Source organism: Tauraco erythrolophus, chromosome 1 (genome assembly GCF_009769465.1).
Source record: "Tauraco erythrolophus isolate bTauEry1 chromosome 1, bTauEry1.pri, whole genome shotgun sequence".
NCBI lineage: Eukaryota > Metazoa > Chordata > Aves > Musophagiformes > Musophagidae > Tauraco > Tauraco erythrolophus.
Window position 1 is genome coordinate 36,249,821 of NC_141465.1, and position 69,116 is coordinate 36,318,936.

Genomic DNA, 69,116 nt, shown 5'->3' on the forward strand with positions numbered 1-69,116 from the left:
AGGCGAGGAGTAAAGCAGTTGAGCAGATTTTTGACTGTCTCCTGAGAGGTTTGTTATTGAAATGCTCTGAAACAAAGGGAAATTTTTTTAAAAGACTGTATGCAGTTTTTTATTGTGGGTTCAGAAAGATGTATGAGTCTGTTCTTCATCTTTGAGTGCTTTCTTTAATGGATGATTAAAAACTAAAACGTTCATGACTCTTTGAACTTGAGAACAGCACAAAAGCTTTGAAAAATGAAAGATTGTACCATGTAGAATAGGAAGGAGTTGGTGAATCATTTAATTTTACAATTTTTTTTTTGTGGAGATCACAAAGGGTCTGAAAAGCACTTCAGGCTTCTTGATTCTAACACTTAGTTAGAAGAACTTGGAGAATGAGTGCAAGGAATAAACTCAAAACCATATTGTTAAAACATTTAACCTGATGCACCTGAAAGTGCCTCCTTAATGAAACAATTTGTGTAATCAAGCATTTGAAAAATCAGGGCCTAAATCTGTAGCATTTTGGTGTTCAAATACTGCTGGGTTGAGGGGAAAGCAAACAGAAATGCTACTAACACACATATGCTTTCTAATTCACAGCAGGAATTTCTGTTGCAAATCTGTTTATGAAAAGTCATTAATTCAATTTTGACAGAAGACTTTTAAAATGTAATGACCTTACTTCTGTCTTTTAAAGCTCAGTGGTCCCTAAATTTGTCTGATACTAAGATATTCTTTCCCAGGTGTTCTGCAGTTTTCTCTTGCCATCTGTGGACTAGAAAGCTGAATAAATCATACACAGAATGGAAAGTATAGGCAATATAACCTATTATCCAGTACCAATTTATTCATAAGAACCTTGCCAAAGCATCAGCCTTTATGAAAAATAGCAAGCTAGACATACCTCAGAAATGAGGTTTTGTGGTCCCACAGAACTCATGTCAGGAAGTTGTTAATTTACAAAACACTGTGGTGTTCAGTTTAAAATTATACGGTACTTCACTGTACTTGAGAATGTTTGAAACTGCTCCAGCACATGAGAGTAACTGTGCTATTTAAATAAAAAAACCTCTAAAGATTCCATTGTGGAAATGCCTCTGCCAGTGAAAACCTCTGTGATTGTGGGGGTTGGCAAATGAATCGCAAACAATCACTCGCCTGCACAAGCGGAGCCAAGCTGCATATTCCAGGCAGAAGAATATGGAACACACATGTAAATCTCTTTTACAGCTTTGTTTCCCACTTCATGCATGCAATAAAACTTCGGACTCTGCGATCCTCTGTGCTCTTCTGCAGGGCTGAAATGCACAGACATCTGCATCTGCGCCGTAGTTTCTTCCTTCACATACCCATACAGCTCAGCAGCGCTTCGTGCGGAGATCTTTATGTCCGTGCCACACCTGGAGAGATGCTCTTGGCACAGAGAAGCAGGTTACAGATAACCTCTTTGCTGGGCCTACAGGCAGAACAAGGCAGGTTACCAAAGACCCTTTCAAGGGATGTCGTCTTTTGGGATACTGTACTGGTTTTGACTGGGATGGAGTTAATTTTCTTCATAGTATCCTGTATGAGGCTATGTTTTGGAGTTGTGACCAGAACAGTGTTGGTAACACAGGGATGCTAACAATAACTCTCAGTTACTGATGAACAGATGATTAAACAGCATCAAGGCCTTTTCTGCTTCTCACACTGCCGTGCCAGCAAGTAGGCTGGGGGTGCGTGAGAAGTTTGGAGGGGACACAGCTGGGACAGCTGACCCCAACTGACCAAAGGGGTATCCCAGACCATATGATGTTGTGCTCAGCAATAAAAGATAGGGGGAGAAGAAGAAAGAGGAAGTGGGGGCGTTTGAAGTGATGGCATTTGCCTTCCCAAGTAACCATTGCAGGTGATGGAGACCTGCTTTCCTGGAGATGACTGAACACCTGCCTGCCGATGGGAAATAGTGAATGAATTCCTTATTTTGCTTTGCTTGCACCCACAGCTTTTGGTTTACTTATTAAACTGTCTTTATCTCAGCCCACGAGTTTTCCCACTTTTACACCTTCCAGTTCTCTCACTCATCCCACTGGAGGCGGAGTGAACGAGCAGCTGTGTGGGGCTTAGTTGCCAGCTGGGGTTAAACTATGACAAGTATATATGTGGGAAAGTTGAATCAAGTATAAAAGCAATTCCATGTCCCCTTAACCTGTTTTCTTCCCCTAAAGTTCAATTTCTGACATTATTTCTAACATGGTGAAAGACCCAAGACACATTTGAAAAGTACATAACCAGTTTAGAAAAACCTACCTTGCACTGTATAACAAATTTATTGGCCTTTGAAAAAGCCGGGGGGGGGGGGGGGGGGGGGGGGGGGAGGGAAGACAGCCTGCTGTAACCCTGCAAGTTCCACTGGTTTCTGAAGCACCACTGGTTTCTGAAAGGAGCAAGTCATCTTCTTGGGAGCACTTTTTTAGCACTTTAGAGACTTCCAGATGTTCTTAGCTGTTCTTGATTAGATTCCGGACAGGAAGCACTGTTTGCAGGTAAGCCACTGGAGGTCACTCATGTACTAGTAAAAAGTACAGTACTGGCTGCTGCAGGGGAGATGATAATTTCATAAATCATCCAAGAATGAACTCAGCTTGAACTGAAGATTACTTTAAAATGGAAATGAGTTGGGAAATAGGCTGTGCAGACATTTCTCAAATTTACAGTAGAATATATTAAAACTAGCAGGTAAACTGATGACAGGTTTTTATAAAAAGAGAAAAACTCCCAACATTAGCAAGCCAAGTTTGCTTTGATCTAGCTACAGTAATAATGGAAATGCAGTGCTTCTATTTGCCAAAGAAAGCAAAAAGAAGGAAAGATAACCACCTTTAAAAATGCTTACCGAAGTCACAATTGGTGTGACAAGAAATTGCAATAAAATTACATGTAAGATAGGAGGGGAAAGATTGTATGGGAATTTTCTCACTATGGTGTTTCTGACAGAAGAAAGATTGCAGGAAGAAGTCATAAACTCTATTTATATGACTCGTTTCCTTATCTCTACTTTCTGTTAATCCGTTTTTATCACTACCTTTCAAACTTCCGGGCATACCTTTGCTGAAATTGTGAGTTGTTGAGAAAATAAACTTGTTAGAATGTTTTCACTTTTTCTCCTAAACTAAAATTTTAGTATAGATTTCCTGCTGTGATGTGAAGAATAAAAAAAAATCAGGTCTTTTTTCAGCAACATCAGTACATCTCTTATCCCGACTGGGCCAAAACCAGTTACTGTGCTTCAAAAGCAAACTGCTACTGCCTGGTAAGTCTCCACCTCAGGCTCTAGGCATTCATACCAATATTCTCACAGTATAAGAGAGTCAATTAAAGTCAGATACATATGTTAATAATTAAGGTATTGCTTATATATTATTATCATCATCAGGAAAAAATGCTTCAGAGCAGCTTTATTCACCTGCAGAAGAGAAGATCTGTCCATGGCATTTAGTGCTTGTACAACACTTTGTGCAGCTCTGCCTTCCTCTGTACTTTTAACTTACTATTTACATAATGCCATTTGATTCTGGCGGCTTCTAGGGGGCTTCGGCAGCTGCTGTCTCCTGCTGGCTGCTTCCTGGTTGACAGGTTCTTGCTTTAACAGGAGCCGCGTGTTTGGTGGTTAACTGCCTGCTGATTAGGGAGTGCTGGGCTGGGTTTTGACTGCTGTGTAGGGATGCTTATTCAGCTGGGAGATGGGAATACAGCAGGGAGAGCAGAGGTAGTTTATGCGGGTGCTGGGAAAGGCAGAAACTCTCCTGCAAACAGTGTGAAATTGTGCAATACCAGTGGTGATGAGCTACTGGGTCTGATCTGCAGCAGCAGTGAAGAAAGTATCCTTGGCATGTCAGTGGTGACAGCCTAGGCAGGGCTTGGGCAGGGGGATGTCGTGTCCAGGTGTCTCACTGGGACCGTGGGTGATGGGGCCCTCCCCTTTGGGAGGTGTGTAGTTGTCCAGGTGCTGTGTATCCAAGGTCCTGCAGAAGGAGATGTGCAGACTGTTGGCTATTAAGGAGGGTAAATGGAATATCAGCAGGGTCTCCACAGAGGTGAGAGCCTGAGCCTAAGATGGAAGGATGTGTAGGGGCTGTGCTGGATGGAGCAGTGGATGGGGACTCCCCCGAGGGAGGGTGCTGAAGTTCATGACTTCTGGCAGCAGGAGAAATGTTCGTCCTCCCTGCTCAGGCCTCAATGCAAAGAGTTGATATGGAGCCCTGATAGCCATGGGAGGGGAATATATTCTGCTAAGGGAGGCTTCAGAGCCAGGTGTGCCCAGCTTGAGCATCAGCAGCAAGTGGTAGCAGTTGGAGAATTATTATTATTTATTCCTTCCATAGGGAATAAAGAAACCTTACTGCTGACCTAACATGCAGTCATGAGAGGTTTGCTGTTTAGCAGATGCCTAGATACCGGATGCTGTGCAGAGATGGCCAAGGTTCATCCGGTCCCCTGACTGTTACCTCTCATTGCTCATCAGTGTGATGATCAGTGATACTGCTGAGGGACACCTGGAGCAGAAAAAGAGTAACTGCAGGATTCTGGGTGGCAAAGGACATGGGAATGCATAGGATGTCCCCTTGATCCTTCATGGAAGAGGTCAGGTGGGAGAGGATGCAATCCTGAGAGGTAACAACTGGTCACATTGCTGTTGCCATAGCTAGTGCCTTGGCTTTCATCACCATGGGTCTCTCTTGGAAGAACAAGGAGATCTAACAAAATGGGGTACGAGTAGCTTTGCCAACAGGTTTGCAAATCTGGTGAGGAGAGACTTAAACTTGATACCTTGAAGGGTGGTGATAACTGCTTACACTAAGTGAAGGAATAGAGTTCAGGGGTGGCAAGTAAATGAGCGGGTGATGGGAGCAAGATATCCCTCGGAAAAGACAAAACAAGTCAAAAGGGAGCCTACCGTAAGTGTATGTATGCAAACGGATCCAGCCTGGGAAACAAACAGGAGGAACTAGGAACTGCTCTGTGTTCAGATGCAGAACTGTGACGTCCTTGGAAGAACAGAAACCCGGCGGGACAGCTCACACAGGTGGAGCTCTCCAATGAATGAAGGGCTCTCATCAGTAAGGGAAAATGAGGAGAATTGTCCTCTATGTGATGAAGCAGGTTGAATGCATGGAGCTCTTCTATTTCCTCGCCCTGATCAGTTGACCATCTCCTTTAAACAGCTTAAGGAAGGCTACAAGGTAAACAAGCTTGGACTGACTGCAAAAAAGAGTAGTAGTATAAAAAAATAGAAGCAAAAACAGACTACAAAGGAAGAACTGAAAAACACTGCACTGGTGTTTTAGGAAAGCAAAATTCAGCTTGAGTTCAAACTGGCAAGGGGAGATTCAGAGCAACAAGAAGAGATTCCACAGCTACACGAACAATAAAAGCATAAGACAAGGAAAATGTAGGCCTGCAATTGATGGGTCTAGTGACAGGGGATACAGATGGAGCTGGGAAGCCAAACACTGCCTTTGTCTTTGTCTTCACAAGCAAGACTCCCACGTCTCTGTTCCCAGAGGTAGGGTTCAAGGAAGAGAAGAACTACCAGTAGTGGAAGAAGATTGAGTTTGCTTCTGTAAACTTGTGAGGACACAACTTCATGGATCCAAAATAATCCCATACTGAATTCCACAACTGACTACCTGCTACATGGAATAAAGTTGTCCTAAGACTGCACATTCTGAGATCATAAAAGTATCAGAGATATATTCCAGACTATAGAACAGTGACAGAAATGTTTATTCAAAGTATCTTAACTCAGCCTTTTATGATTACAAATATTGCAGGTTTACCATAAGAAATTATTTACTCCAAAATTTCCTTTTTCTGGCTCTTTGTCTTTAGTTGTATCCAATTACACTGCTTCCTTTGATTCATCCTCCTTATCCTCTAAACCAGTAGTTCCTGTGGAGGCAAAGGAAAGACAGGATATAGAGACGCATTTTATTATAAAATACTGGAAAGTAATCCTAGTAACCTAAAACATAATTCTAGGACTACATTGTCTTCTTCAGTCATCTTTCCAATGCGTTTCACTGCCAATACTTGAATTTAACTGCTATATGTTGTTTGTCAGCTGCCAGACAGACTCAGTACACACATATTGACTGCCAGCCAGCCCATATGCAACTCTAGAATAGCCAAAGAATGTCTCCTATTTAGACAAGTATCATAAGAAACATGGAGCAAGGATGGAATTCCTGTGTGGAAAAAAAAAATTACGGTAATGGGAGAGAGAAATAAGGCTGCAAGAAACCAGATTTTGTTACACCTGCTCTTCATAGTATGCATATTTTCTTCAAATCATTTCCTCTTACTGTAACATAATCTTGCTAAACATGAAGATGAGAGGAACAATATACTGCCTAATTAATTATGGATATAGACCTATTCTGAAAAATGTATGAAATCCAACTCTTTGATTCTAGAAACAAAGAGCTGGAAGGAACTTTGAGAACATCTATCACATTCCTGTGCTTTCATGCACTGGAATATGCATCTATGCTGTCTCTGACAGATACTTGGGTCCATCTGTTCTTTTAAAAACAAAACAAAACAAAGCAAACAAAAAAATGAGAATACTAGAACTGCTTCATTGTGGTAGGCCAGAAAATTTGTTAGAATCAAGTTCAGTCAAAAATGGTTATTTGAGTCCAGGAGGCTTTGAGAAAAACCAGGCTCAATGAACTTTTGCCAAATCCGAAGCAGAGCTATGCAGGAAACCTGCTTAGATTGCTACTGGATCTGATCCAAGCCTGGGGATCCTGTAAGATGTCAGTCCTACACACCAGATGAGCTAGTGACTAGTCTGCCCTGAAGCAGGAGAGCACCTTCACAGATGATGGGTGAAAAATGAGAGCAAATAAACTATGAAAATTCCAAGGGCTAACCTAAATGTTTAGTCTATACCTTCAGACATTTTCACATGGTTTAATAGTCTTTCTGATCCCTGTGGATAGTGCTTTGCTTTGATTTATTGTAAAATGGACTGAATACAAATTGATACATTCATCTTATGTTTTCATATATCATACATACAAGCTTGTAAATGTTAACAATAAATACAAACAACACAATTGGGTGGAGGGCTATAGGCCAAATATGAGTAAATACAGATGCATCCTTTTGTTGCTTCTTAGTAATTTTGTACAAAAAACAGGCTTTTGAACTGCCTGGAAGAAAACCTGAGCATCTGAATTCAAATCTCTTTGGTTTGAAACCAAAGAGAAACAAATCAACCAGATACGAACTTTTGGCTAACTGTTCAAATCATTATGCGTAACAATACCTAAAATTTGTTTCTTCAGAAAATTTTTTTTGCTTGTTTTTTAACTTCATTTAAGAGAATAAGAATACACAGTTCCATTCATGAAAGAAAAGTGATGTGATCAAAACCCACTGGATTCCCAAGGGTGTGAAATCTTCTCTCATTTTTGTACAAAAAAAACCCACCTTTGCAAATGCAATCACTTACAAATTCAGCTTTGCAAATGCTGTCAACTGTACATGCATAGATACTGCTGCACAGAAGTGTCACTTCTAATTTGTACCATTACAGAGTATGAACTTGTCTACTCAAAACCAGTTTACATCTATAGAGGACTGCCTCCCTTAAGAAAGGTGGAGATTCCCATGGTCTCTTCAGCTTGCTAATGGATCTCTCAGCAGCAGCGTGTCTTCAGCTGATTGACATACATCATTTCAAACTCTGATTGCTAACTGAAGAATGAGCATGCACCCTCCATTCCTCACCTTGATCCTCTTGATCCTGGTTTTCTTCTTCCTCTCTGCTTCCCTCATCTTCCTCTCCTGCATCCCTTTCAGGGCTAAAAACTTCACTAGATACTTCATGGAGAGAAGATTTGTCATCCCTACCCTCAGCAGAGTAATCCGTGACTGAAATATGAGAAAACAGAAATACCAAAGAATATTAATTTTTACAAATTTGCCCTGAGCCATTGCTTTCATGCAGTAGCTAATAACTTTCACTGAAATCTGAAGTCTTTAGTCACATGAGAAATCCCACAAAATTTTCTGTAACTGTTTATAATCAAGTTTGTATAATAGGCCATGGTAGAGACTAAAATGATTTACAGGCTTCCCAAGACAGTTGGATCTCAGCATGCTATGTGAGATAAAATAGACATATACATATTGTGCAGTTTATGGACAGGTTTAGAAGTTCCCAACATTCAACATCTGCTAAATTATAGGGAAAAAAAGGTCAAAAAACCTCTCAATATAAAAACCTGAAAAACACGGTTTCAGGGGATAGTCAAAGCATAGAGTTCCTAGCTGTCCAGCAGAACAAACCTGCAATTGATGGCATTTTCTCCTCTTCGGTTACTGCTGCTGCTGCTCCTTCTTCCACTGCTTCTGCTGCTGCTGCCACCAATGGAGAGGCTTGGCTGGGAGAAGATGAGTTTTCCCCATGGGGAGTCCAGAGTGTTAGTTTGGTAATTTCTGATGCTTTCCATTTTGTTGCAACAAGTAGTGAGAGTTCCTCTTCTTCTTCTCCCTCTTCTTTATCCTAGAAGACAACTCATGAAATTCAGCATCTCATCTTACTGGAATTAAAGGAGTAACTAAGGTGATGGTTTTGTGTACTAAAACCTATTTACCTGGGCTCAAAATGGCAATGACATGGTCTTTCAAAGTATTTTCAGATGGAGAAAATTCAGCAGCCACAAATCTTGGAAGAAACTACACTTTGAATCTTGATGAAGTCTGTTGGCTGTTACTAATGATCAATGCTTGCCAGCTCGCCTTCATTATGCTAAAATTTTGTCTCTCCCATGAACAGAACAACTGTGAGGGGCCTATCAACTATGTCTTCTATGCCTGTCTACAGTATAACAGCAGCAAACAAGACCTGATGCTCTATCTGGTAGATGCTACACTGTCTGTCTCACACAGAAACAGCTCTTTCTGCCTCAGTCTTTGCTTAGGGAAGACCTTGGAATGGGTCTAGGAAGTAGTAAGGTACTCTACAAAGCTTATGTTTCTGAAATTGAAAGATAATTTTTTTTATTTAAAAAAGCATGCTTTTTTAAATCCAAATATGAGGGAATCTTAGTAATAGAATCATTATCTATATTGCAAACTAATTTATTTTAATTTTTTTAAAATGGGTCTTGTTCTGCAATTTCTTCAAGTAAAGCAGAGGCAAAACTTAATCTTCCTTTAATGACAGCACTGGCCCTTGCTTTACACAGTCACTACAGCATTCACATAAGAAGAAATTATTGTTGTTGAGAGTAATGACTTTCAGAATCTGAGTGATTAATCTTGGGTTCTTCAATTCATGTTTAAACTCCCACATCAATGGCCTAATATTCCAAAATCAGCACATCCAACAATTCCCAACCGAACTGAAGATACTAGATACACATCACTTTGGATACTCACATGAATCTGATGGTTAATTTAAGGATCTCTTGGTTTTAGCCAGAAAAGCAAAACAGTCTCCATGTTTTGCAAATCTCTATCACTAGTGATAAGAATTTTTTTAACTATTATTTTGTCCTTGACTTAAGAAACAATTGCTGCACTGGGGAATTTTCAGTGTGTAATGGGAACTAATATGTCAGACAACAGAGGTAGGAAACTCTAAGCTAAACTGTGGCATATTTTATTGAAATCAAAACAGTAATATTAAGATATATTTCTTATTTCTATAGCTATTTTGCACCATATTAATCAGAAATGTTTCAAAACATTCATGCATGAAGAGAAGGAAAAGCAGGCCCTGATCCCACCTGTGCCCTACATTTATTAGGAGCTGTGGATATAAAGCTCATAACAGGACCAGGACAACAATGGGACGTATTTCCAAAACACAAATCTGCTGGAAATTACCACTTGTACACATAGCATCAAGTAATTCACAAATATAAGAAGAAGTATTTTTCATTGTTTTCTGGTGTTTAGAACAAAGTGGAATACAAGCTAAATGTACAAATATATCTACATTCTTATGCGGTTTGAAACTTCAAATTATTTGGGAAGGTCCTGATTCTTCTAAACTTTAAGCAGAAAGGACTCCTGCAGCTACTTGCTCCTGCAAGTAGAGAAGCTAAAGCAAAAGCAAAATGAAACCTCATTTAGTTCTTCAGAGTGCATGAGTTTCTATCGTTTTTTTGACTGGTTAGATCTACTTTAACATCAGTATCCATAAGGCATTTAATAGATTACTTAACAATAGATTTGTTTTACTGAATTCTCTGATATTTATTATAATTTGCACTATTATTTCTTTTACCTGCTCTGATTGTATGTATTCACCATGCTGTTCACATCCAATATCAAAGACGTATTTGCCACGACCTACAGGCTGCACAAAGATACAAAAAAGTCAGCAGAACTATAAAGTTAGTACATTCTAAGCACATAAATGTAAAATATGCTTCACTACAAAATCATACAATTCAATAACAACATAGTTTGAAAGCAAAGTTGCAGAGAAACTTGGTGTTCTGTCCTGCCAATTAATTCGATTTCTTCCGTTACACTGAGGGTATCAGAAATACTACAAAAGATCAGGAGCCTAGCTTCTTATTTTAAGTGGAAACAGATCATGTTAAGGCAATTCCACGCTAACTGTTCAGATGAATAGAGAGTTTTCCAGTACACTTACTTTTCCATTCAAAAACTTGCCCTTAAATCTATGGTTTAGGTGGATAAGTTCAGCTTCTCCTTCCTGGTTTCCGTTCACCCAACCACCAATATACTTAGATCCTGTATCTTTATAGATATATGTACCTTGCCCGTGCCTAAGGAGAAAACAATAATTTTGCTTTATATTAATGAATATGAAAAATTTAGGATCTTGTTAAAACTTAAGTATTAAAACTGTATTTTTTAAGTAGCTGAAATGACTCAAGTTGGACTAAACTGTCAAGGTCATTCACTAGCACTTGATTTGCTGAAGTCTGCCATGCTTTGAAAATAACTTTTGCTGTTTAATGCCAGTGGGTGACTTGAAACATCACTGTAAGAATGAAACAAACCTATTGTTGTTAAACCATTCTCCAGTATAGGTGTCTCCATTTGCATATGTATACTTTCCGTAGCCGTGTCTCTGGTCATTCACCCAGTCTCCTTTAATGAGAATACGATAAAAACAGAGTGAGATGTGGAGTATTTCATTGTGTGATATAGTGGTCAGTTTGCAAAGTTATCATACGTGAATTATTAGAGAAGGAAAAGAAAGCCGTGACACTATTGCGATTCCATGCCATTCCTTACTTGATTCCTTACTCTAAGCCCTTGCTTCTTTTTCGTTCGTCTGTCCCTCTCCACACATATTTATGCAGCTGTCTGATCTCCCTTTCATTTTTGTCCATCACAGCCTGTCTCCATTATCACTGTCCATTATCATTATGAACACAAGAAGCCATGTAACATGCTGCTCCTATCTTTAAATTTGGTAATGTATTACAGTTGCATTACATAATGTGACATTTCCACTCAAATAAAAAGAGGCACTACTTTAGTTTGACTCATTTGCTAAAATTGTTCTATCAGTCACGGGGCATATATACTCAAAAGGATGCTAGACTGTGTGTCTTAACTACTATTCTAATCAAATCTATGAGAGATTAAAACCAACCAAACAAACAAAAAAAAACAAAAAAACAAACACAGGTGCATATGCTCCCATAAGGCAACACTGGGATGCTCTTTTTGCTCTCTGCTTCTAGCCCTCACAATATGAATGCTCTTTCTTGCCTAGCTTAGAAAAGAGAGGGGAAAAAATATTGCCCCTTGAAGCCTAACTGATACTCAGGAGCATTTCAGGTACTCTCCTGGAAGAGGGGAAGGGAAACAATGCGAGTTTCAACTTCTCCAAACTTCAGAGGCATCCCAATCCCTGAGTAAGTGCTCTAATCAGTAGACTATTTTTTAAGGATGGACCTAATAAAGTCCTAAAATACTTTATAGTGAACACATCTGTGCTTTTAATCATAATTTGGAAATAAGTGACTATACTCTCTTCAACCAAGTTTGCATTGATTTGTAAAAGATACTTCATATTTCTTAGGACTTGGAACACCTCACTTGAAAGGAGGACATGACAAGAATAAAATGCTAGGAAATGCCACACTTCTCACAATAATCGATACAAATCCCTGTAAATAAAACCCACACTTCTCAGAGCCTGTAGTAAAAAAGGAATAAAAGGAAAACATTTCATAGCAAGTCTATCTTCTTAAAATAATACATTCTCCAATTCACTGTCTCCTTGCATGAGGGGGGGAGAGAGGGGAAGAGGGAGAATGTGTCTTTTCAGTTACAGAAATCCTTGAAACTGTGTTCAGTGTTTTACCTTCATATTTTGATCCATCTGGATAAAAAAAAATACCCTGGCCATGCTTTTCATTTTGAAGATATTCTCCAGTGTAGCAAGCACCATTCCTAAATCTGTAGGTCCCCTGAAACATATTTGGTATAGATAACACATTTGTCAGTTCTCGCTCTCGTTTCACTACAGTGCCCAAACTAACAGAACTGCTGAAACATAAGCACGACCACCATCTTCTGTCACTGTCTTACCCGTCCACTTCTGAAACCGTGTTCATATTCTCCATCGTATGTATCACCATTGGGTAGATACGCTTTTCCACGTCCGTGTCGCTCACCTTCTGAATTACGTTCACCATCATATTCCTGATCAAATGTGGGGAAAAAAAAATGTTTAAGAGGGCTAGACCTGACTGGATTTAACCTCATTAAACAGAGGAAAGTGGATGTTAGCTCAAAGCTGCTCCAATTCGGCTTGTAACAGAGACCACAGGAGCACCTGGCCAACAGATATACTGCTTATGCAGGCACTTTTCATCAGACCCTAGCACCCAGAGGCTTTCCTACCTTGCTGACACACTACTGGAAAGTAGGAATTACTTGCTTTCATCCCATGGAGAAAGCTAGGTAGCTCCCGACCGAAATGATACAGCCCCGCTTCCGAAACTCCCGTGGTCACCGATGACGCTCCTCGGGAGCTCTCCCAGGCTCGGCACGGCCGACATGCAGTATTTAAGACCCCGTGACCGGTAACGTTCACTCTTCCCCGCCGGCGCTCCCCCACCCCCTGCCCGAGGCGCCCGCAGCCGTGAGCCCCTTCCCGCCCCGCTCCTCCCCAGCGCCCTCGGCGGCGGCTGCTCCCAGCGGGGACAGGCCCCTCGCCGCAGCAGGGCCGCCTCCTCCCGTGCTGCTGAGCCGCCAGCGGCACCCCGACCGCCCCGGCGGACCCCCAAATCGGCCTCGGTTTCCTCGGCCTCCTCCGAGCTCAGGTCTGACATGGCGGCGGCGTCGCCGTCACCGTGGCAACCCAGGCGGGCGGGGGAGGGACGGGGAGCGCCGCCGCCGCTGCTGCCATGGCAACGGCCGGCGGGGCGCGCGCGGGGGCTCGCGCTGCTGTCCCGGGTGCTGAGAGCAACGGCCGCCCCCGCCCCGCGCCGCCGCCGCCGCGACTCCCAGGAGCAGCGCCGCAAGCGGAGAATCCCTCCCGGCGCGGAATTCCTGGGAAGCGTGCGGCAATATCGTGTTAATAAACGCCTTTCCCACGGCGCCGATCTCCTTTCCGCTCGTTGCGCTTCGTTTTGCCTGACCTGTACCTTGAGTGTCGTGACAACACAGGCTGGTGACACAAGGTAGATGAGACCTGAGATCTCTCCGTCTTCTGAGGGCTCACAGTAGTTTGGCCAGTTTGGCCGGTAAACAACAATTTTCTTTTTTTTTTTTCTTGTCAGGCTTGATTATGTTCAGAAATCCCAGTCCGTGGATCTTACCTTTTAGTTTTAAATCTTAACATTTTCAGTCTAACGAGCATCACTCACCTGCTCAACAGACCAGACGTTTTCCCCCGCGCAACCTGGTGAATCCCACTGCAAATCCAGTACACTCCTTAAACTGGAGCCAGAAGGCCAATCAACAGCATTCAGCTCCAGTCTCTGAAATCCCACAGGATTCCCACAGGGTTCCCGCAGCTAGTCTGACTGTGCACATCCAACGGTGCAGTTAGAGACATGGGACCCACGTGTGCCCATCAAAAGGTGTCACAGAAATGTGCTTGGGCTGCCACCAGCACGCTTGGGGCACTGTCGTACTGTCAGCAGTCGTACTTTCCATGCAAAACACAGCAGGATGGTTTGTATGGGTAATTTGAGGGTCAGGACAGAGGCAGGGAAATGCTCTGGCAGTAATCAGTGCTGGAGCTTAGGCACTGGAAGTTATCAAACCACTGTGTGACCTGGCCTGGAAAATTCTGTGTTTCTGCATAAATGGACGAGAGGAGTGCAAGTTACCTCTCCCGTTATTTTTTTTTGAAGTTGCACTGCTGTGGTGACAGGGGCACCGTGCAGTTCTAACAGAGTTACTAGTGAGAGAGCAGAAGGATGAGTCAGTCAGGTTTTTACATCACTTACGCATCTTCTGCTTTCACACATACAATTACTTTTGCTTCCACTAAATATTTTTCTTCTCCTTTTAGTAACTGTCATTCTCAATGATCTTAATATGTAGGAAATTCTCTGTATTCTGACTTTTCTCCAAACTCCTCTACTCAGTCAGCCTCAGCAGTGATCCAGTAACTCTGATGACAGGCTCAGTCAACTCAGGCAATCAAGATCCTCCCATACAAATATGATTACAGTTAAATCAATGTTGGGATGCAAGAAGAGGGCTCTCCTTTCTCAAAATGCCAAGAAGAGTGGAAGGGAGTAGCTCACAAGGAGCAAGAGAGAGGATAGTATATCATAGCCAGCATCAGTCCATATTAAGCAATAATAATACCCTATATGGAGAAGACCTGGTTTGCATTTCATGTCACTTTTCTTTAATGTTTCGAATGTGAGCTGCAGTATTCAAAACCAATCACTGTCTAAAACGATCTTATTTGCCTCAATGCAAGGTACCGCTTTATTATTCTTTACAGAGGAAAATATCCTATCAATCTACTCTGGCTGTGGGAGTTGATGGTGACCATGTTATGGTTCATGCCCACCTTCTGCAGACGTTGAGGATGACATGTTGTCTTGCTGAATGCAAGTGGCACGTCACTTCTCCACAAAACAGCAGTTTCAAAGTGCTTGCAGGAGGTTGGCAGGACTCGGCGCCTTCCAGCGATACAGGAGTCAGGCAAACCACCTCACTATCGCTTTGCGCAATGATTTAGTGGCAAGGTTTCACAAGAGGAGCCATGCGAGCTTATGTGTGGTGAAAAGCAGTCAGCTAACTAAGCACTGGGCAGAGCAGGTGACACTTCTGAGGCAGGCCACAAAAGGAGTGGCCAGTGGTTGGAAAACGTGGTGGAAGTCACCTTATACTCTAGGTCAAAGCTTTACCACCCAAACTAGAAGAAAAACAGGGTCATCTCTATGCAAAGACACACCATATACTCAGTAAATTTGCTTAGTTTTTATAGGTAAGAATCTAAACAGCCAATATTTAGATAATAAATAAATAGTATTTATTTATTAAGATGTGTCGCTTATGTGCCATATGTGTCTTTTTGTTTTCAGCTGGGCAAAGATGAAAAAGGAAGAGAACTATTGCTAAATACCAGCATGTTCTTAGCTCATAAAAACGGTTTGGCTCCCAAGTTAACACCCGGTTACTAATTTGAGAGTGCTTTCTGTTTGAAACATTTAAGAACAGTGAAATTAAATTTTGTTAGCTGGCAGAGCATTAAGAAGCTATACATTTATTAACTCAAAATTGTATGGTTATTTCTCTCTCCTGCACATCCCTAGCATTTGACTAGGGAAGCCTCATTTGCATAATGGCTGCACTGTTAATAAGTAACTGCAGAGTATGCAAACTACTGCTCTGATTGCTTATCTCCTGTAGAACTGGATATGAGTGCGTGTTATATGTGTCTTTCCTCCTTTTCTCACTCCTGATGATGCCTCAATTTCTTCTTTCACCTAAGGATGGCTAAATTCTTTTATCCTCAATAAGGTAATGTCTCTAATTATAAAACCGGTTACTTAGTCTGTGAGTGGCATGTTAATTCTGAGCAGACACTGCGGCTCAGAGTTGTAAGGGAAAATATGTTTGGCATGCAGATAGAGGTGCTCCCTGTTAAACTCGACGACAAAAATAACCGGATATGTCTTTTGGCTTCAAAGTTCACATAGCCCAGGGGGCAGCTATGACACAAAGTGGACGCAGTGACAAGCCGTCAGAGACACTCCCCCTAATGATCTCTAACTGCTCTTGCTCCACATACTCCTTCAGAGTCCTGAAGGAGGAAAGGATCTGAAGGAAGAACAGTTCATTTTCTCAGGAAATAGACAGGGACTATTTATTTATAAAATTCAAACTGCTCTGAACCTAGAAGTGGCAGATAGCACAAACATCTGTATGTCGGGATCATACAGTTTGACCTAAATGCAGGAGGCATCATTTTAAGTTTTCTGTACCTAGAAACTGCCTTGTGAGGACAACTATGGCTTATACTGATGCATATAATTAATGACAAGGAGGATATATTTTGTAGTTTCTGGTCTTTCAGTTGCATTAGGGTGTGTTTCAATGTCAGATTAAAGTTAAAGTATGATGCTATTGAATGAAGGGCTGCTATCATCCTTATTTTCCTGTTCTTTTTCCTTTTCCATCAAAGGACCAATATAATACCATAAATATTCTTACGGTCCTGCTGACCTTATATATAAATTTCATTTGGCAAAGGGCCCAAGAGGGTTAGTAGATGTGTTGAATATCTGCCCTGCTGGCTTGGTTGGCAGCTGCCGACACCTACTGCCAGCCACCCTGGCCGGAGAGAGCAGCAGCTGCTGTAGCTACAAGCTGCCCTGGAGAAGCTCCTGCTTTGCAGTTTGAGCAGAAGCCCTGTAGGGAGAGAGAGCCGCAGAGAAACCCGAAGCTGCCATAGAAACAGGGAAAGACAGTGACACAGCAAAGCAAGAGGCTGAAAAGCCCAGGACCCTGTAAAGGTGCGTCCTGCAGGAGAGGACAGCTCTGGCTGTCCTTTTATCCTGCTTTGCAGGTCCTCACTTTGAATTTAGCCAGAGAACTCCTCTGTAGGGAGGAATGGCCAAAAGGCACTTTTAAGGCCCTCTATGCGCCCGACTTTCTTTGGACTTTACCCTGCGTTAGGAGAGGAAAGACTTTTGGCAGTGCTGAGGTTTTGCAGGGAAAATGCTGCTGTGCCAGGCCTGGCCTCAGGGGCTCCTTGAAGCACTGGCTGAGCTTTGAAAGCACAGGTTGCACAAGGAACACGAGAAACAACTGTGCTAGTTTTTCACCCCAACGTTGCAATCAGTGCCTCGCTTCAAAGAGGTGATAAAAATACAGCAGGGTGCACACATTACCTCTGATGTGGTAAAGCTGGCGTGCTGTTTAATTCATGCTAGGCATGCTTTGGTGTTCCTGCCCTCTACAAGCTCTCTGCTCTGTGTCCCTGTCCTACCATGCATCCCTGCTTCCAGGGGCAATGCCTCTGCGAACCAGCTTTTCTCCACCCAGCCAGCAATGTGGCTCCAGGGAACCGCCTTTTCAGACTCCGCCATCAAAATTAAGAGGGGGAAGTAGAGGTAATTTTCACAGGTTGGTTTCCTCACTTTACCTACAGTTCAATCATTACTGACAGAGCTGGTTACTTTGTGAGAGCACCCAAGTCACTTAGAGTTTTGCTCTGGGCTAAATTAGAGATGCAAATGACCATTTACTGCTTTTGGTAGGGGAGACTTGGGTACGATTATGTCTTTTGGCAGGTATTCAAAGAACAGAAATCTGTAGGGAAATATTTTGTTATCTCTTAGAAGATGGTCATTTGCATCTTTCTCCTTATAAAGGCTAAAATCAAAGTCTAGTGTACTGCATGGTCAGTATCAGATGCTAGCAAAGTGTACACTGGAGCTGTCAGGAAAAACTTGACGAAATCAGCTCTCTTTCTCCTGAAATTTCATATAAACCAGGTTGATTCCATCAGCATTTTGGAGGAAAACTGTGGGATTAGGGAATTGAAATAATATCTGAAAGGGAGTTCTTGTTTGGAAATACACATTTCAAGACTTTTTTATTGTTCTGCAATATATGCTATCAGATACACTTAAAGAACTCAAAATATTAACTTAGATTATGGGGGCAAACAGTGGACAAAGTGGAATTTACTGTCACTAACCTCAGTATATTGGGATTTTTTCCTCCAATTCAGAATGAAGCCGGATTCTGAATTGTCAAAATCCTTTGCAAAACAGGAACTTCTCTCCACATGGCTCTTTCAGGCCCTTTACAGGCAAAATGAAAGCTGCTTAGTGTTTTTTTACACCAAGTAAAGATAGCCTCTTTTTGTGTTTATAACCAAGCCAGAAAAACAAGTAAATTATCTTTCTAGCCACTCAGTTTACAACTGCCTCCTCCAAGTACAATCAACATTGGGATATCCTGAAGGCAGGATGATTAGGAACAAAAAGTTAGTATGAAAGTCATTCTTGAAATACCGGTAATATTTTTTTTTTGCATCTTTGCTAAATATAACCTTTCAGTTCCCTCCTACAAGTTATAAAAGGGGAAGTGTTCTGCTGTATTTATACCCTGTCTCCCATTTCTCTGACCTTACTGCTAATTTTGAAGTACAGAATGCATTCTGCATTCCAACATAAGAAGGACATGGAGCTGCTGGAGCAGGTCCAGAGGAGGGCCACGAAGATGATCCAAGGGCTGGAGCACCTCTCCTCTGAAGACAGGCTGAGAGAGTTGGGGCTGTTCAGCCTGGAGAAGAGAAGGCCAAGGTGATCTTATAGTAGCCTTCCAGTACTTAAAGGGGGCCTACAAGAAAGCTGGAGAGGGACTTTTTACAAGGGTGTGTAGTGATAGGACAAGGGGCAATGGATTTAAACTGAAAGAGGGCAGATTTAGATTGGATATAAGGAAGAAATTTTTCACTCTGAGGGTGGTAAGGCACTGGAACAGGTTGCCCAGAGAAGTTGTGGATGCCCCATCCCTGGAAGTGTTCAAGGCCAGGTTGGATGAGGCTTTGGGCAACCTGGTGTAGTGGAGGGTGTCCCTGCCCATGGCAGGGGGATTGGAACTAGATGATCTTTGAGGTCCCTTCCAACCCTAACCATTCTATGATTCCATTCTTCATACATATGGGAAAATGGTCAAGTTTTTCTTTTATGTGTAGAGCCTCCCTTTCCACTAAAGTGCAACAGGTCACTTCTATTCCATTTAGGAAATTGTTGCTAATGTCTTTTCTCAAGACTTTTGCGACAGTCAGTGTTACTGCTGCTACCAAGAAAGCAGTCGGCACTCATAGGATGAAAAAATATCTTATGGTTAGTATAAGAATAAAGCAGTGTTAACATTACATTTTTCTCTACTTCTCTCTGGAAGAGGGTTTTGTTTCGTTAAATAAACAAAACCCCAAACCTAAGCTTCTTTATTTAGGCATAACTTGTAATGACAGAAAGCTAAAGCAGCCCAGTCCTTTTGTCCATACCATCCGAAGTCTTAATCTGGTAGCTCAGAATGGACTCAGTAGAGAAGAATGAAACGATTGAGGTAGATGGGACTAATTTGCTGCCTCTTCATTCCTGTCAGCTTCAACACCTTTGTATTTCATCGTCTTATACACGACTTGCAAGGCAATTGTTTTAGTGTAAGCTCTCTGTTCTGGTCTGCTTTCTATTTCACCACAGTATTTGTAACTGCTCTGGTATTTGATTTCTATTAAAATATGCCTCAGTCTCTCCTTCTTATATAACTACCCTCCAGTGATCTAGTCTGCAAGCATGGAAAAATGAAATCTATCAGTAGTCTACCTGCCTATTTCAATCTGTTTACTGCTCAGCAATTGTTTCCATAGCCATCTCTTGCACTTCCACTCAGTTCTCCAGGAAATTTAAGAATAGTAGGAATAAGGGCAAAGTAACACAAGAAACTCTCCTGTTTTCTGCTGGAAGCCAAATTAAAGATAAGTTCCTCAAAATAAATGTTCTTTTGTAATGAAAGATGGTCTATATATTGTTTCACAGATTCCGTTTATAATAATACAGCTTGGTTGTATTTTTCTTTTTTTAAATTCTGCGTTCTCAGTACATTCTTGTTCATTTTTCTGTGAGCACATGGCTGCAGGTATGAAAGCTGATCTGAGCCTCAAACCAGGGAACCTCCGTTGTAGCTGCAGAGGCCACTGATCCCTGTAGACACGGGTCACGCACAGCAGCCTTGCCCAGGACTCCCTCCAGTAGATCCTACCCCAAGAAACACCACTGTTGCCAGAACTGCTTTTTTTACAGATCCTTCCTTAGACGGCACGATGTGATTTCACAGTCCCACTCTGCACTCCTCTGGAAAGCCTTGGGGAGAGTCAGAGCAGCATACTGTCAGCACCCCTCATCTCATTTTTCTGAACAGAACTGGAGACTGATAGGAAACTCAGAAGGTTCAAATAAATGCTATCATTCCTAAATTTCTCCTGCAGTCATAGCAATATATATTTTTATGTAGGAGGCCTGGAGGCGGTTTTACTGCCCCTTCCCTCACCTCAATGTCCCGTGCTGTATGTTTTTTTCTTCATAAGTAGCCTGTAGTACTTTGGTACTGTCCTGCTCTGGCTGGGGAAAAGGCTGAGCTGGCACAGAGGTCTTGTCCGCTCGTCTCTTTTCCTAAAGATACCGAGTGGTGAGTCTCACTAGCTTTCTGGCAAGCTAGATGAGATGAAGGTACCAGTCTGGGAACTATGTAGTCATATTAGTGTGGCGCTGTGCCAGCACTAAAATTTCTCATCAACAGGCAGGAGATGCTGTGCTAACTCAGCTAGATAGCTACCAGACTACGGCTGGCTTACCTCCAGCCCTTTCTGAGCGTGGCTGCAGCAGGGCTATACCTGTCTACTCCCATACACACAGGCATAGCCTTCGCAGTGTCTTTCTTTTATTGGCTCTTTTGGATACTACTCTTTTTTTGTTTGCCAAAGCTCGATGGCAGGTTATATTTGGATTGCACCCAGAGTTGATATGAATTGCTTATAAAATATCCCAGCTGCTCTGGGGAAAATAAAGCATATAAAACTAACAAAGGCAACTAACAGCCATGATTATATCATTCCTGAGAATCCTGCTAATTGGTGGAATAAAATGTAAGTAAATATCGATTTTTATATCGTAAAATACTATTTAATGACCCATTATTATGTAAAGAAGTTGTGAACTTTTCCGATCCCCTAAGACAAAGAGATCACTCAGTGGCTAAACAGATTAGCCTTTTCCATCTGTGCAATTACAAATCAAAATATGCTTATGCAATTTGCTGGAAAGAAAATAAATACATTAATCAGCTAAAGGATACAATAATCGGGATTCAGACCTCTGTTCAGCCAGCATCACCTGTTCAACAAAGGGACGACTATGCTGATATCCACTGACTGCAAAGTGTTTCGCTAAGCGAGGACTTAAGGAGTTAAGAGCACCGCTCTTGTTCAGTGGAAGCAAAACTTAACTATCAACCAGGAAATTAGATTATCTTTTCTGAGAGAAGCGCCAGCAGAAGCAAACATAAGCATCTGTCAATTCATACATCTTTACTTCTGTTTGGTTTTGTGGACAAGAACACACCCTGTTCTATTTCCTGTAGTACAAACACCATCAGAGGCTTAGAAAGCCAAGCTGCTGCCACGCTTGCTACCCAATACAGCCCTTTACTGGAATGAATCCTTCATTTGTATTTCCTTCTAGAAAGGAACTGGCAAAATGTCCTTTTTATTTTTTTCTTTGAGGTTCTAGATTACATATGTTATTTTATTATTTTTTTTAATGTTCTGGTTTTTAACCATTTACTCCTGACTGTGGATCTTCTTTTGTCTCTGACAGACTTTTGGCTCTCCTTTGAGCCTCCACACCAGCAGGCTGTTGTGCAGCCAGCAGCACAAGCTCCTGCTGCTCCTTCTCTCTGCGTTCTTACTTTTTTGATGGCTTCTGGCAAACGTAGCTGCTGGTGACCAGCACTGGCATAGCAGCAAGAGCAGCTGTGCCAAATGTGGCAGTCAGCAGGTTTCAGTGATGTCAGAGGAATGGATTAGGGTGGACCTTTATTTTCATGGGACACGCAGCTTCTGCTTTTAAGTAGGAAAAACATCAGGGGGTTTTGTGGCTGTGTGGCTTGTGCTTTTTGCAAGTTGCTTGTAACTGAAGATAGAAAGATACTCAAGCAAGGTTAAGTTCTTTAAGGAACTTGAAAAGGGATGAGCCAAAATAAATGAAAAAATATGAGGATCCTGCATGATGATGATAGTTGTGATAATCTGGGCTGGTTAATCATGTATGCAAACAAATGCACCGTGACGGGTCTGACCTTTTCTGCTGTAAAGAGACAAGTCTTCATTTGTGTGTGTGCCAGTAAGAATAGACACTGCCTGGGTGCCTTCCCATGCTGGTGCAAAAGTGCAGGGACGTGATTCACACAAATCCTTTTTCCTAGAGGAGCATTCCCTGTCTAGTTTTGTTGCTGCTAAATGGTTGTTATAGCAGAAACAGCAAACGTCGATATAGATAGATGCTCTGCTCTGGCTGTAATTACCTTATCTATATCTGATGTTAATGTGTGCTTTTTCACCCCAGGGAACAAATGCCCTCTCTGTAAGACAATGGCATTTCCGTGACATGCCCGATCAGAAGAATAATGAGGCTTGAAGTATTTCCTTATCCAGTTCCTGCACCATCATACAGGCGACAGTAAGCGTGGAGAGGTAAAGGGCTCTGGGACATGTCTGTTTATGCTCCAGGTGTTGAGTCAGCTAAACATAGTCCTACTGCCCAGGGCACCAGCCATTTCAGCTGAGCTGGTGAGGCAAGGGTTTGGGGAAGCTGATTTTTCTTTTGGATTCACAAGGGACATGAGACTGTATTGTCAGAAAGCAACCACACACTGTCCTTTCTCGGAGACATTGGATGACATTATGGCTTGTCATTTACTGCATGATGGTTCTGTAACAGCTGTGTTGATGTGAGACCTTTTGATGCTGAGTAGCAGCTTCTGCTTTTATCTGTGAACCAAAATCACCTCCTTAGAAGATTGATGCTAATCAAGAGCAGCGCATTAGCTTTTCAAGTAGGAGCTTTGTAGCATTTGGGGAGATGATGTGAAGAATTTTTTTTGTTAACCTCTGATTCACTACTTACAAATCTCAGCTAGAAGGATGTGAGCCTGAGCAGGAATCAACATCTGCCAGTGGCAAGCTTAAAAGCAGCAGATTGCACAACAACCGCCTGCATTGCAATGGTCCAGTGCAACTCTGAGACCCTGATTCTGCAAACGTTCATTTAAGGGAGAGGGGCTGCATTATTGACAGGGAGAAAGTGAAGGACAGATGCTACTGGGATCATGGAGCAAAACCAAGCACCTGTCTAAGTGTTTGAAATGTGGGGCCTAAGTAAGGTCATGCTGAGAGTCAAAGAGTTTCTTTTATTGGTATTAGCGGTGTAGGCAGTGCAAGAGGAGAGGGAAGACACAAAACAAAACCGAACATTTTAGTGAGCACCTTAAGTGGGCTGCCTGTGCCAGGCAGGTGATACTCTACAAACAGTTATGCAGATAAATTAAAACCTGCATACGGTAACTATTAGCAGCTATTCAAGTTTTGGATGGAGTAAACAGCGTGGGGTTATCTGTGCTGGCGAAGTGGTCACGATAAAGAATTACACCTGCAGCTGGAAGAACGCATTTGTATAAATAACTGAGCTTTGAAATACATATGGTTGCCAAAAGTGAAAATACACTGCAGGATCAGGAAGCCAGGCGGCAAATATTTCTTTTCTTGAAGAAGCACCACTGATTTTTTCTGTCAGTTTTCAGATGACCTGCTGCGCGACTTCTTAACATTTGCAGTTTGGCACCGGAAACACCTTTGCTTATTTCAGGGTGGCAGCCGACCGTGCTGCAGCGAAGCCCCGGTGCGCACCCACCGGCACGGGGCCGGCGGCCCGCCCGGGGATCGCGCTGGCGATGCCGGCCAAGGCAGGGGCCGCCGCGCCGCCCCTCTGGAGCGCCCGGAGTGGGAGCGGGCGAGCGGCCGCCGGGGTGGCAGGCGGGTAGGCAGGGACGGCAGGCGGCAGGGACGGCAGGCGGCAGGGACGGCAGGCGGCACCGGCGCAAGGAGCGGCTTGTCTCTCCCCGGCAGGCCGGCTGGAGGTGGGGCCCCACCGAGGAGGCGAGGCCCGGGGCGCAGCGGGAGGCCGGGCCGGGGGCAGCGGTTCCTCTGTCAGGCTTCACCGACTTTTACAGCGGCGGCCCGGAGCCTCCGCGGGTCGCGCTGCCGGCACGGACCAGCCCGCGGCGCGACTCCGAGCAGCCGCCGGGGTGCCCGGCCGCCCGCCGAGCCGAGCCGTGCGGTGCGGAGCCCAGCCGCGGCGCGGGGCGTCCTCCTCCTCCTCGGCGCGGAGGGCAGGGGAGGGGCGCGGGCAGACCGGTCCCGCCGCGCAGCTCCCGCGGCCGGGCGGCGATCCGCTGCCGCACCCGGCCGCTCCGCTCAGCTCGGCGCGGCGCAGGCCAGGCAGGAAGCAGGAAGCTACCGGCGGCGGGAGGGCGAGCGCAGCGGCAGCGGGTAAGCTCGGCGGGCGGGGAGCAGCCGTGCACCTGCCGTGTCCGCGGCGGGGGCGGAGCGGGGGCGTCGCCGCCGCCTCCCTCCTAAGCGGCGGCGGCCCCTTGCCCCGCGGGGCTGCTTGGGAGCGGGGGTGGCAACCGGGCGGAGGGTGCCCCCGGCGCAGCGGCCCTAGCTCTCGGCCGGTAGCTGTTGAGAAGGTGGCTGCGGTGCTGCCGGGCTCAGGCGTTCACCTTCCCGATCGCTACTGCCCCCGGCCCTTCGTTTTCTTTCCTTCACCTTTTGTCTTGCTTTCCCCCTTCTATTTCCTCACGGGCGTGGGTTACGATGAGACCCCACCGGTGGGGCCAGGCCCCGGACCCGGGGAGGGTTGTTTTGGGGGCGCCTCCAGGTTTCGTTGGGAGCGGCGGGAGCAGCCGTGGGCTGGTGCCCCGGAGGGTGCGCGGCTGCGGGCGGGAGCCCGCTCCGCGGCCGTAACCCAGAGGCGGAGAACAGCCCTCGGCTGGCATTGAGCTGCCTGAAACCTCCCCGTGGGGGGCGAGCGGGGGCTCCCGGAGGCCACAGCACCTCGTACCGGTGGGGAAGGACCGCCCCGGGAGGGGCATGTGCTTGTCCTCTTCCCCTCGCTCGGCTCCTGGCCTGACCCTCCAGGACGGCAGGGTGAGGGTGTGCTGTCCTTGACCTGGGATGGACATTTAGGGTGGCCTGGTGGTTGCCCTGGCTTCCGCTGGGTCATCTCGTGTTGTGGTAGCTCCCAGTGCGGAGCGGTTGGTAATGCAGGGTTCTGGGACAAAGGTGTGTGTTCACAAGGACTCTCGTTCCCTTTTGTTGAGCTAGGATTAACTGTTTTTGGCTTTCTGTATTAAATGGAAGGAGTACGGGGCCGTTTAAGGTCCAAAGTGGATGGGTTTGGCAGTTTGTGGCTCAGGTGCAGGGCTCCTGGGTATTAAGCACAGCACGCGTTTGATCTGCATGTGTCTAAAGGCCTTCTGAGTCCTTAAGGACACCCTGGTGAGGACTTGCGTTACCCACTGTCACTGCACACACAGGATTAATGTCTGGCCTCCTGGGGAACTGTGCCTAACCGGGCAGGGGCCAGGCAGGAGCTTTGCTCCATCTCTCCAGCACACAGCACAGCTGAGCCGAGGTTTGCAGGATTTGCGGTGGTAAAGGCCAGTCACGAATGACTCTGTTTTCCTGGAACAGGGAGGGAGCTATGCTTCAACCAGCGCAGCCGGAAGGGTGAAGCAGCAATACAAAGTTTGGAAGGTAAACATGGATTCGAAGTAAGTACTGGTATGTTGCTTTATACGTTGCAGTACAACAAGGAGGAAGTGAAAGGTTTTGTTTTTACTGCCAGGTAAAACAGTTGCTGAAAATGAAAGAATGTAAAACCAGTTTGAGTGATTGAGTTGGAGTCTGACCTTGGGCTTCATTAGTAAAATCGAAATATAAAAGACGTATTGGTAAACTACCAGTTATGTGTTGTAGCCTGTTAGTGTCATTTCTAAAGAATAGCTTGGTTTTAAAATCTGGTTTAATCTACAGCAGGATGCGATCTTTATAACCTGTTATCACAAGCTTTATTGCCACAAGTTTCTTTGCTTTTGTGGAGGAAGTTTTGTTTCTCCATTAAAAGCACATGAATGTCAGAGGAACTTATGGGTATATGAGGACAAATATAAGTTGTTGGCAAGTAGATGAGAACTTGGGTCTCTCTGCCTGCAGCAGATAAAATGAAATCAGCTCCTGTCAAATAAAAGAGTTAGGAAGCAGCTCTCTAAATGCTGCTGATAGTCCAGTCATCTTTGGTAGGGCGAAATTAGGAGGTGGTGTGAGTATGGATGTGCAACCTTGTGTGACCACTTAGCGCTGAAACCTTTGGTAAGATGCGTGAAGTCTTTTTCTGCTTACATTAAAGCCGTTAAATAGTAACCTGTTAACCAATTACTTTCCTATGATGACAATTGCCTTGTTCCATTATATTTTAAGGGAACTGTTTAAAAACATTTATGATGTCAGATTTTTGTTCTTTGCTGGCCTCTCAGTTTTTTCCCAGTAGATATTTCTGTCACCTCTCTTAGTGTGGTCAGTTAAATAATAGTTTCAGTCTTTGGGATAACCGTAAGAGAGGGGAAATGGGGTTTAGGGTCACCCTGAAGTAGATTTGTTACTGCTGGAAGAAGAATTCACTTCTGCTCTGCGCTGCTTGGGCCCACTGAAGCTATCCATAGTTCATCTCAACCAAACACAAAATTACTAACAAGCAGATGTTGACTTGAAATTAGAGTTCTGCTGACCTGACTGGCTAGCTATGGCTGTAAGGAGCAGTCCCACCTTTAGCCCCTGCCTTTATGCTCCTGCTGCTTCCAGTTCATCCTACGTAGCAGTTCTGCGGCCACAGAGTGAGTGTATATTCCTTATTGGATCAGCTGTTTTTCAAGGCAGGTTTTCTGATGGATCAGCCACCTGAAGCATCACCTCCTGACTACAAGGTCTGATACAGAGGGAGGCAGGGACCTGCGGCTGGGGTGGGAGAGGGATGGGGAGTGTAGGGTTGCACTTTACCTCACCTCTTCAACCTCAGAGAGGAGGTAGGAAACTCATGTTGGGTGGGAATGATTATGAGGTTTGCTGATTAATTGCACAACCAGTTATCTGATTCAGGGCCAGGGAGAGGAGGTGGAACATGCCAAACAAGATTAGCAAGTCCATCCACTTTTAAGGGAGTGAGGGAAGTGTCAAGCTGAACTAGGACACTGGGAAAAAATAAAGGTATGACAAAAATGTGTTAGCATAAAGGAGCAGACCTTTGATCTTTTGGTGGGATACTCTGTTATGTGAAGAGGTGGTAGTTTTCCTCTGTTCCTGGGGAAGAAGCCTATGTAGATAGTGAGGCTTTCAAATTGCCAGCTTTGACACAGCAGATACAGTTTGGTGTTGTCATTCAGCTGCCAGAGGAGTAGTTTTGATTTCTGTGGTAAGATGAGGCAATAAAGATGAGAGGAGAGAGGCTCACACCTTTGCCTGCCCCGTGGCAGCGTCTAGAATTCCCAGGTTAAGACAAACCCTTGGTCTTGGCAGGTGTGTTTTCTTCAAAGGAGATTTTGCGTTAGCTCACCTCCCGTTGTTTAGCAGGAGAGCTAGTCCTATATCCTACCTGCTTCCCGTCAGGAGCATGGCAGTGGCTGGTGCTGGCGTTAAGCCTGCTAGCTGGGCTGCCGGAGGATAGAGGTTACGTTGCAGACCCTGATGTGTTATTTGGCATCCTGCTGGAGTGGCTCTGCTGTTAGCACACAGGGAGGCTTGGCTTGCACGCATGAGTTGCGGTCACACCTTTTGCCTACAGTGCCTTTTGTCGTCTTGCTCAACAGTTGGCTCAGGCTTGCTGCGAAGTAACAGTGCAGCTGGTTCCTGTTGCTGTACCTGTAATAAAGGGTATTGTGTGTCTCTTTCTGCTGAGGGGCTTCGACTCAAATTTGAACAAACAGGAGGAACTCTACAAGATTTTAAACCAACCCCAATTGATGCTGCCACAGTCTTGCTCTCCCCTGCACATCATGTACGCACGTGAGCCTGCTTTCTCCCTTGCGCTGGATGAGCTGGTGTAGGGAGCTCAAGTGGTGAAAAAAACTTTTTTTCTTTCTTTTCCAAGTTTTCTGATGATGTGGTGCTTTGTGCAGCACTGATACTGGGATGGGGAAAGTGGGCTGGAAGAGGGAATGCTGGTCAAGTCTTGCTGGCAGCATTGGTCAGCAGCACCCACTCTCAAGCTGGAAGAGTCTATTCTGGGCTGAAAACACTACAGTCGTTTTTGAACAAATTCCAACCTCATGAATATTTCTGCTGTGTTAAAATAGATGTTTGTAAGGTGGGAAATTGCCTATTTGTAGTCTTTCTGGGACAAAAGCAGAGTGTTTTGATGTCAGCTAGCTTTGGATTGTGTTCTAAGTGCATCTTTCCCTTGCGTCCCCACTGCTTTATGCTATGCTGACTTCTCAATATAGGTTATACATGATAAAATTCAGAAAAGGCTGTGATTTAGATTTGCTTAAAATTCTCCATTAAGTTTTGATGTCTAGAAAGTTAGTTACGGTAATTACTTGTCTCTGAAATAGACAATTGCTGATTCAAATGTTATGATTAGGAAATATTACAATAACTCAATAAGAATGTTTACCTATCAGCTTCTCTTATTTGAAGATCAGCAATTAACAAAGGCAGTGTGAAGAATTTGCCACGTTGTGACTGAAGTTATAAGAAAAACCTGCAGGGGGATCAACTCAGCAGCATATTTTCCACGTTTGTTAACAGCCTACCATCACACAGCTTTGGGAGGATCTTAGGTATTCTGAAGAACAGATAACGTTGTCACGAGTACATAAGTGTGTCACTTAAAATTTGATACCAGCTGTAGAGTAGATGGCTCAGCTTCCTCCTGGGATTCGTTTCATCACTTCATTTTCACGAGATCAGTGGTAAGTCTTGAAGTATGGCGGTGACTTTTGTTTTGGACAATGTGAGTTTGGGGAAGATGATACCTTGCTCTATTTTTGCTTTTTGATTGCATAGTATATACAGCAAGAAAATATAGACAGTTGTGTAATAAATAAATGTTGCTGACATTCAAAACGTGAGATACTTTGTTGGGGGAACCCAGGCAGACTCTTACTAGTCAAATGTGCTAGAGAAGAAAGTCTTTTTTCCTTTTCTTTGCAAGGTACATATTTGAAGGGATACATTTCAGATTTTTCTTTTCAAACTCTTAGGTGGGAGGGGTGCTCGAAGTTAGCTTTGTTTTCTTAACCAGAAGTGTATTTTCTCCCATATAATTTGATGTATAATATAGACTTGTAGATTTACAGTTTTAGTTCTTGCTACTGTAATATTAAAAACAAACAAACAAGCAAACAAAAAACCTGAACAAAACTAAAATCTCTTTGCTTTAGGAAAACTAATCTTGGAAGTTGGATGGCATCAGTTCTTGTGCTTTCTGAGATAGAATACTGAGTCAACTGTGTGTGAATAACAAAAAAATTACAATTAAAGACTAAGCACTTCCCATTTCAGCAATTTTATCACATGCTTTCTCTAGTAGAGCAGCAAGGACAAAGTCATTTCAGTTTTATCACTTGTGAGGATATTTTCAGTTATGGAGGTGAATAGTTTTTTAAATGTCTTTGTGAATATGCCAGAGCTATAAACCAAGACCCTTGTTATGTGTAAGTTTATAAGGCAGAAAATGTTGGAAAAAGGATAATTAAAACTTAGGGACCATAGTATGCTGTGTGATAATCACATCTTTGTGTATATATATATATATGTACTTTTATTTACAGATGTTAATTTTAAGATCGGGGCTAGAAGGAGCCAGTAAATAATCTCTGTGTATTGTTAAAACCACAAATCCACAAAGCGCTCTCCTTCTTAAACAACTGAAACATGTTGCAGGTAGAGAACAGAATAGATCATGTTGATATATTTGTTTAATGCTCGAAGTGACAGGGAGTTTCAGATGCCCTTTTAATTCAGATGAACTGCAGAGAAAGACCCAAGGATACCAGTGAGGTGCAAGGGAAAATTCCTTCCCAGTCCCAAAGCTGGTTAATTATGTTGATGTGCTCCACCTGACAGTATTACACATTTCAGTGTCAGTTCCACCTGTCCACCTCTAGAAATGGCTGATTTCCGTTGTTACAGAGGAAACCAAAACTAAAGCAAAATCCTAACAGCAGTAAGGAGAGAAGTAATAACCCACAATAGCCAAACTGGCAATTCACAGAGCCATCGTTTACGTCTCAGTCATACCAGAAAACCGGATGAGACAGTGAAATCTGATTATCAGTATGTTTAATGTTGAACTGCTGTTTAATAGCCCTCAGAGGAAGGTTGTAAACAAGGCAGATCAGATCTGGGGGCTCCAGAGCACTGCCAGGTTGTCCTGCCCGCAGTACCTGTGTGCTGCCAAGCTCCCTCCCAAAGCTGGGTCAGAGCAGACCTTGTAAAGCAGCGTTAACTGCTCGAGAGGTTCTTCAGGCTGTTAGAGAACATGAAAAAAGTTGTCTTCCTCTACTCTAAGATTACCAATGACGAGTGTAATGTTTCTATGTAACTTAGCCCTAAAAGTCAATCCGAATAAAATAATTCTCAAATACTCTTTTTTTTTTTTATTATTGTAGGTATAGAGCCTTCATTTTCTCTCTCACTTTCTTGCTGTATGCCAGCTTCCATTTATCAAGGAAACCTATTAGTATAGTTAAGGTAAGCAAAGTCGTGTCCTTGTTTAAACATCCTTCTACTCCTGTCAAACACGGAAGTAGTCGTCTTTTTTCAATGTTTCCTTTGGTGAAAGGCAGTGTTAAATTTTAACTTGGAATGGTTTAAAAGATGAAAATCTGATAAAGCTAGTATGCATTGACTTTATTTGATAAACTTCCGTGAGACCACACCTAGAATATTACGTATACACCTAATCTTTGGGCTTAAGACTTGAAACAGCTATGCCCACACTTAATTCATGTGAATTAATGTAATTATAATTCTACATACCTAAGAGTTTACAAGTTTACATTCACATGTTTGAGAAAAGTTGCCCATAACCGAGTCAAATGTGAGAAAATTCTACTGGCGTTTACAAGACTCTTCCAAGTACTGTAGAGCATCGTAGTCATAGTTGTCTGTACACGTGGGACTCTGTTCCCAGTGAAGCTGGTGGCAAAATGTTATCTTATTTTATTTGTTTAATCTTCGAGCTGTATAACTTGGGAAACACAAATCAAATCCCCCAGGGCTGTTTTGTATATAACTGATGAGTAACAGTGGGCAAAGTGGCTTGATGTTAGTGAAGAATTTTGAAATTCTGCAGAATCAGAAACACCAGTTCACTGTAGCATGTTGTTTCTAACCCGGTAATGACCCTTTCCTGTAAGGGTGGCTTTACCCAACAAAATACCAAGCAATTAATAACAGCTTTTATTTTACTGATTTCAGTGGGTTTGGACACAGGTTCATACAGAGCTAGATTTATTAAATTTGTTGCTGTATGGGGATTAACAGTCACAAGTGGATTTTCGGTTTTCAAATTTCCTTTCTGTGTCAGGGAGAGCTGCATAAGCATTGCGGTGCTTCAAGTGAAGTTGAACTCAACTCCTACAAAGAGTATGCTGCCCAGATTCAGCCTGTCAAAAAGCCATCTAATGTATCTCAGTGTGGTTGGGAGCCATTTGGTAAGGGTTGGTTTTCTGATTTTGGTTTTTGCTTTCGTAATAATGAGCTGATATTCATAATTAAATTATTTGCCTCGTGCTTTTTTTCTCTTCATGTGTGGAGAGATTCAGGAGATGTGTATGGGAGGGGTGTTTTGTTTTCCATGTTCTCATTGATTTTTCTGAAGAAAATTAAGTTGTGACTTACCTTACAATGTCTCTTCTACTTAAAGTCACTTAAACAACTGATAATATTTTACATGTTATAGCTATGAGATGGTTTCAGTAGATAGGATTTTAGTCAGAAAATGAGATTTGTCTTTAGAATGTCTGTTAAAGAAAAAAAAAAAGAGTGAAGAATAAAATAAATAATTATAATTTTCTGCTGTTTTAATTCCTGGTCCAGCAATCATTTAAATGAAATGACTTGGTGTTTATCTAAATTGGAACTTTTCAGATTCCTTATCTGCCAGAAAGAATATTTTTCTCCCCATTTTAATGGAGAAAAATGAGACACTATTGCAGAATGGAGTTGACATCTTACTGAATAGCTTATAAATCTGGCCTTTCACTTAAATAGCAAAAAGATTTACCTACGTACAATTAAATTCAAATTTAAATGTGTTTGAATTTGGTAGAGATTTTGAATCATTCCTTGACGCTTTTCTCACTACCAAGAACATCAGTGAAGTACGATAGTTCATTTTGTCAATGTGCCAGTCCGTTCCAGTCTATCTAGCCATCCATTCTAATTATTCTTTAATTAGTAAGAAAAAAAGTCTCACTCTGAACAGAGATAATTAAAAATCTGAGCTCTGGGTTTTCTGTGGATAAAATTCTGTGTATTAGCTGCCTGATGCAGGGTAATTGGTCTGCTGAAATTATTTAGTCCCACAGGTTTCCAACTGTATTGGTATGCAGTTAAACTTCATTGCTGTTTCTTGTCCCTGAGCCACGGGGAGACTGAGTTTTCTTGTCTAAAACACTAGTTAGCTTTCCTAATGGAGTCTTCTGAGCTCCAGTGTCCTCCTTTTTCCTTGAACACACAAGTTATTGCAAAGCTGCCCCTTTGGGATGGCACTCTAGACTTGTTCTTTCAGCTCTGTTTTTCATGCAACATAGCTGGCAAGCTGGGAGCAACACTGAAAGGAGTGTTTTAATGACTGTGAGTTTATTCTCAAAGTCAATGGGAATTTTGACTCCTTGCAAATACACAGTACGAACTCGGATCTCTTGAGATTAGACTTGGTGTTTCCATCTGGATGGAGTCCCTCCTGCTCCCTCCATCCAGCCTGCAAGTCCCATTAAGCTATGATTATGGTCGTTTGCTATGCAGAGCAGAACCCTGATTTTTTTAAACAAGACTGCTATCTCTGTGCCTTACGAGTAATTGGAAAATGAAATGCAAAAGGCTTTAATTATTTTAAAAATATATACTAAACTGATTCCTTAAAGCCTATATGGCGATGGATTCTTTTAGTCATTTTAGCTGTTAGGACCTCACACGTTTGCAACACTTTCAATAAAGTCTGGGAAAATTTAGGTTTCCTTTTATCTAAGGACCTATAAAAGGGCACCTTGTTAACAACCGATGCTTCTTCTCTTCCAAAATGCTGTTTTGAATAGGGTAGAATTAAGAATGGGCCTACCAATATTTTCCTAGTATGTTACAGGCAAAAGGGCAGTTGTAGAGGGTTCTTCTTGTTAAATAAAATGTTTTGCAAAACACATGCTTAAGTCTAAAAGTGCCTGTTGAAAGTTAAATGTCAGTGCATGTTCACTAACATTTTTCTTGTAGTATGTAAAAATGATTGGGAAGTTCTCAGTACACTTAAACTGATAATTTGTTTTGAAAATTATTCTTAGATAAGAGCAACTACAAGCAGTTACTGGGAGCACTGGATTACTCGTTTCTGTGTGCATACGCAATTGGAATGTATTTAAGGTAAACCTTGCTCTCTTGGAAACCTGCTTTGTCACTTACTGTTAATTTATGAAGCTGCACTACTACTGAGAGATTGTCCTTTCGTACTGTAAAGTTTCTGGTGAAGAGAGTGAGAACTTGGTTGCTAAGGTAAAAAACACATCGTCCTGAGTCCCCAGTGTATCATACCTGTTGGTATGTAGAAAGCTTCTTACCTGCACCCATCCTGACTGCCTTGTGTGGGAATGCTTTCCAACTTGCAATCTAGCCTGTATTTCCTTCATATGGAATATCAAGGAATATGTGCTGGAATATATGTCCTCAAACTTTATCAAGTATCCAGCTTGCACATGTAGACTCAACTGATTGTCTTGGTTTTCTCTATAGACAAAGGACAGAGGCAGACACTTCCTAAAAAATAATACTGAACTCATCTTAAAATGTGCAATATTAGCTGTTGTTTGGAGATGCTTCTTTTTATTGGCTAAAACCAGACCCTTCATAACTAGAATCATTAGCAAGGAAGACAAGTCTCACTTTAAATGGCTGGAGACATGTCCCGCCTTACCAGTCATTTGGAAAATTACTCTGTAAGTAACTGACTTCCAACGTGCTTCAGTTTGAGTGTCTCCCTGAGAGATGGTTGTGCAGATGTCAGCACTTGGCAATTAGTGAACATGAAATGTTTGTTGTTTTTTTTTTCTGTCGAGTGCTAAAAATTGCTCATTTACTGCTGTGACTGAAAACAGCAGTTACCAGTAAAGTTTCTCCTCAACCAGAATTAAACAACACAAAGTAGACTTTATTTGTGAAGGCTTGGGTTACGATCTCGTTTTTAACTATTGCCTTTCTTTTTATTTTCTTCCACATTCCAAGTGGAATAATAGGAGAACGGCTACCTATCCGGTACTATCTGGCAGTTGGGATGCTTGCTAGTGGACTCTTCACTGCAATGTTTGGATTGGGTTATTTCTATAATATACATAATCTGTGGTTTTACATAATGGCCCAGGTAGGCACAATGTTATCTAGATATTCTGGGTTTCCATGGTGCTGTTTAGTGTTATATTGGGTTTTCTTCAGTTCTGAACAGTGATTAGTGGTGGGATGAAAGGATGTAAATGCTGGCATACGTTGTTGTTGATGACAGGCAGATATGACAGAGTGGATAGCCCCAGGTTTTATTTTTGCAAAGTGTTTTTTTAGTGGAAGAAGTCTTTGAAAACAAATTGAAGTGTTTCATTCTCTGTCAAATCAGTGATCAAATCTTTGCAAGCTTAAACATAGGCGAGTTTTAAAACAAATGCATTTACTTTTGTCAGTCTGCCAAGACCTGAGTGATGCATCTTGGCTTTCTCTGCAGGAAAATTACATTTATACTGCTAATGATGAACAGTCTTCCACACTGGTGTGGCTGAGAACAGGCAGCTTCTGTAACGAGATTCATTGTGTGGAATTTTTCAGAGCACTTGTAGATCTAATCAGATGTCACAAGAATGTTTACTGTTGACCTAAAATGGAATGTAGGTCAGGACCAGGATGCGTTTAGCACTTCTGAGTCATTTTGGACAGGTCTGCACCTTGCACTGCTACTTCCTTTGTGTTATTGCAGTAGCACTTTCACCGCTGGCACGTTCGCATGGCATTATGCAAGATGGCATGTGGCGATACTAACTTGGGTACTGCAAGCTTTTATAACCATTTCACTAAGTCATCCATCTAACCATGTCACTATCCCAGCGCTCTTGGCTTACTTGGTTTCCAAGACAGGAGCTGGCTCCTTTAGGGGTTAAGCTCTCTCTCGTTACCAGTGCTGCACTGCGTGACGTGTTCCTGTAACACCAAGGATGGTCTTGCACCACCAGCCTAATTGGCCTTTGTTGGGTAGAGTGAGGTTGTTTTGTTGCACATTCAAATGTTCACTGTACATGTGAATTAGTGTATTGCACTCTTTGTGTTAATGTGTAATTCTTGATAGGGAGCTTTTTAGGCATTGGGATGAGTTAGGGTTATAATCTGTGCAGCACGGAGGCTGAACAAGTTCTTACTTCAGCCTGAATATAGTAAGTTTCGTTTCTACTCTCAGTTTATTTACAGGTGTCTGTTAAGCATTTTAAAGTTAATGTTCCAAGTTACACAGTCTCCCCTAAAGTTTTCTTTTTTTTCTACTTTGTTTGATTGCAAACATGCTTTGCTGTATTTGCAAATTGAGATGAGTATTATGTTGCTGTTTGAGTTCGGGGAATTCGTTTCTCTGTTCAGTTCAGTGCAATGTGATTTTTGGTAAGCATGCGATTGAATTACAATCTTTTGTGTTTTAAATTATAAAATAATTGGAGAGATGTAGGTAGAGGGAAGAATCTCTGCAGAACATTGTGTTTGTTTTTGGAAAAGAATGCTTTCAAAACCCTCCACTAAATTTCTAAATTCAAAGCATTTGTGTAGGCTTCCTTTTCCCAATGCAACACTTATCAGAAATTGTGTAGGAACCTGACTTATTATAGGGTATGTTTATTTCTTATTATTTTTATATACTTTCAGATAGCTAATGGGTTGGTGCAAACTACTGGCTGGCCAAGTGTCGTTACATGTATTGGCAACTGGTTTGGAAAAGGAAGGTAAATAATACGTAATCCAAAGTTTTGAAAGTACAAATCAATATGTTTTGAACTGTAATGTTATAGTCAATTTAAAAATCTTTCTTCTGCTTCAGTGTTTTTTAGGGATGAAACAAGCAGGTAGATCTTTGAGAGGATTTTCCTTTGTTATGCCAATTAGTTTATATATCAGTTTGAAATATTCTCTGTCATGTCAAAACAGGGTTCTCTGATAGTTCTTTAGTCTGATGTTTAATTTTTCACATGAAATATTTCAGAATTGAGTTAAGAATAACTCTTGCAAATATTAACAATCTAAACCCACTTTTAATAAAGGCTGTTATTATGCCCCTTTAATGTGGATTTCTCGTGTTCTTATTTGTGTTTCCAAGCAGTTGTCAGGGTGTAACTCTGAAAGTATCATTTTGTCTAATGTCTTTTTTTCTAATGCAGAAACTTGAAAAATGTAATTAAAAAAAAGAAAATACATATGGCAACTCATTTAGGCTTTCTTTTTGTCACTCTTTAAATCATATTCTTCCCCCCGCCCCCCGCTTAATCCTGCATACAGATCACTCATAATGTTTATTTTGTCATACCATACAGGAGTTTTCCGTAATTTTTGCAAGAGCTGCTCACTAAATCCATTGGCTCTGATAATGGTTGATGCATGTAGCATATAGTAATGCTACTGTAGTGCCATCCATTGTAAATACATACCACTGAATGAACATTATTGTCAATCTGTTCAAGAGAAGGACATATGAAAATTAAGTATATGGTTTCTATATAAAATCACGAGATAGTTAAGAAGATGTAGCCCGAACAGTTCCTGCAGCCTTTTTGGTGAATGTTAGAAAATGCAGAGAATGATAACCATCATACAATACCGAAGAAAATTAGCAAGTCTGTGCAAAACAAATACCTTTATTCAGATTTCGATTTGTGCAAAAGCAACAGTTTTTGCTTTTAGGGGATCATATAATGGACTGGTGGCTAGGGCTCTGGTTTGAATATCAGTTTCCTGGTTCTTGTTTTCATTTTGCTACAAATTCCGTGAAACACAAGAAGACCTCTTAGATCTTGTGTTCAGCCAAAGGAAAAGATTTGGTTCAGTTCAAATTAAGTTGCTCCAAGTAAACTCCTGCTGAGGGCAAGGCAATTTTCCCATGAATTACGAAGGGAAAAAACCCCAACCTTCTTTCTCTCATGACTTCAGTACAATTTTTGTGGTTTACATTAACTCAGCTGGGGCTGTTCTACAGCAGCTCTAATCTGGGATTTCCAGGCACACAGCAGTTTGATGTGTCTGTTAGCCAAGCTTGTGGCAGGTGTTACATTCTACTAGTGCCTAGCAAGTCCAGAATCTGATCAGAAAACGCTGAATTTGCTCTACCTGTCTTGTACAGATTGTTTTCTTCTGCATGATAAGTCTTAAGATATCCTGAAGGCATCAGATTATCAGTGCAATGTGTTTGCAGGAGGACTTTCATTCCCAGAAGCATCAGGCTTGGTGTGCACATGCTACACAACATCTGCATGCTTGTTTTTATCAAAGAAACTCTATCCAGAAGTACGCAAGCTGTAGCAGTGCCTTTTAATGCCATGCACACATATTCTGTCATGCACAGAGAAGTATTTAGAACACTTCTATTAATATTTAGGTGCCTTGAAATTGCCAGGTGAAAGACTGGAGCATGAAGAGGTGGTCAGTTAAAAGAATGATAAGATTGCAAATATTTCACTAACACCGCAGATGAACAGTCATTTTTGATACGCTTTTCTCAAGATAGTTACGCTTATTGTTGGAATAATAATCAGTGTTTGTGTTTTGTTTTGTTGTTGTTTTTTTTTTTAAATGCAGGAGAGGTTTGATCATGGGAATCTGGAATTCACACACTTCAGTGGGAAATATCTTGGGATCCTTAATTGCTGCTTATTGGGTGTCTACGTGCTGGGGTCTCTCCTTCGTGATGCCTGGTGTTATCATTGCTGTGATGGGGATTGTTTGCTTCCTGTTTCTTATTGAACGTAAGTGCTTTAATGGGATAGAACCATGGAGGGCTCATTGTGGGTGAAGAACGCCAGCTGGTTAAGCTAAATGACGCAATGCAAAGTATATATTCATCAAGCTGTGCCAATATTTAAAGAACTTCTTCCTAGAATAACAGATGGTGAGGAACCTGTGTACATCTAAAGAGTTTATACACTCAGACCCTCACGTACGTTGAGAGAGTAACACTTCAGAGTTCAGTCCGCTGCCCTGTCATTATTTCCCTGTCTTTATAAATTGTTCAAGTGATTCTTAGCAGAATGTCCCACCTGGCTGCAATGTATATTCTGTGCTACCATTCAACCCATGCCATCCATATTCTGTGTTATAAAATATAGAAATTGGCTGATAGAGCAAGTTCTGTCACTTTAAATTAGAAATTTAAAAGAAATGCCTTGTCTTGTCCGTATGTAAACTCAGAGATATTAGTATAAATGCTTATTTTACTGTAACTGTGCTATCTTAGGAAGTAAAATGTTCTGCAGATATAACTAGAATGCTGTAATGAGCGGGACTGCCAGAATAGCACTTAACATGATCATAGGATGGGAAGGGTACTGTGGAGCACCCTTTTATTTTTCTCTACCGTTACACATTTCTACCAGGACTACTTCTGTGTTATCTGTGCTGTTGGTTTATTGTTGGTAAATTACACTACTGGTAAGTGTTTTAAGAGATATTCGATAGCTTGTTTTCACTAATAACTATGTGTGGTGTTGTATTTCAGATCCTAAAGATGTAAGTTGCTCCTGCACACTATCCAGTGTAAGTGAATGCTTTTTCTATTTTGATTTTGGCCTCCTAATGCATATGTTTGTTGTGATAGTTCTGGAAATCAGATAATCTGTGACCCTTTTGTGCCAGGCTGTTGTAACTGACCCTATACTTGAGGGAATGGTTGGTCTTCTGTGCTTCACTGGTAAACCAGTAGCTTACTTTCTGTCAAAGCAATGTGAATCAAGAGGTGAATGAGTTTAACTGGTTTTGGAATAGATGATCTTACTACAGTAAACCACGTAAAAACTGTTCATCTTCTTTTTGAGTTTTCTTATTTTCCTTCAGTCTTCCTGGGCATCTTCAGAGCATTTTGACCTATCTCATGCTGTTGCCTTCTTTCCTTGCCTGCCTTCCTTAGGTGTGGCATAATGAGATGGCTGCCAGCCATATCCTGTGAAGGGTCTCACTGTATGAGGACCCTGTATCAGGCATTGCAGAAAGAAAAAAGAGCCCTTTGTTGACATGGCATCAATGAGCCGTGCATCTATGGGCTTGGGGATGGAAGGTGAGATGTTCCCTTGGATAGAGGGAAGGGCAGTAGGAGCACATGGCTAAGGAAAATAGGAGGCAGGGGACGGATATGAAGCTGAGGTGAAAAGATTGGAGCAAACAGTCAGTTTAGTCATGATACGATATGGCCTTTATTTAGCTAAAACTGACTTCAATGAAGAGCTGTGAAAAGGGGAGAGAAGTAATCTGTGCTTAGTGGTATGGGTCACATGACAAATTAATGCTTTAGTTTTTGTGGTATCACAGTAATTTAGATTGGAAGGATTGGGACCTCTGGACTTTGTACGGTCCTACCCTCTGCTCATAGTAGGTCTAAATTTGACATAGTATCAAATTGCTTGGGGCTTGCCTGTCAAATTTTGAAATTTCTGAGAATGGAGATGCTGTTTATACATAGACTTTTTTTTTTTAATATACATTGAGTTTTTAGAATGCATTGATCACATATTTTACTGGCATCAAGACAGTGGATCTTGCTATTGTATGAGAGCTTATACTTCAAGGGTTTAAATTTTGGCAAGGCAGTGAACTTCACTGAGCTGTAAGTATACTATCACACACACAAACTGTGGAATGTGTACTGCCTGGATCACAAAGGAAAACGCAACTCTCTTGACGCAAGAGACTGAAAACCTAGCATCAGAGATTGACCGCTTAGGGCATTGTTGAAGCAGGATTGAAGCGCGCGCGCGTGTGTGTGTGTGTGCACAAATGTTTAAGCTTTCTTTGGGTTGTCGAAGATTGCAGATATACTTCCTTGTGCCATTGTGGCAGCAGAACTCATAACTTTTTAAAGTGTTTCTAAAAGGAAAACTTTCTCTTTAAGTATTAGTATAAGGTTGTTCAAACACTATTTTAAAAGTAGGTTGGAAGTGGTTAAGCTCTAGTACCAGGATGTTTGCCCAATGCTTTTGAAACAAAAGTTCATAAGACATTTTATGTACTCAAGTAATGTAGAAAGCCATGTCAACGGTGAAAAGATGTGCCTCAGAAAGCTTTAGCTACTACGTGAGAAGATGATTCCTTTCTTGCCTCATGTAACTGTGGCCCAAGAGGAGGGAGGCAATCCAAATAGAACGAGAGAGAGGAAAAAAAAAAGGCAAGGAAAGAGAACAAAAAAGAGAGCATTAGTAAGACTAGCTGTGTATAATTTCTCATAACAGAATGTAATTTATAGCCTAGTTTAGTTTAGGTGTGTGTTTGCAGGTTCATCTCTGTTTCACAATCCATAAGACTTCTGGTGCATGTTTGTCTCTGCTGTAACCAAAACCTGGAGCAGCGTGTTGCACCAGGCCCTTTCTCCTTTGTCTCCCAAGGACCTTTGAGCAATCAGGTCTGCCACAGTTTCAACTAGTTCTTTGGAAGAAATAGTAGTGGGAGTTTGGCAAAGGTGGTCTTAAGGTTTCCCATGTGTGAGGGCAAATGAGGGCTGTTGGGGAAGATGTCAGGGGGAAGGTCCCAAGGGAATCCCATATATGTTTTCCAATGCTAGGGGATTATACATGGAGATAGTCTGCACATGTAAGTATATGTGAACTATACCTTTCAGTTGCAAGTCTCACAGGTAGATTGTACAAGGATGATTGCTGGTTTTTTTACCACCACTCACCAATAGTTCCAGATAGATGGCTTTTTATGTTTTAAATGCTCTCTTTTTCTTGAAAACTTTTCTAATCTGTGTTACCTATTTGTTACCAGTTAATAGTTGTTTTTTTTTTGTTTTTTTTTTCTCCTCATGTGAAGTACTCCCGATAAGGCTTCTGAATACTTTTAATGGTCTGTGGAACTCCTCTTCTTAGTTTGTTATTGTGAGATAATGTGCTCACAATGCTCTCTTTATTTTTCATTTAATTCTCTTTCATTTCTTAAGAGTAACTTGTGTCAAGTATGAGAATATTTAAGTGACTCTTAGAGACTCCTAACAGAAGATGTTTTTTTTCCTTAGTTCAGAAATGCTCCCATGAACATTTCAGCTGCTGTTTATAATGCATAGAGCATAATGTTTACAGAATTTGCTGTTAAGCTTTATGGAAGTAAATGTTTGCTATTTGTTTCAAATACACTTTTACTGGAAAGCATAACTAAAGAGTTCTACACAGTATGTTGTTTATATGTCTTAAGGAGCTGATATGGAAAAAATTGACATTCAGTATCTTCTTTCCATGTTATTTTTAACAAAAATTTAGTGGTTTAGGAGATTTTTTTTCCCCTTCCATTCACCACCCTTTCCCCTACTCCCAGAAAAGGGCTAGCATTTGAACTAATCTTCTCCAGGGCACCAGCAAGATCACTGCCACAGGCATAGTCTCATTGTGTAGGGATGCATTTGACCTTCTTTTTCCCTGGAAACCTTGCTCTCCAGAGCAAAAGGCATCACTTCTTTCTTCCCTATTCCATATATTCATATCTGCAAGTCTTGTAGGAGGTTTGTAAAAGTTCTTCCCCGCCTGTCTCGGACCTTACTCAGATTAAGATTCGCCATTGTCTTGGGAAGCTGTATGCCATTTGAATTGCTCTCTTCATACCTATGTGGTCTGCAAAGTACAATGGATTCTATATCCTTAGTGAATAGGGCTCACAGCTTCTGTTCGCTGCGGGGAGTGTGGTTTTTAGAAGTTAAGGAAATTAATAAGGTAAGAATAGAAGTTCAAGAAGATCTCCTACAAATGCAGATGTGGTAACGACAATGTCTGACTGTAAAGAAAAATGATTGCTAATTGAAGGAAGGGTCACGTAGTAAAATAGAGTGTTGTTACTCAGAACAAAAGACTTCAACTGTGTCATGCAAGGGGTAGAATTTTTTGGCAGACATGAAACACTAGCTGTCATTTCAGTGACAACCTGTACAACCTGTGTGCTTTTTGCAAATAGAAATGTTTTTTTTCTGAGATATTAAAGAAACATACACACTTGCTTTCTTCAGAAGACTGTAGTAGGTCATTTTGGACAGACGTCTTGGTTAGGTGCAGGCAGCTCTGCTAGCTGGTGCCAAAAGCTGAACCTCGTTGTGGAAGAATGAGGCTGGTTAAATTTAAGCACAACTAAAATGCTCAACGTGAGTGAAGGACTTAGGGTAGGTTTGTATTAGGATTTATAGATCAGATTCATCTCTGTGTGATATCACTATCTTGGATGAATTTGATCTACTGTTTATTTGCAGCACGATCGTGAGCCCAATATTTCTGCAGAGTTTGTAGTGGTGAGTAGTCTGATTTCATTGAGTTGTCCAGAAGCACAGATGGGGAGCCAGGCACAGAGCCTTGAATAAGCAGTTCTTACTCTTTATTCACTGATTTCTTGGACTGTGCTTCATTTTGCTTGTATTCACCTTGGCTCTGATTTATGAATCTGAAATTTCTTTCAAAACAGATATTTGAGTAAAATAAAGTGCTTTTAATGCTTGAAGGCTTAATCACTTTTCCAAAAGGCTATACACTATGACAAATGCAAGTGAGAAGTCAGTGTGCTTTATTAAGCATTGATGTGCTTTCATAACGAAAGTTAAAGAGTAGATTTACCAGCATTTGTGTAATGTGATGATTTAGAACTGTTTTTATTGCTCTCATCTTTTATTCCTGTACCATTTTTGTTTTTTAATAGATAAATATGTTAGTTGTAGCATGTTCATACAGACTTGTCTTGATGTTCTAGGAACTTTCTTTAACCTGACTTTGCATTTCCAGGAAACTTAGCTCTCTTAAACTCCTAAGGCAAAGTGCTTGTGTGTTTAAAAGATACCAGGCTGCAATTTTTATCTTTGGAAAAGGAGAAAGATGTCTAAGTATTAAATGTGCAGCCTCTCAGTCTAGTCCTTTTGCCCAGACATTTCCTTCTTACCACACTAAATCTTATTTTTGACAGTCAGATGAAGAAGCCTTTCATTTTTTTTCTGCTCAGCAAAGATGTAGATGACTTGTCTGTAGATAATGGATTTTCTTCCACACAGATTATTGTAAATCACTTTTTTGACAAAAGCCTAATTATCTGTAAGATAAAAATCTGTTTTATGAGGCCCTGGGGTTTGTGTTGTTTATTTTGGGGAAATGCATGTCCAAGACTGCTTATGCCTCAGTTCTGCATGGAGCAGCAAGAATAATTTAGTTTATCCTCAAAAGTGTTTTGCCTTCTTAGAAGGATTTGGTTGATAAATGGCAGCTTGTCTGAAGAATACTGCAATACATATCTTTGTATTTTTGTTGAGGAAGAATTGCCTAGGAATTAATTTTGAATTAAAATATTCAGTGAGGATGGGTGTGTGGTTTTGGTTGTTTTTTTTTGTGGTGGTGGGTTTTGGGGGTTGTATTTGGGGCAGGGTTTGGGTTTTTTGTTTTATTTTGTGTCTTTTTTTTTTTTTAATGTGGTATCCAGAGTGTTATTAGACACTTCAACAAACATCTCATCCCTGAGGAACGCACAGTGTCTCTTGTAGTCCTAGCAATAGATTGTCCCTATTTGACTGAAAACTTACTTTGAAGCTGTATGCTAAATTTGGTGGAAAAACCTTAATGTCCTGGTAAATTTCTTTAGACCAAGGATCTCGAAATGATGTTTTCCAATGAATGCAGTTTAGGTGTGAGCTGATATACTAATGCACTTGTTAATAAATAGGTATAAAAAGCAGGTTCATCTGGGGCCTAAAATATAGCTTGTTGCCTTGATTCCTGTACTGAGCACGCTGGAGGTGCTCAGACTCTTCACTAACCCTCCTGCCCACAAGAGCACAGTCTGTTTATGGATTAGAAGAATATAGTGAGCATAAGCTAAAGAGATAAACTTTTATCTTAAAAGGATAGAGAAATGAAGAATCAAGGTTTTCCTGAAACTAATCAATGTCTGTAGTTGCTACTAGGATCATCTGCTGATGAAGAAGAACCAAGTTTGCAATGTCAATGAAAGTTCAGCAGAGGAAAAGCAGCTAAAGGTGTTAAGAATGGTATGACTGTGCTCTGAATTCAGTATGCTGCTTCTATATAAAACCAGTATGAAGTTAGCCTTCAACTAAATATGTGATTATATTTTATGTACATTGCTGTAGGTCTGCGTAAGAACTTAAAACCCCCAAAATATACAGTCATTAAATTAAAGATGCACCATTTGGCTTATGTTTATGCTACAATGCACAGAGGCTTATGTTTATGCTACAATGCACAGAGGCTTCTGTTGCAGAGAAATGATTAACACTAATGTAAGCCTTTAAAAAGCAAGCAACAAAAGTATGGAGTTTGTTTTGGTTTGTTTTTCCAGAGTTCTAAAACTTTCCTGAATGGTGCATCTCGATTGAGAGTCCAGATGCCAACCTTAAACACTAAGGAAACCAGCAAACCTCAGGTAAATTATAACATATTGTTGTAAAATAGTAGAGAAGACTTCTTGAAGCTTGCAGGATCGCTCCTCCTTTTATGATGCTGAAATCTACTTCCATCTCCATACACCAATGTAACTTCAGCTGAGGGAACTAAGCATTATCTAACATAAATACTGCAAACCAAGCTGAATAAGATAGCATGCTTACTCAGTTGGTCTTGTCTTGTGATCTTCATATAATTCCAGGAAAAAGTAATGCACTGCAAAATATTTTAAAGATAGTCCATTTGAAATCTTTAAACTACTGACATCATGTTTGTCTCGTCCTTGCAGTCTCACTTCTCTCTCTTTATAATGTAATTAATCTTGTTAAGTACATACGTTTTACATGGAGACGGAGAGTTCTTAATATGAGCAATTATTCACAGAAATCTTGCTTAAACCTTGTAACTGTAAGTGCTGGTAATTCTCACTAGAAACTGAATTCTGGATTTGCCCATTTGTGAGCAAAAAGACGTTTTAATCTTATGATGGACATTAACTGAAAATTTCCATTTGAAATTCTGTATTTGTATTTAGTACACTTGGCATATCATATCCTGAGAGGATAATTTTTTTTTTTAAACTTCTTTCAGACTTTCACAGGAAAACTTGCTGTTCTTTTCATCCTTTGCCTATAGAATAATAATTAGCATTCACAGGGTATAATAATCAGTGTTGATGAAGAGGTTTCAAAATTTTTGCTGAAGAAATACTTTACTCGTAATTTTGATCAGTCCAGTTTAAACCCCCTCTGTACTGAGTTTGTTCATGTTCATTTTGAGCTGCCCAAGAACAGTCTCCAGCCTAGAAACCATTTGGCAATATTATTTCACAACCAGCTGGAAGATAAAGGGAGAAGATGGAAAGAATATCAGCAAGTGTCTTTAGAGAAGTCGTGAGGATGGAGCTAAACTATAGTCAGCAAATTAGTAGACAAAAGATTTCACTTCTAACTCAGCTCATACTTCTACTGTCAGCCTGTGCAAAGAGTCTGCGTGGCAAGTGGGCAGGAAGACGTAGCTCCTCTCACACTGACTGGTGCTCCCTTGTGAGCGGGACAGAGAGTCAACATGGACAACAAAGCATGAGGGCACTTGCTGGCAATCCTGCCAATATTCCATTTCTTTATTTTTTTCCTTTTTCCCCTTCACCCTGCCAGCTGGCTTTTATGTCTGTAATATGGAGTCCTAACAAGGATTAAGAAGAAATTAATAAAAAATTAAAAATCCTTGTTTGTCACTGGGACCTCTGATTTTCTGCCAGTGACAGAAGATAATATTTTTTTTGTCAAAGCAGAGTTGAACATCTTTTCTTTTTACAGAGGTTGTGTTACAGTTATGCTGAGCCGATTATCACAGTCAGCTTTTGTGCCTGTACAAACAACAGATGTTTTGCGTTTATGAGCTGGTCTCCTCCAAGCACACTGGAATGGCAGCTTGTACTGAGTTTTCATTGACCTCTTCAATTACTGTAAAAAGAAAGCAAATATTCAGGATATGCAGTGATTGAAAGCAGAATGTGTTTTTGGCTGCATGACCTGAATACCTCTGTGTGTTCGTTACTGCTTATGTCAGGTTGGCCTCTTAAAAATTACACAGAATTGAAGGATAATGAATGCTTCCCCAGAGATGAAGACTGAGCCATATGCCTAATCACACTCTATGACAAGCTGGCAAGGCTGAACAATGTTATCTCTGCCAAGCACAAACTGCTGGTTTTATTTATCATTTAGCTACGCGCAGCATAAAAATCCCATATTGTTGGTAAAAGTTTCCAGCATGAGTTGCTAAATAAGTTATTTGGATTTTAGTCACTTCCATTTCAATATTGAACCCACTCTTCTTAAACAGGGTTAGAGCTACCTGTCTGTGAAATGAGCAACATTACCTCAGACAATCCTGATTAAGTTTGCTGTGCCAATTCTGCAAGCGAGACTCATTTGAGACACTATCTAGAAGTGTCTTCTATTGAATCCAGTGGGGAGCTTCACTGCTTAAGCCCTTGTTTTCTCTTCCTTTTTGTATTTGTTTTCTCTTTTTTTTTTCTTGCTTGTTTTCTTTTTGTTTGTTTGTTTTTCCTTTTTCTCTTTTTCTTTTTTGAAAGTATTAATAGCTGATGCTTTGAATTACTACTGTTAAAATAGTTCAAGTTTTGAAGTTGTTCCAGTAATTCAGAAGATAAATATTTATGATGATGATAGTGCCTCATGTGCCGTAACATAAGTTTACAGTGCTATGTCAGAGGTCTCTAGATGTTTTTCCTGTCTTCTAGTTAATCCTTTATCAGTGTGCAGGGTCTCCTGTACATCCTGCATCCTATCTACCAATCCTATTGGATCCTACATTTTGGATGCTGTGTAGTAGCTTCTACAATTATGCTAAGTGTCTGGACTCAGGTGCCCAGATGGTTCCCTAACGTCTTATCCTAAATGAAGTTCTTTAAAAACAGAATTTATTTAGAACCACTGAGTGCAAGATAGCAGAATTGAATTTGTCCAGCACTTAACTGTTGTGGGGTTTTTTTCATGTTCTTCCTCTGTCAGCTTACCAAATATTAATCAGAAAGTTTTAATCTTTATAATAACTACTGGAAATGGAATGGCCTGCCATTTTATCTTTACTAACCTACAGCCAAATATATATTTGAGGCTTAATTCCTCACTAAGGCTGTATTCAAATGCACAAGAATGAGAAGAAAGAAGACAGTATGTAGAATACATCCATAGCTAGTAAAAGTACACAGCTAGGTAAGCTTCTCAGAGGGCAGGTGAAAGTGAGGATAGTTACATCCCATCCTTTTCCTGAGTTGGAAAAGAAGTACTGATGACTGTTTATACCTGAAAGATAATAATAAGATATCGTCATGGCTAGGCTGCAATGGCTTGTTCTTGTTGAGTGATAACTTGCTCCACAAGTATTCTTAGCAGCCAGTATTAGGAAAAAATCCTTCCTAGTGCTAGAAGAGAACTCAGAATTCACAACTTAGGTTATATGGGTAAACTCCAGGCTTTTATAATTTGTGGATTTCAATGCTCAAATGAAACAGACATGAAAAAAATAAGTGATTACTTAACATAAAGAACTGAGTATTCATAATTACACTGGAAGGATGGCCTGTATTTAAATTGGTGAATAAGGTGATGTTACAGGACTGAAAAATGGGCTTAATATTTGTATAGAAGGAAGATAATACATGCTTTTATACAGAAATGTGTTGTAGTACTTGGTAGATTGTCAGTTTTAAGTAGACCACGTTTATGTAGTTGGGTGAGGGAAGACTGGAAATTGTTTTGTTCCATTAAACTGTACTCTGTGCTTTTTGCAACTTGAAATTGTGCCGCGATAGAACAGAAACTTGATTCCATAATGGAGTGTATGCACTCAGACGTAAACAACCAGGCTTATTTCACCTGATGTTCTGAATATACTCTATACTCTCTATATATACTGTGTATCTTCAAATCAAGAGATTTTTAAAAGCTGTAACTTTTTGTGATAAAATAGATAATTAAAAAAAATATTTGGAATTATTTTGATTCCTCGATATGTATTTTGATGCACCGTTCCCTTGTTTTTCATATGGTGTTGCTGGGAAGAAATTGCAGGATCCAGAGATGCAGCATTTGCTTATCGACAGTGAAAATTGCAGTGTGTCACTGAACTCCAGTGCTGCGGTCACTGGGGAAGGTAGACATCGGACATCAGCTATCAGCTTCCTTGGGGCCTTGCGAATACCTGTGAGTACATTTGCTATTCTTGTCTGTTCTCTAAAAATTAAGTTTTACCTCAGAATTCATATTTCCATGGAGTTCTAGATGGAGTGGTAGATGACATGAACTTTGCATCACAAGCTTTGATTGGAAACTCTGGTGTATGTAGGCTAAAGCAGATACTGGTACGCAAGACAAGGTGTGCCCCTCTCAGAGGACAAGTGAAAAATCAATGCAAGAGTACTGTCTTCACCAGCAAGCAGATGGCATAAGCTCGTTGGTTGTGTCTCAGAAACTACAAGTATCTAGGCTGCAGTATCCATATAAACTGCTTTTGAGATGTTTTTGGTCATCATAACTAATATGAGAGCAGCCTGTATTGTAAAAGTTTACTGGTCTTAGTTAATGACACGTGGGTATTAAGGATGGAGTAGCAGGCTGAGTCTATAACCACTTCTCTGTGTCAGAACTTCCTTCCTTGGCTTCCCCTTTACGCTCCTCAACGTTGTTCTTAAAAGCTTTAATTTTAAAATCTCTTGTGTGGCTTATATTGAAGTCACAGACAGCCCAAACATTTGGACTGCTGGTAAAAGGAAAGGAAGTTTCCTTTAGATCAGGAACTATCATCCTTGATTGTCCTCTCAGCTTGAAGTCAAGCAGCTTCTGTCGGTTGCACAAATAGAATTATATGCAGATTGGTTTGGACCAGGTGTAAAGGTAGAGGAGGAAATCCCCAGCACCCAACCAGTTTATTCCTGCATCTTTGCATCCTATCCAGTCTGATCCTGTCTCAACTGTTTTTCCTGTGGCAAAGTCAAAGTAATGGGTAGGAAAATTGCTGCTGCTGCCACCTGGAATCTCTGTAACTGTGGTATTTTTCCTGCCTGTTACTGGGAAGGGTCACAGCTGTATGGGAAGTAGAGCCAGCTGGGTACGTGTGTTGTCTGTGCGGATAACTGCAGTACTCCATACCAGGGATTTAAGAAACCGAGTTTCAAACAAGAAGATTGAATGATATGGTGAGGGGAATGAAGACAGATTAATTTAGCAGTTTAGTTGAAGGTCTGTGCAGTAAGTATGCTTTTCATGTACCCAGCAGGAAAAAGGATGGAACAAATAAGGATTTTTCAATAGGCACGTGCCCTGTCTGTAGTATGCTCTTATCCCATACTGACTTGAACTGTGTCATACTGGTTTACTGACTTTTTTGTAAAGAGTTAAACAATAAGGGAGAAGTCTTAGACCCATCTGAAGGAAGGATCTAAAGATCACCAAAATATGCCAATTTCTCTGGAATGCACTCCATACCTGCTATAATGCCATATAAATCTCTTTACATGAGGAAAATAAGTGATGCAGGTGTTCCAAACAGTTTCAGATCCTTCCTGTTCATTTTAGCGTCCTCTCTTCGGTCAATTCAGTACAATTACGAGAAGAAAAAACATGTAAGTAAAATATCACAGTCTGCTCTGATTGTAAGCTTTGTGCTCTCAGAGGAAGAATGCTTCTTGGGAATTCTTGAGAGAAAAAGAAAAGCCTAAATGCTTCTTAGAAACCATTTTCATAATTGTCTTTGAAAACGAATAGCAGTCTGTCAAGATACTAACTTCCTATTTTCTTTATTCTCTCAGGGAGTCGTAGAGTTCTCCCTTTGTCTTCTGTTTGCGAAGCTGGTGAGCTATACTTTCCTCTTCTGGCTTCCCCTCTATATCACAAATGTAGGTAAGTATCACAGTAAAGACTTATAGAATTATGACTACAAAGTGTCTGGAAATATGAGCTTGAAATAAATAAGAAAATAAACATTACTGCTTCTGAAATAGGCTGTCTTTGCTACAGTAGCAGGAGAGTTGTAAGTCACCAACTAACATATTTCTCAGTTTTATAAGTTCAATATTATGAGAGGGCATTTTCAAAATAAACAAATAAAAAAAGAATCTGGCTTATCTTCAACAATTCCAAATATAAATGCTGTGTCTTTGGCTGTTGCAAACCAATCAAAAAAGGTTTACTTTCTAATAATTGAAAAGTGCCTTATTAAAACGAATACAGAAAATCTAAATGAGCTTCTTTATCTGTTCAGTACTACTTTTTTGTTTCGTGCTGTAGAGTGCAGAGAAAGGAGTTCCCTCTGGCCAGAGAAAATCATGTTCTTGTGTCTCATGATGTGACCTTTGAAGCCCCAATTAACAAAAAAAAGCTGTGCTGGACAAGTATGGCACTAACAACCAGCACAGAGTGATAGGTTGAACACCCTATGAAAACACAGAGCTGCAAATCCTATAGCTAAAGGCTGTTGTGTGTGGATTTCAACTAACCAGTGCTCCTGCAGGACTGGATACCTTGAAAGCAGTGGGCTTTTAGTAGAAAGGTTAATGATACTTATCTCAGTACTGCCATCTGTGCTGTGGCAGGTGCTGGTGAGGTTATGGCAGTGCCACTGGCACCACTGTTTTAGCACGGACTACTTTTTCAAATGTATTTCAGAGACCTTAAAAAAAAAAATCCCAAACGGGTTTAGAAATGCAGCTCCTTTCACAACTTCACAGTTAACACAATAGGACTGGGTTGTCCAACTTTCTGATGTACTTCTGGAAATCTGACCCCATAGCATATCAGTGACTGCATTAGACTGTATGTGGTCTTCGCTGCCCGTGGCAAACAGTGGAGCTAAGGAAATCACTGTCTCTTCATAGTCCCCGTAAGATGCCTTTACCCCAGCGTGACAAGACTGTGTTGAAATTTCTATGTTTTGTAGTCTGGAAATGAGACAAATGTTTTTCTTCTGTCACTAGAACATCTTGATGCTAAAAGAGCTGGGGACCTTTCTACACTGTTTGATGTGGGTGGAATCTTTGGTAAGTTTTATAAATTAATATTTCATCCTTAATCGGACCAGTTTAGGAAAAGCTGCGGTATGGACAGCTTATGTATGTTATTAGACTTGGTGCCTTGTGTCCACTGAAGAAGAGTGGCAGTAAAGGTACCAGGTTGAGAGCTGGGTTGGTTGTTGAAAAACCTAGCAAAATATCTTCAAATTAAACAACTGTCAGAGCCAATGATGTTGTCCAGTACACATTGTAAGAGCCATATATTGTGGAATCTTTTAGCTCCATCAGCTCTGGCCCATGAGTCTTGGGCACGCTACCTGTCAAAATATTTTCCTTTTGTCACTCTGACATAACAGAACTATCCCAGCTTGTACAGTTGTGTATTTTTTGTCAGCACAGGGGCGAATGGCTACAGATGTTTTGGTGGTTTTTTTCTTAATGTCTCATATAACTGTATGTGATAAACTTGGGAGATTGTAATAATAAAAAGGATGAAAATATTTCTTTGTAATTTGTGAGGTGACCACTGAATAATTAAATTTTTATGCCAGTGCAGACAGTATAGCTCACAATAAAACAAGCATCATCATCTTGATGCCCAGCTGATTTGTGTGACCTGCTGTCCCCCTCCACTTTCCTCAGTTCCCTTATGGAAGTGAGCCCTGTATCAGTCTATTGGAAAATGATGCTCATGCTGGAGAAGTTTAACTGGATAAAGAGCTATGTAGACCTTAGTAGTTCAAGATGCAGGTGTCAAGGTGTGGTACAGTTACCGTTCCAGTCTTGTGCTGGATGAGACTTGTACCATTTCTCATTGCTCATTTCACCCCAGGTAGCTGAAAGCCAGAGTTAGTAGTACCTTAGAGATGTGGATGACTTCTTTCAGCAGCATCTTACTGCACTGTGAATACAATCTTAACAAGGTACCATGTGCTGCTTAGACCTTTGGCATTTACATTTAAATTCAAGTGTGATGTGCGCGCTTTGGAGATGGGCAGCTGGGAAGGGAGAGGCAAGCCCAGGGATATTTAGGAATCTGGAGAATCCTTCTTCCCCTACCAAGTTCCCTTTATGTCGTTCTGGCAGCTCTGTCCCTCAGGCTGTCCAGCCCCCTCCTGCCACACGCTCCAGTTAGTACTTCTGTGTACAGTTGCTGGCAAACACCAGAAGTAGGGAACAGTAAAGAGCCCGAAGTGACTGCCTCTCTCTTCTGCCCCATTCCATTGTCTTGGATAGTTGGTTGGCATAAACAATGACGAGGAGCAACTATATGCTTCTGTTATCTTCCAAGTCAAAACTGGTTGGGTTAATAAGAATATTGCGAAGTGCAAATTATGTTGTCAGTCTCATGCTCAGTGCTGCTGTGTGTAAGCAGTCATTGAAAGTCATATCCTGTTGTTTTAACATGCACAGTGTTTTCCTCACACCCTTGCCCTCTTCTTTCAGGTGGAATTTTGGCAGGCCTGATTTCAGACAGGCTGGAGAAGAGGGCATCAACCTGCGGAATGATGTTACTGCTCGCAGCACCCACAGTAAGAGTTTGCTCCTCTCGCATAGCTGTGGCTGAGACTTTGACAGCATTCCTTGGGAAGTTCTGCAAACAGCATCTTCTAACTTGGATAACTCTTTAATTCAGGCCAGGTTAAAACCTGTCTTGAAAAGTTGAGCAAGTATAGACATTTGGGCTGCCTTTACCAAACAAACAAACAAATCTAGTGCGTTGCTTGTTACAGGACTATATGGAAATTTTATTGCTGTTTGGTGTCTAGTCTGGCCAGAATTTTAGCTGCTCAAAGGCTAAAATTTCTGTGCTGTAACTATTGGTAAACTGGCAGTTGGACATACGAGGTGTAGTTTTCTTTGTTTTGATTCTTTCGTGAACAGTAATCTGTGCTATGTTGAAGCTTGTAATTGGAGAGTTCAAATTGAGCGGTCTCATAGCACAGCCCTTTCTTCTGAAAGGACATATTGAGGAATAGGCGCATACTCCTTATCTCCCTCCTCTGTCCAATCAACTAACCATCCTGCTGTGGTCTGAAAGTGTTTAGTAAAACCTAGGATGTTAGAACTAGCTTTCACATAATCCCAGCTAAGAGATTTTTTAGTTACCGTGGGGAACCTAAGATTCATATGTATGCTGGTATTAAACATGTTTGTTTTTCATCTTTAGTTATACATGTTCTCTGCAGTCAGTAAAATGGGCCTTGAGGCTACTATAGGTGAGTGTTTTAAGTTATTTTCTGCCTGACTTTATGTAAACTTTTCATTTATGATCCTTTGATGCTCTTTCTTCTTTTTTCATTTTGTTTTATTTTTTCCCTGAAAGGAAGAAGTATGGAATCAAATTCCGTAGACTTTGTCTTGCAGGCTTTTTACGGAGTAAGGAAGGAGGCTAGGAAATTAGTAAGAGGTGGCTTGAGAACAGTGACTTAGTTGATATCATTAGTCGTCTTTCTGTAACTTGTTGGATCAGCACAGGCTGTCAGAGGTGTTTAAAGACTAATTGTAGTACATTTGACAACATTAACTTTGTTTAGGCTGAATTAACTTATATATTTCTATCTGTTACCTCCAAACAGAAGTTGAAGAACCAGTGCTGACAGTAGTGTCTCGTCTACCTAAAGGTCTTGTTAAGTTTTAGGGCCCTCTGACTCTTGTTGCTGTACAAGCAGAGAAGGGGCTTATGGATGGCTCCTTGTGTGCTTCCCCTGCTCTTAGGGTCGATTTGGTCAGACTTTTCCCTTTCTCTGACCTACCAGGACCAGTAAAGGCCCTGGGAAAGTGCCTTTTGACTCAGCCCTGTCTCCTCTTATGTTTGAGAATTCACATCATGGAGTAAGCATTATAGGGAGATACAAATGTATGTTGCTTTTCGTCCTTTCACAATTCTGTAATGACCAGGGGAGCCAAGGAAGGACTAAACTGGATTTATGGATTTAAACTGAAAGAGGGCAGATTTAGGTTAGATATAAGAAAGAAATTTTTCACTCTGAGGGTGGTGAGGCACTGGAACAGGTTGCCCAGAGAAGTTGTGGATGCCCTGTCCCTGGAAGTGTTCAAGGCCAGGTTGGATGAGGCTTTGGGCAACCTGGTGTAGTGGAGGGTGTCCCTGCCCATGGCAGGGGGGTTGGAACTAGATGATCTTTGAGGTCCCTTCCAACCCTAACTATTCTATGATTCTATGATAAACCGTTTGAGAACCACAGGTTATGAAGTCTCTTGTTGCTATGGATAACAGTCGTTCAAACAACTCACATTTTACATTTTTGTCTCACTTGAAACAGTGATGCTGCTTATCAGCGGTGCCCTGGTGAATGGCCCTTATGCGCTGATCACCACTGCTGTCTCTGCTGACTTGGTGAGTTTGTCTTTCCCTCTGCATCCTGTGTAACAGCTTTGGCCTCCAGAGAGAGCCCTTTGACTTCTGCAGGGTCATCAGTGAGGGGGCTGCATTGTCCCAAAGCAAAGGGATAAGGAGCTGGATAGGCAGCGTTGGACTCGGATGTCAAGATTGTTTTAGAGTTCATGTATTAGTGTCAATGAGTGTCATGCTTGTGATAGGCTTCTAAATTGTCCTTGCCTGCTAACAAGACAGACCAAATCTTGTAGATCAGCACACAAGTGCTTTTCTCCCATTTTATACTTTGCATTTTTAAACGAGAGGAGGAGCTGTATCTGCATGAGAGATGAGCTGGAGACTTAACTCCCATCAGTGTGGAAAGCTATATCTGGCACATATCTTTACTTTTGCCCATGCTACCCTCTGCCCTTTCTTGTACTGTTACTCTGGTTGCTGGCGCTTTCAGCTGGATCGGGTCAGTTGATCAAAAATGCTGTATGAAAACATTGACTCCGGTACCTTTCATTAGGTAGGCTTTGGAAGGTTGGCACCAAAGTCCTCGAGGCACCAAGCAAGAGGCAAAAGTCCTCTCGCAACAAATACTCTAAATATAGGAGAAGGAGGAGGACAGAAGAAGTCTCCAAACATCCTCTGGAGCCCTATCCTTGGCCTGGAAGTCTTGCAAGGCAAAGGAGGCCACCGTACATTGCCTGTTTTATCTTTAGCTTTGTAGAAGGGGCTGCTAGCTAGAAAGTGGGGCCTAGCGTTGCAAGATCCCTGCCTGGCCCTTGGGAAGAGGGATGAAACTGCCAACCTGTTTCTCAGATGTCAACAGTCAAACATCTGACATGGGCAAATGTTAAATCTCTGGCTGCTTGACTTGATTCTCTTCAGTGTACTGGAGATTAAGGGCTGTCTCATATTAGTAGTTCTCTACACTATTCAGTTTTTCTGTCTTTATACTAAGTCACTCCTTTTACATTGTTTTGCTCTGAAGACCTGGCTTTTAAAATTAGGACTGAACAGCTTCTTTTTGCTCAAGAATTCTCTGAATTAGGATTTCAGTATATATCCAGAATTCTGGTACTCCAGTATTCCTGTCACAGCAGTGAATTTTTTGTTTGGTTGGTTTTGTTTGGGTTTTTGGTGTGTTTTTTTTTTTTGTTCCATAGAGCTTTTTTCTTTGGGAGAAAGATGGCTGTGGAAACAGCCTTGCAGCATAATGCAAAGCTGAAGTGCTGTCCTTGTTGCTTGAAGCCACAGTGTGCAGAACAGAAAGCTTCTTGGCTCCTGTGGTTTAAATAACATGATTTAATGAAGAAGAAAGCTGTAGGCAACAGGTTGATGGTGTAGAAGGCTTCTTGAAGTAGTGATAAAAGGGTTTGAGCTAAGATATTTAAGGCAACTTCACAATGTACATTTAATGTGGAGGAGTGTGAGCTAAATTGCCATTGTAAGGACTTAGAGTTCAGCTCAGAGTGGTTCTAAGCAGTCTTTATCACTTTAGGGTACCCATAAAAGCCTGAAAGGGAATGCAAGAGCCTTGTCCACAGTGACAGCAATCATCGACGGAACAGGATCTGTAGGTAAGCCAGAGCTATAAGGTAGCCTGCCTTAGCTGTGGTAGGTTAAAATGACGGATCTTTGAGAACCTAGACTCTCTCCAGTTCACGTTTTGCCAGGATTTGACAGAGTTTTGGAAATGGGAAGTAGAGCAAACTTGACCTTAAACCTCTCTAGTGGTCCCACACCTGAAGGAGGGGGGGAGAGGGTGGTAAAGTGATAATGGGCATGGACAGCAAAAGTAGGTGCCATCAGTCTGTTTCTGACATCAGGAATGTTTTATTCATGCCTTCTGCACTGACATGTGGAAGGAAAAATTGAGTAAGATTCAGCTTAATACTGAATGAGCATTTTGTTAAGCCAAAGGATGGTGTTTCTCAAACTTCTAGTCTTCCAGCTTCCCCTGTGTTAAGTTTCCTGTTGTCTTGCAGCTATACCAGTATTGTTCTGCACTTTTTGGTACCTTTTAACACATAAGGTAATACTGAGTTAACTAGATGGAGAAATTGATATTCTGACTCAGAATAACTATCTTTTGTCATAGTAAATCTTACATTGCATCCTTGTGACAATATCAATATTAAATTTCAGGTGCAGCTTTGGGGCCTCTCTTAGCTGGTCTTATTTCCCCATCTGGTTGGAACAACGTGTTTTACATGCTCATGGTGGCAGATGCATGTGCCTTGCTAGTAAGTCTAAAAATACTATTTAGTTGTCGTGTATTTCCTTTGTGCTAAACTATCTCAAAATGCAAACTTTCCTTTTGCAATTTCACTACTCCATCTTATAAGAAACTTCTGATTGTGTAGGAAATTTTCAATTAAAGAGCAAAGTTGCTCGTTTTGAAATTCTCATCTAATTTTAATGAAAAGTGCAGATTAGTTCTGATGTACTTCAATTTCTGAGCAAACATACATCTGTTAATTGCTGGCTGAGCAGATTACAGCAGGCATAGTTTTGTAAACCTTCATATATAGACCTAGAAGATGCCTCATATTCCACTCACAGAAGAATTACTTCTGTTTTCTTTAGAGCTGGTTTAGCAAAGCAGTAACAAATGCTTCACTACATTGCTGTATCACCAAAATCACCGTGGTAATGAAGCTGTTGAAAGCTAATACATCACATTGTCCAGATGGGCTCTAAAACTGTTCTACTAGGTTAGACGAAAAACTGACATCTTAACTTTTGACAGTAACCAGGAGCAGATGTTCAGGGAAAAGGAGTGCAACACACATGTGGTGGCTTGGTGCGAAGCACATCCACATGAGATGAGGCAAGGGGAGTCTTGCTGTAGCTTTGAAGTCAATCTCTCTGCACCTACCTGTAGATTAGCCTGTAGGTTACATTTTTGCATTTGCCGTGGATTTCCCTGGCCGGCATCTGTACCAGCTTTCTTCTCCAGCAGAGCAGAATGCTGCTGTGATTACCTCAGAGATGTCCTGGAGTGTCACCTTCTTATCCTCTCTTCTCTTGAAGTCCTGGGTGGAAGTGCTCATGAAAAGGCAGGGTGACTGTGAAACATTTCAGGAACACTCCTTCCTCTGTACTGGCTGTGCCCAGACAAAGCCCTGTCCCTGCACAGTATCGCACTGGGCTCTGTGCTCCTGCTGAGGAGCTAATGCTGAACGTGTCAGACCACTCTTTCCTGACAGAAGAAAAGCAGAAAGTCTTGCTTTGAGTTATGATTGAGGATTTCTTTTCTAAATTCAAGTTAAACCCAGAATTTTAAAGTAAGTTTTTCCACATGTAAGATGTGAAATCTCTGGAAACAAGTAAATAGATTAAGTAAGTTAATAGTTGAAGTATGTTGCCACTGGTAGCTAGCAGCTCTATAAATCCTGATTTGTGCAATTCTCAGTGTTAGGTATTTCTTGCTATAGAGTGAGGTCTGGGAGATTGTCATAGTCTTCCCAAGAAGACTTAAAGCTCTGGGCTTTTTTTCTTTCATAGGTATTTATTAAAAACAAGTGAAAAATCCCACATTTCTTTGCAGCATCAGTTAAAATGCCTTTGTTAATCTCTGTGCTGTTGTAATAAATCCTGGTTTAGTAACTCTTGTTTTTTTGGGTTTTTTTTTCCCTGTTCTTTGCAGTATAGCATATAAATGCCTGTGTTCAAATGTTATTTCTTCAAAGATATCTGGAGGGGCTTTACCCTCTTTGTGGTATTCAGTTCTGTTATTCTTGGCCACTCCCATAACTCTGAAATGTTGTTTAACTTCTTAAAATACTAATACTTACAATAGTGAAGAAACTTCCATTTGTAACAGTGAGACTCTGAGGATAAGTAAACCTGTAACAGTGAGGAACCCTGGAAGTTCTAATTTTGTCTTTAATGTACATGGGAATCATCAAATTTTATTTATAAAATCACTTTCCTGGGTACTACCTCAGTGCACCTTTGCAAGTGCACTTGAAAGTCGTGATCTTGCACGGCAAGTAAACATGACTGACTTTACTTGTCTTGACTGATGGTGTGATTAAAGCTTTTCACACACAGAGTTGTTTTTCAGAATAGCAGTGAAAATGCTTTTATGCTCCAAAATTTGTCTTCTCTGTTTTCTTAAAGTCTTGGGTTCCCTCTGCTGGTTTCTTTACACATCTGCTGGTAAAGTAACTTTAGAAAGCCATTCTGGTTTTTACGAAGAAATTGATCTCTCAGTTGCACAAAAGAAATTATTTTCCTCTTGCCTATTCATTGCAAAAAAATTCCTCTTCCAAACATTGATTGAGCATCTGTAATTTTTTTTTTAAATGATTTCAGCTTTACAGGATAATGTTTCAAAGGAGGAACTCTTCAGATAACAGTGAACATCTTAATCCTGAAACTTAGCTTATTTGTATATCTGTATAGATATTAACACAGATACTGTGGCTGTTTTTACAGTTCTTACTCCGTCTTATTCAGAAGGAACTTCGGTGTAATGCAGATCATACCCTGTAAGTGTTATGCATGGCTGTTGCTCTTTAAAAACTGTTCAAAAACATGTTACTGAGCCTTTGCACCGTAATACCTTGCTGTAGACTGAATGTGTTAAGGTTTCTGTATGTTCATTTCTGTCTGCTTTAATTTTGCTTCAGAAGAGTAATCTGTTTGATGTTTTCAAATCATGAACATGTTTCTTTAGAACATCTTATTTTGAAAAGTATCTGAAAACACCTCTGTCACAATCTCTTGCTTATGGTTTGTTTTTTCCCAAATATGTAATATTCCTGGGTTCCGTCATGAAGCATGCAGGTGGGGAATAAGAAGCTACTCGATTGCTTGCTCTGTGTTTATTTTCAAATATAACTTTTTCCAAAAGGTCTCATTAAAGGAAAGGGTGACTCTGAACTTACAGTGGTTGAATTAAGGGGGAAAATAAACAATCCACTCAATCAAAGAGGTTACACTTGCACACACAAAATCTAAATCGAGCCCCTTGGTTGTAGTTTTGGAGAAGTAAAATGGACAGAGAATAGAAAAATGCATGATGGGATGGATCCTGCATTCTGAAGATAGTGGCTGTTATGCTTCACACCTCAACTTTTCCTGCCTTGTTACTGTTCTTTCCCAGGTTTAAAGAACACTGAGCTACAAGACCAGATTTGGAAGAAGGACAGGGTCAGTGATCAGAGCTCCTCCCTGAAAAGCAAACTTCATGGAATGTATTATTCTATATTTAAGAGAGTCTGTTTGGTGAAGAACTTTGCACACTTACTGGAAGCAATGTGAGAAATGCAACTGGTAAATCCCTGAAGCTCTTATTTTTGCACATGAATAAGTACCTCAGGATGGCAACTATTCATCAGATGAAGAGACGGGAACTTCGGGAAGGTTTTAGCAGCACGCCTCAACTGAGCCAAAGAGGAATACCAAGTGCCTTTTTATTTCTTTTGATAAGATGTTTTTAATTAAAATGCCGAACTGTGTATTTTCCAAAACAAGTCAAAACTAGAGCAGAAAGCAGTTGAAATCGTAACAGCCTAGCAGTGAAATGTCCCAATGTCAGCAAGCAAAGTATGTATCCCTTATGTCATCTTGCACACATCAAGGGCATCACTTTTACAGAGGACAATACCAACTGGTTGTTAAGATGCACTGCTGTTAGTATTCTGAAGCTGCTCAGACAGTAACAACCTCACTATGTTATTAGTTTTTAACTACAGTAATGCTTCTAATCCCAAGGAAAACATCCAGCTGGTAATGAAATAGAAATTTCTGTTTCAGTGTACTGTAGTTAGCAGTTTTCAGAGACTCTGTGGATGGATGTTAGTCCTCAATTAGGATTGTGCAAAGAGGAGAGTCCTAAGCAACAAAAAGAAGATTATGAGTCAGAAGTTCCAGTGGGAGACTCTAATGGTTTTCAGGGCATTATAAACTGGTTGTGCAAACATCGTGTAATTGTTGTGCTGCTTCTCTAGGCTGGGTTGAAATGAGAGGTTGTTCCTTTGGGGTGACAGAACTGTGAGCTGTCGTACTTCAGCAGTACAGGATTGAACAGATGAGCTGCTTTAGTGCCCGCTGCCACCGTGATCTCTATTGGGTACTCCCTGGTTTCAGTGCTGGTGTGTGCACATGGAAGTCATCATCAGATCAGAGTCTTAATAACCAGGAATCTTTCAAGTAGCTACTTTCAAGTGGCTTTGAATCTGAAATTCAGAGCCAAAATCTGTTTATATCAGAAAAGAAAAATTACCTAGGTGGTAGGTTGTAAGAGAACATTTCAGTAACTAGTGTTATCCAGCAAATAGATGGTTTAATGTCTTCAAAATATATCATTTCTTTGTACAGCTAGCTCCTTTGCAAAACAGATGTTTGTGATTTTTTTTAAAGATGTACAAAGTAAAAAGGAACTTTTTTGTATGAGTGTTTACACTTAGATCATGAAGGCTAGATAATTTAAACTGTGTATTATTCTTGACTGTATTTATTAAAGCTCTAGGCATATGTCTTGTTTTGAACTATGCTCAAAGTTTTGTGAACCAATGTAGTAGTCTTCATCACTCTCTAAAAGTCCTGCAAAACATGAAGAAATATTCTCATCAGCTGCTGGTGTTCCATGTGCTGGCACAGCACTTGATTTCCAGGGCTGTTTTGTATTTCTTCAGTCTTTGATCAGTTGTTTCACTGGTTTGATTCAGCATGTGCTTTATGCTTGACTTGAACAGTATAAGAATGTGTTCATTTTTAACTGTTTTGCTGAACAGAGATACAGGGAAGACCTCAGTCCCACAAAGACAGAAGGAGAGTACCAAAGTCCTTGCAAGTGAATGCTCTACGTAGACCTTAACCCTGGAGTTGCCTAGATGAATGGTTAACTTCACACATTTTGAGTAAACCTGTTGAGACCAATGGGAATACTCAACATGTGTGTTTGTAAATCTGTCCTGTGTTTGGACTTTAGGCTGCAGTTAAATGTGACAGAATTCTGCAGCAATGATACGTGAAAGGACTTCTCTCGTGGTGGCATGGCACACTGCCCCTCGCTTGGCAAGGCTGACTCTTTTGGAGACTGCTGGCCAGACCAGGGGACTGATCTAGCCTCTGATGGGGGGGAAAAAATAACATTGCAACCCCAAAACAGCTGTACTGGCAGAACTTCAATGGCTGGGTGAGGAGGGAGGGATGGAGGACTTCTTTAGCTGAAGATGTCAGTCTCTTCCCCACAAAAAGGTATGTAGAGCTACATACTAGTTTATTGAAACAATTTAAACTCTGCTACACTCAGATTTTGAGAGGCTGTTTGGAATGGATTGAAGTCTATAACACTTTCAATTGTATTTAACAGTTACAGGTTGTAAAAATGTTTGACTGTGTTTTGGGTTTTACATGTTTTACTTGTTGGGGCTGCTGCTGTTATTTATTTATTTATTTGAATAGCTTTTGCACTGCAGTGGCTCGGGTGTGGGATGACGACAATATCGGAGGTGCCGGGCTGAGTCCTCCCTTCCATTGATGGTAGGAGGGGAGGGAGTTAGGGCTCTTAGTGTACCAATGTCTCCCTCCTTGCTAATGTGCAGCATTTCAGTTCCTCCCAGCTACGACTTTGTTGCACAAAAAGATAAAGATTTGCTTTTCTTTCTTAACGACATTAAGAGTCCCCCGAATTGTGAATAAACTTGTGTTGTTTCTAGTATCGGATGTCGATATTCACGAATCTGGAAATGAGCAAGACTGGTGAAACTTGGTATGTAGAAATGTGAGTGACTGGTAGGTAGAGCCAAATTTAAATATGACTGCAGGGTTTGTTTGTTGTTTTATATTGCTGGTTATTGTGAATTTTATCCATTTACCGTCCTGTGTTGAATAAAATAGATTCTGCTTTAAAATGAGAAATGTTGATTACTTCGTCTTTTACGTCTCCATGAAGAAATGCTCCATTTATTGGTTTGAAGGATAGACATCCCTGCTGGGACAGCGTTCCCATCTCTTGTGAGGGTAATGAAAATGGTTCATTAGGAGAACAAATTGGAACTTTTTGTTTTGAAAACAGTGCCCTTCTCAACTTGAGCATGTAATTTTTTTCCTTTTGTGGGGTTGTGGGTTATATACAACATCAGTATTTCCAATCAGCTGCATCAGATGGGTATCTTCTTCCTCCTTATTTTGGTCTAATAGGGAAGGTGGATGCTCACCTGAGTCAGGGACCAAGTCCAGCTCCTACAGCCTAGTTTTAAGGTGACTTTTTGTTGTCTGCTTTGCTTGCCCTTCAATTTATATAAAATTGAAATTGAAAAGCTTAATCTTCTTTCTTTGCCTCTAATAATCTTGAACATTTATTGTCTTCATTCTGTTATGATGTTTGATGGAGTTTGTGTGACTCTACCAGAGAGATAATATCCAAACCCACAAATGCACTAGGGAAAACCTGCTTGGAAACAAAACCAATTTCTGGTTAGAAAAAGGCCTCTGAAAGTCTTGGACAGAATTTCTGATGAAAATATGCCCAAAGTGCTTCCCAAGAATAGGCGAATAATAGCTGGGGCATCTTATGAAAGAAGGGAGACGCAGATCCAACTGTCTGTTCTGAGTGGGAGCAGGAGCCTGCAGCAGAGCACTCGCACCCTCATGAGTGCCCCAGCTCTTGCTGGACACGCTGCAATGGAGATTTGTCTCTGTTGTGTTTAGGAAGGGTTTAGAGGGTGGGGAAAAAGATAAATAGAGGTAGCAGGGAAGTTAGTGTCATGTTCAGAGGTTGCTTTGAGACTTCTTTTGCCTGTAAGTCAAACTGCCAACCTGCTCCATGCACTAGGATTCACATACCCCTATATGTTTGGGTTTTTTCTGCTTAGGACACTTCAGAAGGGATTCTGCCATCTGCTTCGGGAGGTTATTGCATGTGTTTCTGGTATGATATCCTCAGAATAACAACAGCAATTCTCCATGTGTGTTTGTGCCAATGTTATGCTGCCTCAGACTTTGGCTGACCGTGTCATGTTTGCGACTGGGAGTCAGTCTGGTTGCTGCTGGTCGGTTTCTCCAGTGACTGATGTGTGGGGCTGTTTATATGAGAAGTGCTGCTTAAAATCAGGTAGATGTAAGAGAGTATAAATGAAACCAGAGGATGTTCAGAGCTGTTGGAGGCAACTGTTCTTCATATGGAATTAATTTGAGGAAGATTGTTTATAATCCCATCAGATGATGAAGCCCAGCATTGGTAACAGTGGTGTTCCCTGCTCTGAATGAAATTTTATGGCCTGCATCTTGTATAAGAGCTTAGATTAGATTATGTCATGATTTGTCCCAACATCAGAGTTTATCTGATATGATGTTCTGATTGCTGACCTACATCACTTTCACCTTCTAGTTTTGGTTTTGTTTTGCTCTCTGCTAAACCAGCCGCGCAGTAGTGGGGACTTGTCCTCCTGCCCTCCTCTCGCAGTCTGAGGTGCCTGGGCAGGGGGACTCAGCTCGTTGGCAGGTCTGCCTCTGTGTGCTCTGCACCTCTGGGAACCAGGAACTACATTTTCTGCCATGCTGAGTTAAAAATCTGACTGTCATCCTGAAAGCTAGGAGGGAAAGGAGAGGATTTAGCTGCTGGTATGCTTCAGCCTCGTGTCCAGTGACCGTAGTGTTGTGTTATGTGTCTCACTTGCCTCAGAGTTTAATAAACTTGATTGCTAGAAACTGTTGGTTGTTCCCTCCTTTGTTTCCCTTCCTTTGGTTAGTTTCCGGTTTGGAAGAAGGAAAGAACTAGCTAAGATCACCAGCTGGTGCTTGGGGTTTATTTTTATTTTTTCCTTTGTATTTCTCTCTTGGTGAAGTGTACCAGTTACCTTTCTGCTGCAGTCAAGCTTTTTCAGCTCTGTAAACTCTGAATACAAGAGCCAAACTTTCTTTAGGTGTATTTCAGGGAACCTGCTCATCTCCTGCATCAGGAGATTAGCTGTCAAAAATGTGTTGAAAGTCTCTTTTGATGCTGTATTTACCTGGGGGATTTTAAGGATGTTTTCTTCACCTCATGATGATACTGGAGGTAGGGTTTCTCTCTCTCCTTCTCTTTATAAAAGCAGCTGACAAATATTTGTCCACGTTTTCACGATACTGTCTTTGATCTAGTTCTTTGTTTCAGGTAGAGCAGGGCACTAAACTGACTTCAGGTGTACTGTCACGCAAGTATGAACATTGGAATGCTGTTAAAAGGCTGATGCACCAGGTAACATGTCTCACTTAGATGGGATTGCAAAAACATTTCCTTCCTGGTGGTTGATTACATTGTTCACTCCAGGCTTTTCCAGCCATTCAGAAATGGAAGACAATTAAGAACACTTTTAATGAATGTTTTACGCTGCAACTTCATGTCATAAGGGACTGTCTTTCTGGTTAAGAGTTGATATATGTATTCTCTGCCATACAATAAGGGTATGCACACACATCCATAGAATATCCTTGCTTGTGGCTGTTAAACAACTATCCAGATATAAATAAATACAAATGAGTCTGTCTTTTTTTTTTTTTTCCCTCACCCCGACAGGTATTATCTGCATGTCAGTAAGATTTTTTTTTTTTTTTTGGAAAAAAAGAAAAAAGAAAAAAAGGCAAAGGGAAGTAAAGTACCCATTAGCATAAGTCAGCAGAACGGTGCATTCAAGAGCTTGAACAGATTTCATCTAAAGAAAATCCATGGTCTTTGTGTATGAAAAATTGGCTACAGATTAAAAAAGGGAAATGCAAAGACAGAAAGATGGTTCAATTTTGGAAATGAAAAGAAAGAAGAGGACATCAAGTGATAACGCATAATTAAAATGCAGGGTGTAATTGGGGTCCTATAGAAACGTGAATGTGGGATGGGGTAATGACAAAAATGCAAAGAAGGCAAAGCAAAAAAAACTGAGTTGACTGGAAAACTACAAAGAGAGGTGAAAATCTGGTGTTGGGATTAAAAAAAGGGGAGGGGAAGAACATCTTCACCTCAGAGGTGCTGCGTGCTGAGCAGAATTCAAAGGTGGGAACAAGGGGGCTGCTCTCACCATCTGCCTCTGGTGGGTACCGGGCTTGGCCTTGGGAGAGCCTGAGAGCCCCAAGGGACGTATCTCGAGGGGAAAGGGCTGCTGTGGCTGGATGTGGAGCTGGTCAGCTCCTGGGTCACTTCCCACATGTTATTTAGGTGTACATAACCTGTAAGATACCTAGGTGCTTTAGCCTGAACAACCTTCTGATTTTTCAACTGCCAGGGGGTTCATTTGACGTTTGGTGGTTTTGTGCTCACATCTGTGATTTTTTTTTTTTTTTTTTTTTTTTCTCTCTCCAGGAACTAGTTGGTTGCTGTGCTTATAAGAAAGATGGAGGCCTATCTGTGTGGAGCCCACTTTGAACTACTTCCATCATCTTCAGGTTACCGCACTTACTTGAATGTGGGCTTGCAGCTAGAGGTAGTGCTTCAAAAACAAACGTCGTAGAACCTGAATTACTCTGCTATTTGCATTTATTTACCATCATACTAATTGATTCTCCTGCTTTAATTACATTTATAGTGTATTTTTAAAAATACAACAGAAAAAAATTGAACTAAAACTTATTTTTCCTCACCCTTAGGAGGTCACTTTCTTGCACAAATCCAGCCCTGAACTTGTGAAGATTCTCCCAGTATCGCAGGGTGCAGTTTTCATATTTGTTAGAAAATTGGCTTTTTGTGGCCTCCCATCTACAACTGAATTAATTTTTTTGTTTGTTTGCTTCACATAAAGATTCATGAAAGGCAAAACCTTGATGAGGTGGTATTGGATAGATGAACTGCGGCAGAACAGGGTGAGACACATTGCTTAAACTTTCCCAACTGTGAATACTTGAGCAATTGTACTCACGGGCTGCAGCAAAGGTGTGATCTCTTCCAGCCTAGGAACTGATTCCCCTTTCGCTTGTGTAGCTCAGGAGCAAGCGTTTGGAGAATCCAAAAAATTTCTTTAAGTCCTGGCTGTCTTGGGCACTGAATATTTTCTAGTTTACTTGGTACCTCAATCCTTAACTGTTGGCCTGAATTTCTTAGGTTATTCAGAAGCCACCAACAGCTCCTTGCATTGAGGTCAGAACTCAAAAGCAGTGGCCTGAGTTCACATGCTAAATCAAGAGGGATACAGATGTGTGTAAGATCTATGTATCTGTGTGTGTGTATATATATCTGTATATGTATATACACACACACACGAGTTGCAGCACATATTTGGAACAAGCTGAAAGGGCTGGATTTCACTGCCCTATAGGTATGAGAAGTCTAGCTCAAAAGAGAAGCGACAAAATCATAGAATCATAGAATGGTTTGGGTTGGAAGGGACCTCAAAGATCATCTAGTTCCAACCCCCTTTCCATGGGCAGGGACACCCTCCACTACACCAGGTTGCCCAAAGCCTCATCCAGCCTGGCCTTGAACACTTCCAGGGATGGGACATCTGCAGCTTCTCTGGGCAACCTGTTCCAGTGCCTCATCACCCTCTGAGTGAAAAATTTCTTCCTTGTATCTAATCTAAATCTCCCCTCTTTCAGTTTAAAGCCATTATGATTGATGGCTTCAGAGTTCTCACTTTCTCTTTTTTTGTGATATAAAAGGTGGTCGGTATAGGCAGCCCATCATAGCTGAGTGACGTACAGGCAGAACTTGTGGAAGGAGTGGGTTTCTTCTGAATCTTCTGCCAAACCCAGGGATGTTTCTGCTGCAGAGGACGGAGTATTATATTGGAGTCTGAGTCATCCAATTTCACTGCAGGCCACGTGAGACTTCAGTTTAATAAGTACGACAGGTTCTGAATCTATTATTAAATCACCCTTATCATCTGGTAGGAAACAGCTGAACGTTGCGTCATTCGGTGGCAGAAACTGCAGGTTCAGTTTGATACCGGTAGATGTAACCATGGGATTCGATTTAGCCATCCCTGTTAGAAGTCTTTATAAAGCTTCCACCTCCGTTTCCTCTGGCTTCAGCTTTCCATTTCCATGAACAGAAGAAAGCACATTAACAAAGAATCGAAGAGGTCGCAAAAATGTGTCAGAAGCATATTTTCTCTCTCAGAAGAAAGAGCCGAAACAGCACGCAGGGTTGCCCTTGCCTGGGGGTGACCATCACCTCACCTGAGCGTGCGTGCGTTCAGCTCGGTGCCATCTCTTTACTTTCTTCTTGGCCATGTTAGGGGCTTGGAAGTAAGAAAGTTAGCAGCTTCCTTGGCACTGAGGGGAATCCACCACCACAGCTGGTCTGGGTGGCTGCATGCGAAATGGTGCAGTCGCTGAAAGCAGGGAGAATAGAAGAGAAACCTTCTGGTTTCCTTGCTCTGGTCTTTACATGAGCCCTTCCCAAAATTGGGGTCACCAGCCCAGAATGGCGGAGCTAGGCTGACTGACAAATCTGGGGTGCAGGCAGAGAAGCCTGAGAATGTGCATTTTAGAACTGATACCTGTATTAGAGCTACGTTAGACAGGCTGGCTTCCCATACACTTTGCTGTCAGGCAAGTCACGAGACTCTAAACTTACCTCAGATTTCAGCAAATACTTCTTTGAGAAGGATAAAATCCCTCTCCAGCAGAGCACCTAGAAATGGGGAATGGATGAAATCCCCTGAACATCTGAAACGGGATTAACATATCTTGTCCTCAGAACAATTTTCACATCACTGTCATTTGAAATGAGTCCTCTTGGGGCCAAGGTTACAGATGATGTAAGTCACACGGCAACAGGGAAAACAAAGCTCCTGTATTTGCCTACTTGAAATCTTTTAATAAAACAATGCCTCTGTCGAAGCAGCATCTAAATGCCATTTCTGTGTGTCATCAGAAAGGAAATGTTTTTCCTAAGCACAAAGTGGTTGCTATACACAGGTGGGTTTTTTTCAGCCTTCCCAGACCTGTAAAAGCAGTCAAAATTAATGATTAGCAGCTCTGGTACATTCACCTTATGGATCCCTGTAAACATCAGGAACTGCCTCCTCTGTTTTTCAAGCACAGCTGAAATCATCCATGTAAACGTGTTCTGCTGAGAACAACCACCAACCTCATGATAAACTGCTAGTCTTATTCTTTAGGCCAAAAAATGCATGTAGCAAGCACTCAGGTACTGTGTGACTTTCCAGCAGGTTTAGTATTCTGTGGCATGAGTCCATTTCCAAGCAAGTTTGTCCAAGCAATTACTTTGTGAGTTACAGTTCAATTCACCCAGAATCAAACCCTGGATCGTTTTGGAGCACGCAGCCTTTGCTGGGCTCTGCCCATACAGGTCTC

At 41.3% G+C, this 69,116-nt stretch overlaps 2 protein-coding genes across 2 annotated transcripts; one reads left to right on the forward strand and one right to left on the reverse strand.

Moving 5' to 3' along the window:
• Positions 1–5,863: 5,863 nt before the first annotated feature.
• RSPH1 (radial spoke head component 1) lies at positions 5,864–12,741 on the reverse strand. Its single transcript, XM_009983675.2, has 8 exons — positions 12,565–12,741; positions 12,338–12,443; positions 11,019–11,109; positions 10,646–10,781; positions 10,271–10,342; positions 8,323–8,539; positions 7,762–7,905; positions 5,864–5,913 (listed from the first exon to the last, which is right to left on the reverse strand). The coding sequence occupies exons 1-8, from the start codon at positions 12,739–12,741 to the stop codon at positions 5,864–5,866; spliced, it is 993 nt and encodes a 330-aa protein (XP_009981977.2).
• A 16,252-nt stretch (positions 12,742–28,993) lies between these two features.
• On the forward strand, positions 28,994–59,372 carry SLC37A1 (solute carrier family 37 member 1). Its single transcript, XM_086631107.1, has 19 exons — positions 28,994–29,049; positions 30,751–30,832; positions 31,671–31,797; positions 33,643–33,721; positions 34,577–34,712; positions 36,242–36,318; positions 38,162–38,328; positions 39,078–39,115; positions 42,798–42,836; positions 44,882–44,965; positions 48,588–48,719; positions 50,324–50,414; positions 51,488–51,550; positions 52,970–53,055; positions 53,694–53,742; positions 54,808–54,881; positions 56,371–56,449; positions 57,018–57,115; positions 59,316–59,372. The coding sequence occupies exons 1-19, from the start codon at positions 28,994–28,996 to the stop codon at positions 59,370–59,372; spliced, it is 1,614 nt and encodes a 537-aa protein (XP_086487233.1).
• The last annotated feature ends 9,744 nt before the right edge of the window (positions 59,373–69,116 follow it).

Coding starts and splice junctions, on each gene's coding strand:
- RSPH1 (XM_009983675.2), bottom strand. CDS start 12,741: ATGAGGTTAAATCCAGTCAGGTCTAGCCCTCTTAAACATTTTTTTTTC. Junction 11,110..12,337: donor AGATGGATCAAAATATGAAG/GTAAAACACTGA, acceptor TTCTCATTAAAG/GAGACTGGGTGAATGACCAG. Junction 8,540..10,270: donor AATACATACAATCAGAGCAG/GTAAAAGAAATA, acceptor GTTGTCTTCTAG/GATAAAGAAGAGGGAGAAGA.
- SLC37A1 (XM_086631107.1), top strand. CDS start 28,994: ATGGCTCAGCTTCCTCCTGGGATTCGTTTCATCACTTCATTTTCACGA. Junction 30,833..31,670: donor AACCTATTAGTATAGTTAAG/GTAAGCAAAGTC, acceptor TTTCTGTGTCAG/GGAGAGCTGCATAAGCATTG. Junction 44,966..48,587: donor AGGAAACCAGCAAACCTCAG/GTAAATTATAAC, acceptor AAGAAATTGCAG/GATCCAGAGATGCAGCATTT.